Source organism: Melitaea cinxia, chromosome 8, assembly GCF_905220565.1.
Source record: "Melitaea cinxia chromosome 8, ilMelCinx1.1, whole genome shotgun sequence".
NCBI classification, from domain to species: Eukaryota; Metazoa; Arthropoda; class Insecta; order Lepidoptera; family Nymphalidae; genus Melitaea; species Melitaea cinxia.
In genome coordinates, this window is record NC_059401.1 from 11,650,308 (window position 1) to 11,722,396 (window position 72,089).

General features: G+C 32.9%; 2 protein-coding genes across 2 annotated transcripts; both read right to left on the bottom strand.

Moving 5' to 3' along the window:
• Nucleotides 1-23,086: 23,086 nt before the first annotated feature.
• Nucleotides 23,087-29,714, bottom strand: LOC123655698 (neuromedin-U receptor 2-like). Its single transcript, XM_045591452.1, has 4 exons — nt 28,967-29,714; nt 28,565-28,662; nt 26,033-26,140; nt 23,087-23,665 (listed from the first exon to the last, which is right to left on the bottom strand). Exons 1-4 carry the CDS (start codon nt 29,712-29,714, stop codon nt 23,579-23,581), a joined length of 1,041 nt encoding a protein of 346 aa, XP_045447408.1. The 3' UTR covers nt 23,087-23,578.
• A 2,859-nt stretch (nt 29,715-32,573) lies between these two features.
• Nucleotides 32,574-45,739, bottom strand: LOC123655697 (acyl-CoA Delta-9 desaturase-like). The gene is made up of 4 exons (XM_045591451.1): nt 45,523-45,739; nt 40,943-41,073; nt 33,861-34,066; nt 32,574-33,208 (listed from the first exon to the last, which is right to left on the bottom strand). The coding sequence occupies exons 1-4, from the start codon at nt 45,737-45,739 to the stop codon at nt 32,746-32,748; spliced, it is 1,017 nt and encodes a 338-aa protein (XP_045447407.1). The 3' UTR covers nt 32,574-32,745.
• Nucleotides 45,740-72,089: the final 26,350 nt, after the last annotated feature.

The following is a 72,089-nucleotide window of genomic DNA, read 5'->3' on the forward strand; positions in this document are numbered from 1 at the left end:
GAAGTCGAATCTTCTTACCTTGAACCGACTACATCCGTGAATATAGAATTTTTAGTCACGAAGATAAAACTGTGGTCTCAATTTTTTTACCCGCGAATACTGAAACAGTGAATGCGAGAACCATGAATAAGGAACTTTTAGTGTATAGTAAAAATGTTTAATTTTATAGTTAATTGTATTGTAATGTTTAAACAACTAATTTAGTATACCACATATTACCATATATTTGTTCCGCATGTTTGAAAAGTACACTGGGAAAGAAAATCGTGCATCAAGATGAGGTAAATGATTTTCAAGTCAAGTAAATAATTTTAACGGGTTACGTGTATACATAAAAGTATTAGGTTATTTTCGACCATGTTAAATGAAAACGCTATTCATTTTTGTATTTTGTTTTGAATTTGTTTGAAGCTATCAAAGTTAGAAAATTACAAACATTTTTTAACCTGAAAGAGTCCATTAGGTCTGATTGCAATCCTAGCATACCACAGTAAATTGTTCACACTCAACAGTACACCGCACTATAACCGCGCTAATAACTATCACGTGTGAGCTGCCAAATGATTACGTTCGTAAACATTCGTAATGACTATTTGCTGTTTATATACAAATACAGTTACTCGATTTAATATATTAAAAAAAGTGTTTTTACTTACGTTGACAAGTAAGAAGTTATACTTCATTGGTTAGCTAACTTCTCGTTGCTAACTTCTTCGTTGACTAGCTAACTTCAGGGTGTCAAATTTTTTCGTGATGGTGTGCGCGCGCATCGTATAAATTTACTCTTATATTTTGTCCCTAACGCGCCAAAAGAAGTATAACTTCAAAAATATTCGACGATTTACAGTGATAAGCTATTACAGCGCATAACACAATTATCTTTTATTACTAACAGCACCTTTAACTACTTTCATTTGTTACAGTTAGTGTAGTTAAAATAAGAATAGTTACGTTTTTAAATTTATAATAAGCGTGTAATATAAATTTTAATAAGCGTGAAATAAGTTTAACTACTGAAAATATACTTTAATTAAATATAAGTAAGTAATGAAAAGTCAATTACACCTTACCTAGAACCAATTATGGAAAAAGAGTAATAACATTTAAAGGAGCACAACTATTCATTAACTTGCCAGATCATGTAAAGGTCGCAGACTCAATCACTATTTTTCAAACGGAAACTTAAACAATACATTACACAAAGTGACATAGTTTGGCCACGAATTTTTTTCATTATTCATCATCATCATCATCATTTCAGACTATCGCAGTCCACTGCTGGACATATTATATTCATGTATTTCAAAGACAGCAGTTGAATGGTTATCCCGCCATCTGTCGGCTTTATAAGTTCCAAGGTGGTAGTGGAACTGTGTTATCCCTTAGTTGCCTATTACGACATCCACGGAAAGAGAGGGGGTGGCTATATTCTTTATTGCCGTTGATACACAGCTTTCATCATTGTTTTTTTTAAATATTTTTTTCTCCTTTGAACTTCTCTCAAATGATGGTTATACGATTCACTAAATACTAACCAGGTCTGCCACATACAAACTGGACTCTAATAATCTAAACTAATCTGTCATGTAAATGTTGTTGTTACTCATGCAAATGACTGTATGGTTTTAAATGAGAAAATGAAAATCTTTAACCTTAATGAAACAAAGATCTTACGTACTCTAAAATTTATGACATGAAAGGGCTCTGCTATTTCCCTCGTTCTATCCCATGAGCGTAACATGATTTTACGTTACATTCCTGTAAAATGGTAGTTCAAATAAAAAATTTTAAAAGTTTTAGTGGTTGAAACTGTCGTTACCACAGTTTTTTCATATCCTCTTTTTTATTTAAAATGACATTTCCTTATTTATGAAATGTTTTGTAAACTACTTGTTTAAGTTTTATTTTTTAAAAGAAAGTGAAACAGATGCAGTTTTAAATGAAACCGTTTTGTATTGTAGTCATGTATTCCAACAACTCTTTAGACTATTCGAAGCTTTAATTAAGAATAGTGCCGTATGACCGAGAAGTTTTGGACTCTTTCCAATTAAAAAGGTTATATTAGTAGTAGGATTACTTGCAAACTATTAAAGACATTTTAATGTCTCGACTGTATATATTTTCTGTTTTTCGTAAACACCCTTAAATAAAATATTTACTTTGCGATATTGTTACATGAATTTTAATAGGGTTAAGAATTGTCTTAAGTTTTATAATACGTATCAAATTTGATAATTTTATATAAATGACCATCGTTCTAATGCAGTGCGAAATTTCCAAGTAAAGTTACAGTTAAAGTTCAAATTTACGGTAGTTGCGGGCTTAATATCGCTCGAAGTAGATATTTATTTATATAAATGTTTGCACTTGGTTTTTGTCCTTGTGGATCGGTCGGTCCTGCCACTCGTGCTACAGAGATCATGTTTTCATTACAAACAGTTGAGCACGATCTTTACCTTTTACAACTGTTCTATTAAAAGAGTTGCAAAATTAAGACCAGATTTACAGATTGTTACTAATCGATATTAATGATGTTCTATGAATAGTTTTCAATCTTACTAAAGAACTCGACAGGGGAAGATATTAATGTTTAGTAAATCAAAAAAGTAAACTTTTTAATAAAGATCTGAACTTTAATTAATTTCCTGCTGGTTGGCAGGAAACTTCAATTAGCATGCACATGCATTAAAGTTATCATTAAGAATGTTTGTGGTTATATGTTTATAATAAATGCCTTTCCCTATTCGTTTTTTCAAACACTTTGCGCCCTCTTTTACTGAAAGAATAAATAAGTAGTGTGTATAAGCAATATATGAAAGGTATGTTGCTAGTATGGAACATGAATGGACTTTTGAACATTGTTTTAATAACAAGGGAACAAGGGAGAGAAGCGAGTAGATGGATCCATCTGAAAAAGATATTTCTTTACTGGACGCTTAAAAAGTCACAAATTATAGCGCACAGGGAAAACCTCAGAAGGAAGGTCACTCCACAGTTTGTATGTACGCGGAAATAATGAGCGTGAAGCTCGCACGTTGGACGCAAACCAGACTTCCAAGTGGTTTGCATGAACCTCTTTCGGCAAAGGGTGCGATGGTAGAAAAATGACGGTGGTACCATATCTAATAGTTTTTCAGAATACTCCCATTATGACTGCAAAAACACAGAGAAAGCTAACGTCTCTCCTTATACTTAAATATCCTAAGTCACCCGTAACTTTGGAATCGTCGGCAATGTGAACTACCTGCCACATTCGTGCAATACTTTTTTGTGATATAAATTATTTTTAAACAAGGTTAATTGATCGACTACCTAAACTCGCTATAAAGTATCGTATTACATCACTGTTAAAAGGTCAAAAATATCTTTTCAGCTACTTGACATCGGCACCTTAATCCAGCTAAATTTGTTACAAGTTATTTCAATAGCAATCCGCCCACAATGGGTTCGTGAGTATTTTACAAGGCAATCAATATTCGGTCTTCTGTGAGAGAGGTTAAGGAAATATAGGTATAATATATTATCCAGAGTTTGAAAATTTAGGGTGTCTTTGCCCGATATCACCTTCGTCCCTTGTAATGATGCCCCGAATTAATTAATAACAAAAATGACGTTTACATAACATCTTGTAGTAATAGACATTATTTCATAATTAAAAATATGATTTTTAAATGGTATTCCAGGAAGTTAATATGTAATTGTACAAAACAAGTAAGAAAATATAATAAAAAAACGAGTGTGTTTTAGACCACACGGCTGAAGTAAAACTTTCTATCTTCAATAGTTTATATAAAAATAATATAATAATAAAAATAAAATTTTCATGATTTACTTTTTTCACATTTTTGTAAGTCCTACTGTGCATTTATAACGAAAGTCTTTTTAATTAAAAAAAATGTAGTTAAAAAAAGTGTGTGTGTGCAATTCACACACGCTAAAAGTGAAATTTCTGAAAAGTCGCAGGAAGGTAGGTTGGGATTTGTTCTATCGATGATGATCACGTTCTTGTGAAAAAGATCGTAAGCGCCATGCAAAGCGCGTCGCTTATGCGTTTTGAGCAGTAATGTATTCACCTTATTCTCTCCTATACATTTATGTGTTTGTTTTTTTATAGTCGTTGTCGTCGTCATTTTCATTTGATAGAGTTTTGAATCAAAAAGACTGAGATTTAAAAAGTTTCACGTCAAAAATATGTCAATACAGTGTGTTCTTTTATCGACGATGCCTTGGCGTAATGGTCACAGCACTGGCTGTTGCGTTTGCGGTCGTTGCGCACGTGACAAACAATTGTATTGGCCATACAGATGTTTGCCATGATCTGGGAGCTTGTGCAGTCTTTATGGGTCTCCCCACCGTACTTTGGAGAGCACGTTAAACCGTCGGTCCCGGTTGTTATCATGTAGACCTGATAGCGATCGTTACTCAAAGTAGGGAATATATCCCGCCAACCCGCATTTGAACAGCGTGTTGGATTAAGCTCCGATCTTTCTCCTACAAGGCGAAAGAGGCTTATGCCCAGCAGTGAGATATCACAGGCTGAAGAGTATAAACTGAAATCCATATGAAATATGTCAGGTCAGCGAAGATATGCCGTACGAAATAGTGAGCGGCTTTACGATCAAATATTTCTATGGTGATAGTATCAGTTCAGCTTTTTTTTCTATTCTACAAAAACTGTCGAAAAATGAACATGCCGACACATTTAAGGATGTAACGCCATTAATATTTTGCCCAAAAAGTTTGAGAGTCTTGCGGACTGCTGATGAGATAGATTAGAACGTAGTAACGTACGTATTTTTGGGGTAACATTAAGTTGGATAAGTTTAGTTACTACACTAGATAGTATAAAACAAAGTCGCTTTCTCTGTCCCTGCACATGTATGTACGCTTAAATCTTTAAAACTACGCAACGGATTTTGATGCGGTTCTTTTTAATAGATAGATTGATTCAAGAGGAAGGTTTATATGTATAATAACATCCATTAAATAGTGGGGAAATACTGTTATTTTTGAGTTTTCTAATGTTATGTCGTAAATAATTAATTTTTTTTCGCTTAAATTGCAAACGCAGGCTGAACCCTACGAGATTTATCAAAATAATGTACTAAGTATTGTACAAATTGAAAAGGTCTACAGAAAACTCCGCGATGGTATATACCTATCTCTAATGGATATCCCACAATAACATTTTTTTTGTCTTTTACTTTTTACGACAAATAATGGCTAATTTTCGAAGCGATTTTTACCAATACAGCATTAATCCTTATCCAATTAAATACCTTAAATACATTGTTGATTGAATATAGATCTATATGGCCCTTTACAGCATATGATTTAAATGAATATTTTCGAAGATATCACAGATTTAAAAATTGCGGGACGTAGCGTTTACGGCGGTACCGGCGTAAAAAACGTAGTGTATATTCCAAAGATATATTGTATTTCTGTAGTGTATTTAGCATCAGCATTGCACCCGTGCAAAGCCGGGGCGGGTCGCTAGTATTATATAATTCTTTAAATCTCAAATTTTTATTACAGAAAAAAGACAATGGTAAATATGAATATTAGTTATTATTGAGATATTTAATAGCAAATTCACAATTTATTACAATATTGCATAATTGTTTTAATGAGTTTTAAAATCATTCATCATCATCATTACAGCCTATACAGTCCACTGCTGGACATAGGCCTCCACAAGTTTACGCCAAAAAAAACAACGTGAACTCATGTGTTTTGCCCATAGTCACCACGCTGGGCAGGCGGGTTGGTGACCGCAGTACTGGCTTTGTCGCACCGAAGACGCTGCTGCCCGTCTTCGGCCTGTGTATTTCAAAGCCAGCAGTTGGATGGTTATCCCGCCATCGGTCGGCTTCTTAAGTTCCAAGGTGGTTGTAGAACCTTGTTATCCCTTAGTCGCCTCTTACGACAACCACGGGAAGAGAGGGGGTGGATAAATTCTTTAGTGCCGTAGCCACACAGTTTTAAAAAATTTATTGTAATTATGTGTTTTTTATTTGCAAACTCGTAAATTATAATAATAATTTAATGACCTCAAATATCATTTTCATTAATGTTGTCTATGTTAGAAAAGTATAAAATATAAGGTATGGATATAAATTTTAATTATGTGAAAACTGAATTAGTAACAAAAGATACACATCAATTTTTAAGCCAAATTTTAAAAGTATTATTATAATATTTAAAAAAAAAATGGCTAAAACCTTGGGCTATAATGAATTATAATGTTTACTCGCTTAACGCTAATAGTAAAGAAATTTATAGTCTATATTTAGTTAGATAATCTAATCATGTGATTCCCAAAGTGATCTTTATCGACCCCCAGGGATTTATGACAACCTGCAAGGGGTCTACGTCAGCGGAAAAAAATTTGGATGTCCATGAAATGAAAATGGGGGTCCACGATAATGGTTCTCAACATACACTGATAGAACCTATTTACTTACATTATACTATCTTATAATATAAAGACATATACATTATTTATAAAAGTATCTATGAAGTAAAATATATATTATATATATGTTTTTAAAATTGTGTAAGTTGTAGGATGTGGCATTCGCATTGAATTTGAACAAGAAATTGACGCCAAATGTGGATAATTTATTATTAAAGCATCAGATTCATCCTTCTCAATAAATAATACTTACTTATCACTTAGTTTATTTTATGTTACGTATATTTTGAGTAGTTTTAATTTAAATTTAATTAATAAATGTATAAAACTTAAAATGTGTTTTTACTTTAACTTTTTATTACTAAACTTCACTACAGTTAAAAATTTATAAAAAATCAAAGTCAGGTAAGTAGTCTACGACATAAAATTCGGTATCGGTTGTAGATCATACACCCCAAGTATTCTTTTAAAAAAATATTCAACGTACAGTTTTGACTTTCCTACCATTTTATTATATATTATAGTATATATTACATTATTTAGTGCATATTTCATCTGTAATATTTGTGATATATCGCGTCTTATTGTAAAAATAAAACGAATAACTAACTAACAATAAGCAAGTGTTAATACCAAATATATGTCATGTATGTCAAAAAATACCAAATATAAGATCAAAGCAACATTAAACTATTACATTTCTACGATCCCAATCCAATATCCTATTATGAAATTCAATATGATACATTACATTTGTTTATGTTGGGACCAAAATATCCATACGTTCTACGTTCATATTAAATTCGTTTTAGAAGCAGCAGTTTACTACAGAATCCACAGATGTAGGTAATATACCTATGTAGTAAAACATTGTAGCTTCTGTCTCATCTCAATATGATGTTGTTTGATTGAAGTCAAAATAATATTGATGCAAAAGAAACAACAGAAAAGTTGGAAATGATAAAACTTTACAGTGGGTTAAATTAGGTAATTACAAATCGCGTATGAAATATCTTGAGAACCAATGTTTCGTAGTGGTCTTGGAAGGGCTTCTAAGTTGATTATTTTCTCTAATGTATTTAATTACTTTTACTTAACAAAGTATGACAAAGTTTCTGTAAACTTATAAAAATTCGATGTAGTCAATGTAAGCAGACAGAGATTATAATTTATTAGTATTTTTAGCTAGATACTTATAGCTATACTAGATACCTATATAGGTATGCGTTTTACTCAATATATTTATGGTGCATGGAAGAGAAAAGGCATAGAATTCTATATTCGAATATAAAAAATCAAAAAAAAATAATAATAATAATAATAATGATAAAATTTTTCGATTTTACATACATTATTAAATAAAAAATAACGAGTGCAATTAGAAAATAAAAGAAAAAATAATAATCGAATGAGGATTTGAACCATGGTCTTTTCGGTCGATCGCGACCAGCCGATTTCCCATCTGAGGTATTACAACTTTACTGACTTTAGCGACATTTACCATCGTATTCTAACGATATTTTTTCATTGTCTAAAAACTGGGATAAAACGATATTTTCTAACAATGAATCCTAGTTAGATTTATTTATCTCCCATATACAAGAATTGCTCGTTTAATAGTAATAGAGTAAGTAATACCTAAAGCATTTTTAAAATAACCATCTTGATTTATTCACTATTCAACATTCTACAAATATTGTGAGAAAATAAGTAATAAGTAACAAATAAAAGTTTGTATAGATTTAATAGCTCCATGGAACTCTCTACTATATATATACTATACTACTATAATATACTCAACGCTAATAGAATTCTATGCCTTTTCTCTTCCATGCACCATAAATATATTTTAAAGGTGCGACCTCTTTTGTTACTACTTACCATAATGCCGGCAAAGGTATCCAATTATGAACAAAAATTTGTCCTTATTATTTTTAATTGCATCCCATTAAATTGAATACAGAAGCTACAACATTTTTAACTTTAAGCTGAGTTTATTTGTTTATATTACAGAGCAATTATTAAGTAATTATTTTATGTTATTGCTTTATAATATTATTAGGATTATTTGGGTTTGTAAAGAACTTTTGATTCGTCACTAATAAAATTTATAATTTAATAAACTACTAAATATAAAGCTACTACCGAGTTGTAATGTAGATTCTGCTGTGGAGAATCAGCGAGAAAATCAACAATTACTCTATAAAAATCGACAGATAATTTACTCATCCTATGCGAATATTTCGAAACTCATTTATAATGATTAAATTACTTATAAATTCACTCTTATATAGTCCCTCCGTGAAACCCTGCTTTGTTAAGCCCCATAATGCCCTGCCAATACGTTTATATTCATACTAGCTGTGCCCGCGGCTTCGCCCGCGTTGAAATTAGTGTGTCACAAAGTTTTCCCGGCAAACTTCCAGTGAAATTCTCATCAAAATTGGCTTAGCCGGTCCGTAAACCTTCCTGTTGCCAATGGTGGAGCCCTCTCTCCAATGGTAAAACCGCATGAAAATCCGTTCAGTAAATTTTGAGCGAATCGATCACGTACACTTTTGGGAACTTTGTTTTATAATAAATTAACTGTTGCCCGCGATTACGTCCGCATGGTTATGAAGATATACATTACTATTAAGATGTTTAACGCAAATTATTTTTTTATTTCAGTCACTTGAAATGCATATCAAACTGAGTAACTTTTTAAAATGCACAATTTAGTATAATTTAATAGTTATTTTTATAAAACCTCTCTATACACCACATTTTTAGTTTTATTTTCAGGCTGTATATGTTTCATACAAACTATCAACCCCAATGAAACCCCCTTAGCGGTGGAATATCGTAAAATCCGTTCTTAGCGGACGTCTGCTAACTATAATCTACCTCCCTGCCAAATTTTATATTTGTCCAACCTGGATGGATAGACCATCCAGCGGTTTTTGAGTTCTCGTGATGAGTGAGCTAGTGACTTTTCTCTTTTATATATGTAGATTACGATGCATTATTTGGACACCTCCTCACCATCTATAGAGCATATATTTTAAATTTCAAGTCTCTTACTTCAAAAACATAAGACTCTCGGACAAACTTCCAAACCCCGTTTTATCCCCTTAAGGGAGTTACTTTCTAAAGATACATTTATTATTTAGATACATTCTCACCATCTAAAGAGCGAACATTTTAAATTTTAAGTCTCTTACTTCAAAAACATAGGACTTTCATACAAACTTTCAACCCCCGTTTTACCCCTTTAGGGATCGAATTTCGTAAAACCCGTTCTTAGCGAATGTTTACGCCCTAAGGAGCCTATCTGCCAAATTTCAAGTTTGTAGGTGTTATAGTTTCGGAGATTTCGTGATGAGTGAGTAAACCTACCATCCCCCGTTTTAACCCCAAAAGGGAGTTGATTTCTAAAGATACATTATTTGGACACCTTCTCACCATCTACAAAGCATACATTTAAAATAGGACTTTCATACAAACTTCCAACCCCCGTTTTACCCCCTTAGGGACCGAGTTTCGTAAAATTCGTTCTTAGCGAATGTCTACGTCTTATAAGTAATCTAGTTGCCAAATTTTAAGTTTGTAGATGTTATAGTTTTGGAGATTTCGTGATGAGTGAGTCAACCTACGATCCCCCGTTTTAACCCCAAAAGGGTGTTGATTTCTAAAGATACATTATTTGGACACCTTCTCATCATCTATAGAGCATATATTTTAAATTTCAAGTCTCTTACTTCAAAAACATAGGACTTTCATACAAACTTTCAACCCCCGTTTTATCCCCTTAGAGGTTGACTTTCGTAAAATCCGGTCTTAAAGAATGTCTACGCTCTATAAGGAACCTACCAGCCAAATTTCAAGTTTATAGCTGTTACAGTTTTGAAGATTTTGTGATGAGTGAGTCAACCTACCATCCCCCGTTTTAACCCCAAAAGGGAGTTGATTTCTAAAGATACATTATTTGGACACCTTATCACTATCTATAGAGCATACATTTTAAATGTCAAGTCTCTTACTTCAAAAACATAGGACTTTCATACAAACTTCCAACCCCCGTTTTACCCCCTTAGGGGTCGAGTTTCGTAAAATCCGTTCTTAGCGGATGCCTACGCTCTATAAGGAACCTACCTGCCAAATTTCAAGTTTCTAGGTATTATAGTTTCGGAGATTTTGTGATGAATGACCTTTCGCTTTTATATATACTAACTGTGCCCGCGGCTTCGCCCGCGTTGAAATTAGTGTGTCACAAAGTTTTCCCGGCAAACTTCTAGTGAAACTCTCATTAAAATCGGCTTAGCCGTTCCGTAAACCTTCCTCTTGCCAATGGTGGAGACCTCTCTCCAATGGTAAAACCGCTTGAAAATCTGTTCAGTAGATTTTGAGCGAATCGATTACATACACTTTTGGGGACTTTGTTTTATAATACACTAACTGTTGCCCGCGACTAACGTCCGCGTGGTTATGAAGATATGCATTACTATTAAGATGTTTAACGCAAATTATTTTTTTATTTAAGTCACTTGAAATGCTTATCACACTGAGTAACTTTTTAAAAGGCACAATTTAGTATAATTTAATAGTTATTTTTATAAAACCTCTCTATACACCACATTTTTAGTTTTATTTTCAGGCTGTATATGTTTCATACAAACTATCAACCCCAATTAAACCCCCTTAGCGGTGGAATATCGTAAAATCCGTTCTTAGCGGACGTCTGCTAACTATAATCTACCTCCCTGCCAAATTTTATATTTGTCCAACCTGGATGGATAGACCATCCAGCGGTTTTTGAGTTCTCGTGATGAGTGAGTTAGCGACCTTTCTCTTTTAAGACTTTCATACAAACTTCCGACCCCCGTTTTATCCCCTTAGGGGTCGATTTTCGTAAAATCAGTTCTTAGAAAATGTCTACGCCCTATAAGGAACCCACCTGCCAAATTTCAAGTTTGTTGCTGTTATAGTTTCGGAGATTTGGTGATGAGGGAGTCAACCTACCCTCCCCCGTTTTAACCCCAAAAAGGAGTTGATTTCTAAAGATACATTATTTGGACACCTTCTCATCATCTATAAGGCATACGTTTTAAATTTCAAGTCTCTTACTTCAAAAACATAGGACTTTCATACAAACTTCCAAACCCCGTTTTACCCCCTTAGGGGTCGAGTTTTGTAAAACCCGTTCTTAGCGAATGTCTACGCCCTATAAGAAGCCTATCTGCCAAATTTCAAGTTTGTAGGTGTTATAGTTTCGGAGATTTCGTGAAGAGTGAGTAAACCTACCATCCCCCGTTTTAACCCCAAAAGGGAGTTGATTTCTAAAGATTCATTATTTGAACACCTTCTCATCATCTATAAGGTATACATTTTAAATTTCAAGTCTCTTACTTCAAAAACATGGGACTTTCATACAAACTTCCAACCCCCTTTTTACCCCCTTAAGGGTCGAATTTTGTAAAATTCGTTCTTAGCGGATATCTACGCCCTATAAGGAGCCTTTCTGTCAAATTTCAAGTTTGTAACTGTTATAGTTTCGGAGATTTCGTGATCAGTGAGCCGACCTACTATCCCCCGTTTTAACCCAAAAAGGGGTTGATTTCTAAAGATACATTATTTGGACACCTTTTCACCATCTATCTATAGAGCTTACATTTTAAATTTCAAGTCTCTTACGTCAAAAACATGGGACTCTCATACAAACTTCCAACCCCCATTTTACCCCCTTAGGTGTTGAGTTTCGTAAAATCCGTTCTTAGCGGATGTCTACGTCCTATAAGGAGCCTACTTGCCAAATTTCAAGTTTGTAGGTGTTATAGTTTCGGAGATTTCGTGATGAATGACCTTTCGCGTTTATATATATTATTATAGATTATAGATTATAGATAGATAATCTAGTAATAAAATATAATTCTTTGACTATTGAAGACTTTTAAGTAAAACTTCTTTACGCACGCTTGACTTAGGGAGACTGGTGAATGCGTGACGAAAGCGTTAAGAAAAGTGTGATCGGGCGAGTCGAACGGAAGTTGAGGGGAGATATAAGTTAGTAAAGGTAGAAAGAGAGTGAGTTACCTGTTTCGTAAATTTTACTTCAGCCGTGTGGTCTAAAGCACACTCGTTTTTTTATATCTTTAAACTAAATTGTTAGTAAAACTGTATAACTGTTCTTGTTTCCTTATCATCTCTTGATAAATAATGAAACATCACATTATGTCATTATTTATCTGTCTTAAAAAGAAATTCACTTATCATTTGTTATTCTTACATTACAGTTTTTGTGAACAATTTATATAAATACGATTACCTACATATACCCCGACATTATCTTATTAAGCCTAGTTAGTAGTCAGATAACATAAAAAAAAGTAACTGTGATAGCAATATCACTAATTTTACGCCTGTTTAGTTTTCAATAGACTTATCTAACTTGTGATACAGACCCGGGTTTAAAACTGCTTGTTAAGCATTATTTTAAATTTTGTTTAAAATAAATAAGTATTATAGTTAGGGAGACCGAGGAGAGTTGAAACAGTTTGTACATTAAAACCTTTATTTTAATAAATAAACGAGAGTATTTAACGTGTTGTATACAAAATGAAACATTGTTTTATAAACCAATAAATGGTTACGACTAAAACTGACACTATTTTCTTTATAAGTATCTATAAAAAACCAACTTGAAGATAACTGCTTACTATACTAGTAGTCGCCTAGTGGTGAAATTCGACCATGAAGAAAAGAGTATACCTTCGTGTGTGTGTCAAATACATCGTAGTGTGTCAATTTTTTTTTATTTAAAGTATTTTTACGCATAATTAAAAAAATATTAGCATTCTGCACTCCTTCTCTATATAAACTATAAGTGTACGAAATTTCATACTCCTCCGTTCGCGCAAATTTCGTAAAAATAGGTACAAAGTTTTTGCTTCACGTATTGATATAATTATAGATAACCGATTAACCTTTCTTGTATTTTTAACCGACTTCCAAAAAAGGAGGAGGTTCTCAATTCGACTGTATTTTTTTTTTTTTCTTTTTTTTTTTTTATGTATGTTACATCAGAACTTTTGACCAGGTAGACCGATTTCGACAAATTTTGTTTTAATCGAAAGGTGGTGTGTGCCGATTGGTCCCATTTAAATTTATTTGAGATCTAACAACTACTTTTCGAATTATATCTAATAATGCGTTTTTACTTGACGCTTTTTTCGTCGACCTACGTTGTATTATACCACATAACTTTCTACTGGGTGTACCGATTTTGATAATTCTTTTTTTGTTGGAAAGGGGATATCCCTAGTTTGGTACCATGATAAGGAAACCAGGATCTGATGATGGGATCCCAGAGAAATCGAGAGAAACTCTTGAAAATCCGCAATAACTTTTTATTGGGTGTATCGATTTTGATAATTTTTACTTTAATCGAAAGCTGATGTTTATCATGTGGTCACATATAAATTTTATCGAGATCTGATAACTACTTTTTGATTAATCTTTGATAACGCGTATTTACTTGACATTATTTTCGTCACCTTACGTTGTATTATACCTCATAACTTTTTACTGGGTGCACCGATTTTGACGTTTCTTATATAAATTAAAAGCTACTATTCGTCACGTGGTCCCATTCAAATTTAATTGAGATTTGATTCGTAATTTGTGAGTTATATCTAATATTGCGTATTTACTTGACGGTTTTTTCGTCACCTTACGTTGTATTATACGTTATATCTTTTTACTGGGTGCACTGATTTTGATCTTTTTTGTATAAATCAAAAGCTAATACTTGTCATGTCGTCTGTTTTAAATATGATTGAGATATAATGAGCAATTTTTGAGTAATCTTTGATGACACGTATTTACATGACGATGTTAAGACGACTGTGGTCATGTTCAATACTTTGCCACAACGCCATCTATCAAAATGTAATGAAATTACTTCGTTCACTATCGATCAAATTACAATATTCCACTAGAGTAGAGAGTAGCAGTTTATTCGTTATAAATATATTTGAGCTTTTAATTTTTGAGTTATCGCTAATACTGTGTATTTACTTGGCTATTTTACGTCGACTAACGTTATATTAATCTCATTACTATTTTACTGGGTGGACCGATATCGATGATTCTTTTTTTAATCGATAGGTGGTGCTTGTCATGTGGTCCCATTTAAATATAATTGAGATTTGACTCGAACTTTTTGAGCTATATCTGATATGGCGTATTTACTTGACTGTTTTTGGAGTTTTCTCCTTAAGAATCGATTTTCATTTAAGGCCCCGGAATGAAAAAATTGAACAGTAAAATCTATTGAACGAATGACCTTGTTAGAGATGGCGTTCAGACGTTTTCTAATAACGCAATTAGGTTCCGATAGATGGCGTTATTGCATTCATTTATTTACAATTTGATATAGTAATAATATATTTCTTAGACTAGTAAGCCTTTTTGTGCCTATTTAGACAGTTGATCTGAAGGGGTAAACTCCAGTCGTGCATCGGAGCTGTGTGAAAACATGAACATTACATATTTTTAATAAAAAAGACATAAACCGTAATTCAATATAAATCCGCTTCAACTAAAAAACCCGCCGTAATAAGCGATGTCAGCGCTTCGCGCGAATCGACGACGGGCCTTTTATGAAATTTCTGCCTACAATCGCTAACAAAATGTTAGAAATAACAGTAGAACATTATATAATTCTACAATTTTATAATGTTGCGTTATATGGAATACGAACAAAGTATTACTATTTTTTCGTCGATCTACGTTGTATTACTCTTCGATGTAATTGAAGTCGGTTTTTTTTTTTCGTTTGCGAGCAAACACAATTATGTGCACTCAATTTCGATAGATGGCAAATTATTTCTAATGAAAATACACTGGATGTGGTAGAAGTTATAAAATGATCTGTTAAAAACTGAAGAATAGTTATTAGTTTGAACCAAATTTATCATTTGTATGATTGTGTATGAAGTACAAGTATATGTACATCAGTGCCAGTGCAGTACAAACTATACTGCTTGCAGCAGAAGCAACATTTAAGGTTAGGTAGAGAATTTCTAGTTGGATGATTGTTATGAGTTGTACTTCAAACAGTGTCACAATCTAATGCCATCAGAGTAAAACAATCATTTTATCAAGAGCGCTGCCGTGAGTATTAGGAGTAAGTGTGCTGCCACAGCCTTAAGTTTTTTGCTATGTCAAAATAAGGTTTGACAATTTCTGTAATATCAATTATCTTATACTATAAAACGAGCAATTCTTGTATATATATATTGTTACGTGCTAGGGTTCGAAGGATTTGGAGAGAAAAACCTGCTAACTTTTTTGGAGACTTTATTTACTAGCACTAGATCCAACACAAAGCACTAGGTTCAAACTCACTACTAACGATGTTCGTAACAATATACAGAATCTGAATCTCGGAAACGGCTCCAAAAATTTTCATGAAATTTAGTATGCAGGGAATTTCGGGGGAGATAAATAAATCTAGCTACGATTCATTTTTAGAAAATGTCGTTTTATCCCAGTTTTTAGACCATGAAAAAATGGCTATAATATCTTTAGAATATGAAAGTAAATTTCGCACTTGTCAAGAAAACGACCGGATAGACCATGGTTCAAATCCTCAAATTCCCTGATCGATTATTATTTTTATATTTTTATTTTTTATATTAGTGTATATTTTTTATTGTTATATTCATATTTTATAAATATGTAACTCTTATTTAAATATGATTTCCAAAAAACACGATTTACTAAAAATACTGAGCTAAGCTCGGTCACCCAGGTACTATTGTTTTAACAAGCATAGCGTAGCGACGAGTGAAGGCTTGTGAGAACATATTATATGATACTTAATTTAATTTATTGAAAAATACAAGATAACTTTTTATCTTTGTGATTTCCTTACTATTTTACTTAATAAAGATAAAGCGTTAAGTCAATATTAGGATTGAGGCTTGTAATATCCGTTAAAAGCTGCTGATTTTGAACCAATTTCAGGTATTAATTACAACCTATCCTTTGTGAACTATAGAAAAACATGGTCTTTAAATAAATGAGGTAATTTTTGTTTTCAAAATGTAAACTAAGAAGCACCTCGATATTTAATTTAATTTTTCTATTAAACTCTTTATTTTAAGTAACGACTAACTCATATAAATTTTACAGATTACCAAATTTACAAATAATAGATTCAAATTTAGTTTAGTATCACAATGAAGTACAATTGTAAAAGGAAAAACATCAATAAAATACAAATAAAATGAGCTTCGAGAACATTATTAAATACGCTTCAGCCTGTAATATCCTACTACTGGGCATTGGCCTCTTTCCCCATGTAGGAGTAGGTTCAGAGCTTAATCCACTACGCTGCTCCAATGCGGGTTGGCGGATATATTCCCTACTACGAGTAACGATCGCTATTAGGTATACATGATAACAACCGGGACCGACGGCTTAACGTACTCTCCGAGGCACGGTGGGGAGACCCACAAGGACTGCACAAACACCCAGACCACGCCAAACACCTGTATGACCAATACAAATGTTTGTCGTGGGCGGGGATCGAACCTGCAACCGCCAGCGCAACAGATACAATCCATGGCTGTAACCGTTGCGCCAACGCGGCGTCATTATTAAATACTACTACAATATTAGAAACAAATTATCAAGAATGAATATTTATTGACCTTTCGCGATTATCTTCAGCACTGTTTTTGGCTGCCCTTTTCCCGTCTGCCTTTTCTCCCACTCCCTATTATTAGATTTAAAATGGTTGAATAAAAGTGTACAGAAGGATACGTTTCCAAATGCGGTGATTAATTTATAGTCTATAAATATAGTAAGCCAATTTTACATTGCACTTCAATAAAGGTTAAATTAATAAATGTATTATCACATGTTAATTTTTTTAAATTTTATTTATGATATTACAACTACGTATCACGTTCATCTTTATTATAATAATGAAATTGTTCAAGATGTTAATTCTTCACGATAAATATAGTCATCGATAACTTCTTTGCTAGTAGTAGATTAAACGTAGTTTCACGTAATATATTACGACTACATGACGCAAATTGTTAAGTATATAAAAGTAGTTTTCCATTTATATATTAAAAACCCTTTGACCTGACATTTTACCCTTTTGATTGCAGTTATTTTTTACTTGGTGCACAATTATTGATAGAAACATTTTATGGATCAGCGTTGCTACGAGAAAGATACTAATGTAAAATGTATTAATATGTCAATATAGCTAGTTCACTATGTCTTTTTGTATTATTATAGCGGTGATAATGTCAGAATATTTGTAAACATTATAATATTGTACGTAATATATTTTTGTTATTTGTTTTGAGAAAAGACTACGAGATATCTTGATCGAGATTCAATATTGTAAAGCGACTTATTACGGGTTAACTGTTCATTCCATTTGATGACGATATACTTATGAAATTTATTCGTAAATATATGCGTATATTATTGTTATAATTTTGATATGACAAGGCCCTCAAAAAGCATATGGTAACCTGTTGGTAAGTAGTTACCGTTGCCTATAGTTGCTTGCATCTCCAGAAGCATCACAAGGGCGTTGCCGATACCACCTCCGACCCTCTCCAGAAGCTGCCGCCACCTTACTCACCGTAGGAGCACAAGACTCTTTGAGAGCGGTATTATTGAACTGTAATATTCTTTAAGGTTGTGATACTTCGCCAGTTAGTAGTCATATCATTTAACCGACTGGGTGGTAAAAGTCATTTTCTATCTTCAAAAAGTTTCTGAGATGAGAGATATGCATTATTATTTCCTATAATTCATGCTTAGTATTGCCGTCCCTACCCCTGACCCTCCCCAGGAGCTTTGGTCACCTAACTCAGCACAAAAACACGACACTGCTTAAAAGGAGGAGAAGGAGGGAAAAGAGGATTTTTTGGAGCAGTTTTCAATTCGTTTTGTTTAACCAAGTATAAGTTTTTACTGGTTGTACCAATTTCGATTGCTGATGATTTTCACATAATCCCAATTAAATTCGAGAGACCTGACGAATATTTATTCTTAAAATGGCGTATTTGAAGTCGTTCTTTTTCTGTTTCAGAATAAATACAATTACTGTTGTTGATACGTCTGTATTTATGTTTTTTTGGCACATATTGAATACAGTTTGACTATACCGTTGGCGCAGTTTGTAGTGACCTGCTTTCTGCTCCGGGGGTTGTGGGTTCGATTCCCATCCCGAGTCTGGGTGTAATATATATATATTATATATTATATTTCATATATTATATATTTATTTATATATATATGTTTATCGAAAAAATGTAGTTATAACAGTCGACTGATACCTATAGCACCAAATAGCACATGCATTAAGTTGCTTTCGTTAGGAACAGTTGACCGTGTGTGTATGTCATAGATATTTATTTATTTATTTATTATTTTAGTTTGTAACGTTAAAATTGTATTTTGTACAGAACAAATTAACATATTAATGTTTTTTTTATGTTAAATATAACATTAAAAAAAAATTGGTTGTTTGTAAAGTTGGTTTACAGACGATAGCTTAACGTTCGTGTATGCAGCCAGCGTTCATTGATTTATTAGACGAAGTCACATCAAAAAAAAAAAAAAACGAACATTAACTGAAAAAGATATTGTCAAGCTTGTCCTTGCTGTTTAAGATAAAAGTCTTTTCTTGTCACATAAATGATATAACGTATTTTGTACGAGCACGTCTTACGCATAACTTATAGGTAATTCGTATGCTATGTGCAAAAAACTAAACAATGGTTTGAGTTAAAATTTGATTGATCAACGAGGGCCAGGTATTTGCGATCGTGGTTTTTACTCCCACTCACGATAAATATTTCTATAGGACATACAGTATTTGGCAATGTCTGATGATTGGTTTTGTTGTGTTTGAGATTCTGGATTTATAAACTTATTAATTTTATCGAAAACTGCTCAGTTATCATCAAATAGATATGGTATAAAATAAAATATCAAAACTTAATTTCAGGTGATATATCTTAGTAAACTATTCAACGTACTTTTTAGTGACATATATACGCGTAATTATTTTCAACACGCAATGAATGCGTAGTTCTGTATTCGTCCGAGAGTGGCCTGTGGAATTATTTTACTCTGGAGAACAAATGTATTTTGGTCGTGTTTATGTATATCCATTTTGTACCAAAAACAGTTACTATCGTCACGATCCTCGTTAAAAGCAATTGCCTTTGTCCGTTTTTATAGTATAAAATAGTTATATTCGAACGGCAACATAAACGATGTATTTTTATACATGTATTTTTAGCCTGCAAACATCCCACTGATGGGTAAAAGCATCCTTTCTATTTCTATTCTCATTTTACTATTTTTTACTATTATAAACATTCATTCAGCAAGATTCATTATTGCTACAAGTGCTTTCAATTCAAGTCTTATACCTATATAAGTTAAAGTGGCAAATCTCCATCGGCATCTGTAGTTATAGATATTTTGTCTTTCTTTATGTAAATTTCGTTTTAGTTTGGCTGATAAGAACCATTTTTTTTTCGCTTGAGATTATTAATAGTGTAATGAAAATAAATTTTATCAGAAATTAAATAAATACCAGTCGTATGGGCAAAAAAATATTAATTGCTGCCAACGAGTAGTAACAGTAACTTATTCTTATGTAGATTGAACATCAGTTACGGGTTTCGTTTGAAATACATTACATGATACCTGAATTACGAAAGAAATGAAAAAAACTATTATCTGTACTTCCAAACAAAACTTCACTCATTACTATTCATAGGTAATTATGATAAGAAAAAAAAAAATAAAGTGAAGAAACATGACTTCGGCAAGTGGTTTTTACGTGAAGCTGCTGGTTTTGGTCAAGGTCATCCTTAGGCCTCTATGCTTATACCCCTCATAAATACTAGTCTGCTATTCGAGATAGTCGATTTTATTTTTATTCATTATGATGACAATTTTTAAAGGAAAATTAGTCAAATTATAATTAAATAATAAAAAAAAAATTAAATAGGCATCATCACATCTTTTTCATTTACAGATGTATTAGTAAAAGATACGAACTTATTTTAGGAGTTACTTATTATACGAAAATTATTTTATATTTATTTTGGTGTATTAGACAATTTATCGGAAAAGAGTTGCCTGAAAAAAACGTTGCCTGGCTGTATGTAATTCAAATTTAAATATTTTATTTTATTTAAAAATATACCTGCGAGCTTGGAGAATTTTATTACGAGTACCTACCGACAGTTTGAAGCCAGTAGAAAATGCAACCGATGGGTTATCTCTTATTTTTCTGGCATAGATTTAGGTTGGCACATATAAATAGGTATATTAATATATATTGTTCTAATTACATCAAAATAAGCGCTGTTTCATTGCAAATACGATGACATAGGGTTGCCTGTTGCCTATTTAATTTTTACCCAGATGGGTAAAGAACACGTCTAGTTCGTATCTTAGACTATACATATTGTGAGTTGTAAGAGCTATGGGACCCGGGAGGTCGCCATAACGCCAGGATTAAAAAGAGGCCATGGAAATGTGGCGCCAGAATCTCCGAATCAGTAGTGCAAAAATTGAAGACGTGACTAAAATAAATAACCAAGTAGTCGAAGACAAATCTATTGTTTTAGATTCACGATTCAGCCAATAAAATCCCACTGCTAGGTATAGGTCTCCTTTTTTCCATGTAGGAGAAGGATCAGAGCTTAGTCCACCACGCTGCTTCACTGTGGGTTTGCAGATGTCTTTTTTTATAAATCTTATAACATACATACACGGTTGTCTGTTCCCATGTTAAGCAACTTAATGCTTGTGTTACAGGTAACAGCCGACTGTTATAGCTAACCAATTTTTGTTTGGATAACTACACATAGGAATAATACATATACAAATATATAAATAAACATATTACACCCAGATTCAGGCGGGAATCGAACCCGCAACCTACAGAATATAAAGTAGGACCACTACAAACTGCAGTAATGATCTGAATTATTTATTTATTTAAATTTATTTAAATAATTTTTATATACGGGTCATAGGTCAAAGTGAAAAACACTAATAAATATGCTTTAAGCAAATAAATATTTTATTTTATTTTTGTTTTTGCTTCAAGATTACTTCTTTTAAAACTGTTTATAGTAGGAATTACCATATTATTGACAAAACGGACTAGCTGCATTTTCAGGCTATGTGGTAATTCCGATTTTTTGCATTTAAAATTTTTAATTATTTTATATTGATATTAATAAATTAAATAAACCATCTGTGAGTAAGGTCGAGGACATTGTAATCGGTAGAAGCAATGATTGATACGTGAGTAGGGTTCCTTCGATATTTGAAGGTAAAAAAAGTGCTGCATCAATCCCGATGAAAGTAAACTACGTTATACCCACTTCCGTGTTCGTTCGTACCCACTTCCAAATACGTGTTTTTATTTTCCAAGATACTTATGCTTATTTTTGACACGTGACGCAAAAAAAAGATGTTCTAAGTTTGACATCAAAGTCTATTCTGGGGCATTGTAGCTCTCGAATGGATAAGCTGATTACTTATTGATTTATATATTTAATTATCTTAGCTTTTTGGTAAAAATATAGCAGTTTGAAGACTATTAGCTCTTTTAAAAAACGATATTATACATTTTCGACATAAAATTTACTTGCTTTTTAGGGTTCCGTACCCAAAGGGTAAAAGTAAACGTTCGTCCGTCCGTATGTCTGTCACCAGGCTGTATCTCAAGAATGGCGATAGCTAGACAGTTGAAATTTTCACAAATTATGTATCCGCCAACCGCATTGGAGCAGCGTGGTGGATTAAGCTCTGATCCTTTCCCAACATGGGGAAAGAGGCCTATGCCCAGTAGTGGGATATTACAGGCTGAAGCGTAATGGTTTTCTGTTGCCGCTATAACAACAAATACTAAAATCAAAATAAAATAAAAATTTGAGTGGGGCACCCATACAAAAAAACACAATTTTTTGCCTATTTTTGCTCGATAGCAATAAATGGTAACTGGTAGGCACTTGAAATATACACAAAATACTTAATTGTATATTTACTTTAATAATAAATAATTAAATCAAAATAAAAAAGGATTTTGGTGGGCTCTCACACAACAAAAGTGATTTTTGCCGCTTTTTGCCCGATATTAAAATCAATTGACCTACTGTTGTTTACCTAGTCAATGGTACAGAACCCTTCGTGCGCGAGACCGACTCGCACTTGGGCGATTTTTTATTATTTCGTATTTGTATTCGACTAAATGTTTCACATGTGCCAGTTTAATCGTTAAAATGACAATTGTAAGGAAACCTTGACCTGATACTACAACCAGGTTGTTCTCCAGAAAACTCAACTCTTTGAAAACATAGAACAGGACATATCGTGTTTGAATTTACTAGGTTAGTTTCAATGATTAGTTTCCTTGCACGTTATGCTGGGACCAGGATAGTCTGCAGAGAAACCACATTAGTTTTTGCTTTTTTAAATCCGCTGATTTTTTTATTTTTTTCAATTTTCTTTACTGGTTGTTTAAAATTATAAAAGGAACAAACCGTACACTGGATAGGAAAAGGACAGAAGAAAACGTATCAATTAAAAGTATTATTTAAAATGAAAATATATATGTAAATATTCAACATTTATTTTATGGACACACATCAGTACATTTTGAAACATAATATTAATTTTAAATACATTATATCAGATAAGTATTTAGGTGAAAAAGTTCCATATATTTTACCGTATTTTGCTATTTCTTAGACTAATAATACAATTTAGCTTTAACAGGAAAACAAATTTGACATGCAATAATAATTTTGTTTTATTTAAACGCTTTTTCACAAAATAAAAGTAAGACTTATTTAGATATCTAAATATTTCAGCTTTCTTCTTGTGTCGTGTCATCCATAATTATATCTATTTGTTTCTGAAAAATACGTTTCATACTTCACCTACCTATGATATAAATATAAGATATCTTTCCTTCTGATATTTTCCACGTGAACTGCGAAAAATGCTGTTTCAACAATTTTATGATTTCGATATAAATCTTGGAAAACATATGAAAATAAAGATTTTTTTACTTAATCTTAAAATACGGAGGGCTATCGTTCGTTTTTAGAATTCTTGTGTGTGTTCCTTGTGGTTCGGCGTAGAGCGTCTGTTTATCGAAGTTTGATTTGATTTTCTCCCTTTGAGTAAATCCTTAAAATAAAAATTATTAAATGAATGATTATACATTAATGAATTACAAAGTTGTTGAATATAACATATTTAGAAGCGTATTTGTAGTGAAAATTTTAGTAAGGTGAGAACGATGTCAGTTACCCCGATACAATATGTGTCTAAATTTATATTTAGTGTCTATATTTTAATGCTGTGCCTCCTGTGATAAGTGATATATGAGTATGTCGAGTTATACATTTTTTGTTATCTAATGATTATAAGAAAAAAATACAATTTATTTGTCTAACTTACGTTCAGCTGTAGTTACGAAAATAATTTTTAACAAAAGTAATATAACTGTGTTCAACAATTCCTGAGAAATCGATATTTGACAAGATTTACCCCCTAGTTAGTAATCAATCATTATTCAGCACTATTTATCGAACTTTGTCATTTATATGCGATTATATTTCATTTCACATTTAACTGGTAAAATTGGGGTAAATTATGCGATTAGGGGAGGGGGGGATAGCAAAAAATATATATATAAAGGGGCTATCTTTATCTTTTATTTGAAGAACATTGTGTAAGGACCATTATTCTAGAATTTAGGCAAAGATAAGTTGTAGGTGTAAAGTAACAACTGTATTAGGATTATTTATCACATATTTGTAACAGTTTATAAATGCGATAAAAGCTGCAATTCAAATGCTTTTTTTCGTAAATTACTTTTACAATAAAATATTTACATAATAAAACTGATTTGTATATGGATAGATAATGTTTTTCAACAAAAAAGATACACCACTTGAACCTAGCTCACTTAGGTCATGAACCAGATTTTTAATTATATTTAGCATACACATAAGGCTGTTTTTTCTAAAAGTAGGCAAACGAATGCCTGTGTTTAGGTAACAGTCGGCTAACATATATACATTTGTTGTATTAAAACAAACATATAAATATTACTGCAATATATATATTATATATCCCTGTTTAATAATATATACACGCGGACTCAGAACGGTTCTGAAAATAAATCCGTAACTCCTAGAGCAGAAGGCATGGTTATATTTTAGTACTATTTCGTTTTGAACCATATAAAAATAAATAATTAAACAATTCTTCTTTATAACATTCCAATAGATAAAATAAACATTGATTAAAATCCTAAATCCACAACTGGTTTAGTTTAGATAAGAGTAGTGAAGTACTATTCGCCCGAAACTAACATCGTTTCGCAGGCGGTAAATCATAAATTACTTTAACATGTGACATTAGTTCTGCACAAGATCTCCAACATGTTGAATTGTTAAAATTAGTCAAGTTAATAATATAACGAATTTCGTAGACCTACCGACCGTAGTCGAAACTATATAGTATAATGGTATTTTACATTTCTTAAAAATATGGATCTTGTATATAGATCTTATTTAATGTATACGTGTGTAACGAAATTAATTATATAAGAATTACTAGCTGACCCCGCAAACGTTGTTTTGCCATATATGTTATTAACTCCCTTAATCCCCCCCCGCCCTTATAATTTTGGGGTATGAAAAATAGATGTTGTTCGATTCTCAGACCTACCTAGTATGCACACAAAATTTCATGAAAATCGGTCAAGCCGTTTCGGAGGAGCTTAATTACAAACACCGCGACACGAGAATTTTATATATTAGATTGTGACAGCTCTTGAAACAAGAAAATACTAGCAGTTCATATGCTAGTTCGTTTTTTTTAAAATTAGGAAAATAAACTACAATTTAGACTTTTAAATAAAGTTTTATGGTCAGTTTATCCATAAAGCTAAGAGAGTGAAACTATTTTTGATTTTTTTTTGAAATACCTACCTATGGGAAAAACGAGAGTAAAAATTAGAATTGAAGTTCTGCAGTTTTAAACTAGAAGTGTAAGAGCTTTTATTTGAACTTTACTTGAAATTTGTAATTATTAGTGCTAAGTAAGATGTGGTGGCATTGTTTTTGTTTTTACAATTATATATGAGGAGATATTTAAAGTTATTTTAAGAAGAAAGAGAAAAAATGGAAATGTGACTGCTTAAGTAGTCACATTTCCATGCTTCTTTTATTACACAAATAATTAAAGTTGTTAGCGTATAAATTGCATTTTTTAAAATGTATATGGACCGAAATAAAATAAAATTTTATTTTTAGGACTCATAACGACAGAGTGTCAACGATGTCAACCATCATGAGGATCATCTCATCTTTAATAATATTTTAAAGTGGAAAAAAAATATTTTCTTATTTATCTCGATACGCAAATTATTACTTGGAATCACAATCTTTATAACACTTGTCGATATAAACTGCAAAATAAACACAAAGCTCCACCACATCAGCAATATAGTCGTTGAAATAAGTAATAAGACGGTGTACTTACTTTAAAAGCCTGTCCAAATTTTCGAGACATTAAAGTGTACAGTATAGGATTAACTGCCGTCGACATGTAACTGTTTATGGAGCTTAGATAGATCAATATGCGCCAGAACTGAAACCAAATTAAAAATCTTCAATGTAATTTCAATTGTGCATGAAATGTTAAATAAATAAATATTAAATGTTTAAATTAAACAATCTTAATATATATAAATTACCCGCCACGTTGTATGTCCGTGATGGACTCTTAAACTACTTAACCAATTTTAATCAAATTTGCACACCGTGTGCAGTTTGATCCAACTTGAATGATAGGCTATATTTTATTTCGATTTATATAATTATTATATTCAACAAAAAAAAAAATAAGGCGGTACGAAGTTCGAAACAGTCAAACAAACATAGCGTTGCTAATCTATATTATTTAAATAAAGTAGTGGTTACCCAGAGGTCGAAATTCGACCATAATTAAAAATTTAAATTAAAGAAAACCAAAAAATAATGAAAATAAAGAACCCTTTTAAAATTTTTCAATTTGACTACAGACTGACAACCAACAAAAGTGTATAAATATGTGTGTGTGTGTGTGTGTGTTTGTGTGTCAAATATGTGGTACATAGTGTGTGTAATGTTTGTTTTATTGATTTAATATATTTTTTATATTTAATTTTAATAAAAATATAAGGCCCCCTGCACTTCTTCCCTATGTAAATTATAAGTGTACGAAATTTCATACTTCTCCGTCGGCGCAATTTACGTAAAAAGGGATACAAGGTTTTGCTTCACGTATTAACATATAGATAAACGTCTTACGCTCAACGCCCCCATTAGGATTTACGCCTGTAAAATAATAATTGTGGATCGTTGCAGTGTAATAAAAATGAAGCTACAACTTATAGAAACGGTACAGTCATCGCCTTAAAAATATTGACATTTAAGGCTAGTGACCGCAAGGATCTTATAATATAATTTATAAAGATGAAAAAACTATGCATTTCCATGTAATTGCAATAAATAATCTGCTGTGTATAAAAACTTATGTTAGACTGTTCGTAGTTTGTTAATAAGTTTCACGATTTACTTGTCTATATAAACATGCAATGTTTGCGTATAGTTTTCGATATTTAATGCTACGATATATAGTTTACTTTTAACTTGATAATTGTATACTAAGGTATGAATCTGTACATATCTATCTGAAGTCATATCTCTCTTGGTTACGATATATCTTGAAAACGACTACATCAACTTTATCCATCTTTTTTACCCGACTGCCAAGGAAGGATTCTTTACTACCTCATATATCCAGAACCACTGAACGGATTTACATAATTGAGGTATCGTTAGGTTCGTCTTAGCTGCCTAAGTGTTCTTAGATAGGTGACATTAAGAAAAAATCAAACGTGGTGGCTGCGCGAAGCCATTGTAGTTAATGAAAAAAAATTTTTTTTTCTCGAATACTACAATATGAGTATCAAATTGAAGGGCACAATACAAGGATTTTAAAAAGGTATATCATGATTATTAAGCTTTTTATTATTATAAGGGGTTTTACAGAATGAAAAATTGAAAAAAAGTCGCACAAAGCTGTAGAAAAATACTAATTTCTTTTATAGTACGGCTACAAATTAAGATAGATTTAGACACTTATACTTTTTCCCATACTCAATCAACCGATTCAATACTTTTTCTAAAAGTAGATCCCATCTGGATCTAAACATACCTCTGACACGAAACAACACCAAGTCAATTATTAAGCTTTTATAAGTACGGAAATTTAGTGGGACTCCTTTCTCTAAATGGAATGTTCTATTGGTTTTGATCATTAAATGATAATTTAATAAGTAAGTAATTAGATGAATTCTATTCGCTATCCCTACCTCATGACGACTCTCAATTATTTCCTTTTCGCATTCGTGTTATAACATTGAAATTCGTTATTCATATGAATATTTTCTAGATAAGAATAATCTATCATTCGAGTTATTTTTGCATTAAGAGAGTAAGGTAAAATGGCGTCAAATAGTTTTTTGGTATTTATTGCTGTTGCATACATTGTTATTAGTTTGCACCTTTGCATGAATTTTAATGTATACATTATATCTTTAAACAACTTCTTATATATAGACGTTTTTTTTTAATTCGCCGATGTCTTTGTCGAATGCGAAAACAATACGAATTGCCTTCTTTTACGCATTTAAAAGTGTACAATTTTGTTTCTGTCAGTTGTTATCACTTCAAAGAAATATTGCTTACCCTAAAAGCTACAATAAAATTGAAATTTTTACAAACCGATTTTAAAAATTCTATACCGTATAAATAATATATCGTTACAAATGTTTTAGTTTTCGTTTTCAAACGTATTTCTTCTCAGTAGGAGCACTTCTATAGACATAAAAACGTGTTGTGAATTATAAAGTCGGTTTTCTTAAAATTTTGTAGTATATTTGAAAGTTACTTCACAATAATGTTTCTTTTTTTTAATTCATACTTTAAAGAAAGAAAGTCTAATATCTTGTTAATTAATTTTACTTACTGTGTGATGATTCTCATACTTCATATTTGGAAAAAGTAACATAAGGCGGCTGATTGCGTACGGTGACCAACAAATGAAAAAAGAAGCGGCCACGGCAGCTGAAATTTTAAATGGTGAATTCCGTAAATAAAGAAAATTTAAAGAAGGAAAATAAAGGGAATCATAGCAGTAAATTGCCAAATTGCAAACTACTACTATAAAACTTGTTCCATAGCTAGCTTTTGCATTTTATTAAAAAAATCATCTCGTACTGGGAATTAAAGAAATATATCGTAAAAAAATCTGGATGAAGAATATTTTTTTTTATTAGGAGAAGATTGCTGTACCCAAAAACGGATACCAAAAGTTCTTTATTACGCTAACTACGTTGTTCTAACGTAAATTACAAGATTATTTACTAACCTAACATTTTTACCGCCTTGTCTCTATTTTGATTTCCATATACGGGGTTAGGCCTGGACTTTGATTTCGTAGATTTCAACTTGAAAGCTATCATTAGATATAACACAGTTATCACCGTCATTGGAAGTGTGAAGAAAACGATCAGCTCCGCTGCTACTAAATAAAGTTTACTAGTTTCCGTAACAGTAAAAAAGCAATACATTACATTATGTTTTCGTTCAACGAAATATACGAACAGACCACTTGGAAAAGAAAAGAAACACGAAGTTATCCAGATTATCGTTACAATTTTAAATACTCGTGAGTTTAAAACGAGCCTCTGTCTCAGGAACGGCTTAGAGATAACCAAATAACGCTCAATTGTTATCGCTGTTATTGTAAGAACACTGCAATTGCTTCCGACGTCCCATAACAGAAAATGTATACGACATCCTTCTTTTCCGAGCGGGTAAAAATCCGGCACCCAAATTATATATATTTCCACCGGAACGAAGATTGTTATCGTAAGATCTGTTATAGCAAGGTTTAGGAGGTAAAAGTTGGTAGGAGTTCTCATTGTCTTATTTCGAGCTATGACCGCACAGATGCACACATTTCCTATCAAGCTTATAATCATCGAAGTTCCGAGGAAGACACTGAGTAAGACTTTAATTAAATGCGTTTCTTCATAAGTACTTTTTTCATCATAGAAAGACAGACCGATTCCATATGATGAATACGTATCGTTTTCAGTATCATTGAAAGACATTTTCTTAGTTTTATCTTTTTTAACTTATTCGTTAGTGTAACACACGTTGACCGGAGTGAAGGAACACAGCGTTAGGGTGAGACTGTTTACGTCTTCTAATATTTCGTGAATAGTCACATCACTACAGGCTGTTCGACAATAGATCATCGGCATTTTTTCATATTAATTTGTTAACGTATTAGTGTGTAGTTATAGATTATTAAGAAAACGGATCAAGAACTATGTGTATTCGATATATTTCTAAAAATTATCTTCGATTTTTTTTTAACAGAGTTATTTAAATAAATTGCTTCGAATGTGTTGTATGTGTTTCGAATGTAAACTAACTTACTAAACTTTCATATATAAGTTATTGATATAAGATATATAATCAGAACTTAATGTTCGTGGCATATTTATTAAAAAGTAGATAATCATCAGCGTCTTCGGTGCGATAAAGCCAGCTCTGCGGTCACCAACCCGCCTGTCCAGCGTGGTGACTATGTGCAACACACATGAGTTCACGATATTTTTGGCGCGAGCCTGTGAAGGCCTATGTCCAGCAGTGGACTACGAAAGGCTGAAGTAAGAGAGAGTAAATATTGGATTCCGCCAGTCACCCAATTTGTAACATATTTGATTTTAATACTTACTTTTTTTTAACGATAATCAATAACAATTTTAGTTCAGTTTGTCGAAGACTTTATATTTAGATAAAATAGTACAGAAAATTCATTAGCGGAAAAAGAATAAGCATTTCTATTAAATATGAATAATTTATTATAGGTTCCAGTTATTTTCATTCAAGACATTATATTTTTAGTAGTTACATATTTATAGAACTTTATTTGTGTATTTCAACTACTACTGAACTTTTTTAACACCATCAACTTAATGCTAATCGATTACCAGATATTATGGATGACACATTGTATGGAGCCTTAGAGTAAGTGGATTCAGTCTTTCTTTTTACCATCTTTTTCTATCTAGTTAAGATTTGCAATATCTTTCTTAGCTTTTAGGTAAAAATTTCAAGTTCTATATTTTACGTTTTTTAATATTTGACCAGTATGATGTTCGTGTCAGCATAATTTCGAAATCGTGTAGGTACATATTAACATGCTACAATAAATATTTTCGTTTAAATTGCACGAGTTAAGTGTTAACGTGAACAGCTAATAAATAATAATGATTTCTAAGATTTTGCTAATGTATTCACTGCAATAAAAGGGATATGTATGAAATTGGTCTAGCTTTACCGATGTTGTTATTAAAAATTGTTGAAAAATTTCAGCCACAGCAAGCTCATCATAATTTTGTCTTTGCTCTCCTGTAAAAATCTGATTGTTGAATAGTCTTGGCATAATAACACATGTACGATGTACTAAAAGGTTACGTTACTTAGTAAGGTACGAAATGTAATAGTACCATCGCCATTCGGGCCTAATCGGACTAATCGTACACTAACAGTACTATCAACTATCACAGTTCACCGCAGTCCGACGAGTTTGTATTGTACGTCTATGGGTCCGAGTATCACACTATCCGACAGTCCGACTGTTCGATTCTCCGAGATGATGTTATTCGTACGACGTTCATTAGCTCTAAAATGAAAGACAGAGCTATACAGTAGAACGGTACGAACGAGGCTGCTTATTTGAGAATCGTATCTTTAGTGCTAGAAGACAAAGAAAAAAAAAATCCAAATGATGAAGAAAAAAAAAAAAGAATTTCGACCTGTAGACTGTTTTGTAGCCAGGTACTAGGTAAATATTATATTGTTGAATAGAATCACTTGTCACTGATTTAAATACAACAAGTAGAGTATTGAGTCTTAGGACCCGCGTCACCATAGGACGCAGATGCGAAATTTCCATAGAAAATATTTCTATGTGAATATGACGTTATTTTTTTTTTTGAGTTGTTGAGGGCTGTTGCGTCCTTTACGGCCTGAGAGAGGTCGGGTACTATAGACACCGGCCACGAAGGAAGAAGGGGAGCCCTCTGGGAGGGCTCGGGGAAAAACGCACGCCCTAAGAGTGTCTCCTAGCTAAATAGCTAATAATATTTTGGATACAGCCTTGAATGTTTTTGGTTTTTTTTTTTTTTTTTATATTAACAACCGCGAGCTCTAAAATATCCATGCCTTTTGTTAAACACCATGCATTATAATAAATACCACAGGCGATTTATTATTCGAACAACAAACGACAGTACTCACAAGCACACTATTTTTTAAATAAATTTTTTTTACGCCCGCATGACTTTGTGAGTAAGGTGGTGAATGTGTGACGAGAGCGTTACGAAAAGTGTGATCGGGCGAGGTGAACGGAAGTTCATATATGGAGGATAAAAGTTAGTGAAGATGTCTAATCGTGGCTCTCGTTGCTTGAGTATCTTTTGATTAAATATTATTATATCAGTCGTTTATATTTATTGTAAAAATGGATTTTCGTTCTTTGAAATTAAAGGCAATTTCTTTTAGTAATGGAAGGAGTAGTGAACTAAAAGGGTTGCAGCAACTTAATTTATGTATTCTATCTCTATACATACTAATTTTATAAAAATAAAAATAATATATTTAAAAAATAAAATAAATAGAAAAAAAACATATTTTTTTAAGAACACCATCAGTTACTGTAATTGATTGTACCCTAACAAGCACTTAATTTGAAAGCAGCCATAGCGAGGCCAAAGCGACTAATTGAAATTGCAATGTAGGGTAGGGTTTTTGTATCGTATTAGGCTACGAGACCGACGGTTTAAAGAAAGCTAACAATATGGATTAGGATAAAGGAATAATCATACTATGATTTTTTTGTAACAAATCATTTTCTTTTATTTCATAAAAATATTTGTTAAATATCAATAAAAAATAGATATCTTATAAATAACATTATATCACAAATTCTTCACAGCTTGTCAAATTCAAAAAGATTTCAATGCTATGAAAATTTTTAAAGAATGTAGATAATCACTATGAGAGCAAATATCCGCCACTAATATTAGACACTTGATTAATAATTTATAAAGTTTAATCTTTATTACTTTTCTATTCTGATAACTTTTGTACTTCTTCATAGCCCCATTCCTCATGAGAGCCATCACCCGTTCTTTTAACTCTTTTCTTGATAACGTCATTTGACACGGTTTTAAGGTCGTAAGCCCAGCCGATTTTAGCCATTGTATCAATGAATAACTTGGAAAAATTTAAAGAATATTCTCCAAGTTCTGCGGTCTTGTAGTCCCAAGGGAACGTATGGTGGTAATTGTGAAAGCCTTCTCCGAGTACCACTAACGAGACTGGCTTGGTTTCGACGGGATTGATATGTTTGTCGTACGGCTTGCTTCCCCACTTGTGAGCGGCGGAGTTAACCAACCATGTAACATTTAAGACGTACACGTATCGAAAGATGGCACACACGAAATATCCATTCCACAACGATTCTCCCCATAGTGTAGGAATATAAGATGGTAAGATGAAGCAAGCTAAGGGCATGAGGAGTAGGTAGTACCTGAAAAGAAATTATATTCCTAGCTAACTTCAGAGATTAAATAATAATAAAATTTACGTCTATATTGTTACAAACCAGCGCTTTTAATCAGTTTACTTTACTGAAGTGACGAGTATGATAAATGAGTATTATAAACATGTCTTAGTATATGAATTCAAAATAAAGCGGTGTGGTTACGGCAGTAAAGAATATAGCCACCTCCTCCCTTTCTGTGGGTGTGATAAGAGGCAACTAAGGGATAACACAGTTCTGCTACCACCTTGAAACTTATAAAGCCAACCGATGGCGGGACCAACTGCTGGCTTTGAAATACACAGGTCGAAGACGGCCAGCAGCGTCTTCGGTGCGACAACGCCAGTACTGCTGTCACCAACCCGCCTGCCCAGCGTGGTGACTATGGGCAACACACTTGAGTTCACGCCATTTTTGGTACGAATTTGTGGAGCCCTATGTCCAGCAGTGGACTGCGATAGGTTGAAGTGATGATATGAATTCAAATGCAAGTAAAACCCTATCTTACTTTTTTGGAGCAATTTTACTTCTAATCGACACCTCCAAGTATAAAACAAGTTTGACCACAAAAACAGAGCAATAAATATATTAGGTAAGTTACATCTATATTACACACTACTACACTATAGTAATTACTCACTTCTTCTGGAAACGAAGTACAGGATCTGCCCAAAGATCGCTCAAGTCGATAGTATGCCCTTTTGCCTTTATTTCCGGATGTTTCCTAACAAGTAGCCATCCGACGTGCGAGAAGAAGAAACCTCGTGTAGCGTTGTGAGGATCTGCGTCTGTTTCTGAATATTTGTGGTGCATTCGGTGGTCTCTAGCCCAGTCTAATACCGAGTCCTAAAATAATACAGAGTTATAAAATAATGGTTCAGGAATATGATAAAAAGAAAATTATAGTCGTTCCAAAAAAAAAAAAAAAAAACAAGTGAAAAATGAAACAAATAAATAGTTACAGCAATTCCTGGCGTAACTATTTATGGTATGGGAAAGAACCTTATTGAAAATAATCCACAAAATACACAATCGTCATAAAATTTTTACATGATGCTATACTTTGAGACATCAAGAGTCTGTAGCAAGTGAATACAAAAATTCTATAAGGTTTTTAGAGTTCGTCATCAAACCACGTTATTTCCTTGTTATACATTCTTGGTATATAATTTTGAGATGAAATACATAACTTAAGCTCGAAGCTTCGTAAAAATGGAGTATATGTACATAAAAAACATATAAAAAATAGCTTAAAAGTTTTGGAGTCAAACTTGGAGTCAACTTATCAAAAGGAAATCGAAATTTAAAACCATCTGGTGTTTACAAAGTGTTCCTTGAGATAAATTTTGGAATCTTCAACATGAATATATTTTCTTTGCAGATCACTTAAGAGACGCTCAAGGGAAAAATTCCTAAGGGATTCTTGTGAAACAAAACTGGTTTATTAGAATACGTAAATGATATAGCTAGTTGAAATAGATGACTAGCCCGTTGGCGTAGTTTGTAGTGGCCCTGCTTTTTGCTTCCAGGGTTGTGGGTTCGATTCCTACCCGAGTCTGGGTTTAATATTTGTATTTATATATGTGTATTAATTCTATGTATATTTATCCAAAAAAAAAATAGCTATAGAATCCGGCTGTTACCAATAACACAAGCAAGTTGCTTATCGTAGGAACAGACGACCGTGTGTGTACTCGTGTGTTATAAGATATTAAAAAAAAAACATAGACAGCTTTAATGTACGAAACTATGGTCACAAATTAATAATCAAAGTATCAAAGTTCACCCACACAAGTTATAATTTGTTATCAGATTACAACTTCTTACTCTTGTTGTAAAAAAAACTTTTTAAGTTAAACGGTTTTATGTTAAACATACATTGCAATGTTTAAGATAAATGTACTAAAAACCAAAAAATAATAAAATAGATACAGTCGTGGGAATTATAAACATATGCATAGACTAGACTAAAATAAAACCGTGGGGCACGTCAATTGTCTACAATCGTTGATTAAAATGTTTGTTTTGTAATGTTACACTATAATTAGGCAGTTGTTCAACCGACAAAGATGGACGTGTGATAAGTAGGGCTAGAATGTGGAAACAAGCTAGCAAGCTCGATTATAAACGAGTTTTAGGGTTTCATAGTGGTGAGCGAGTAGTACTTTTTAACCGACTTCCAAAAAAGGAGGAGGTTCTCAATTCGACTGTATTTTTTTTTTTTTTTTTTTTTTTTTTTTTTTTATGTATGTTACATCAGAACTTTTGCCCGTGTGGACCGATTTCGACAAATTTTGTTTTAATCGAAAGGTTTTGTGTGCCAATTGGTCCCATTTAAATTTATTTGAGATCTAACAACTACTTTTCGAGTTATATCTAATAATGCGTTTTTACTTGACGCTTTTTTCGTCGACCTACGTTGTATTATACCGCATAACTTTCTACTGGATGTACCGATTTTGATAATTCTTTTTTTTTGGAAAGGAGATATCCCTAGTTTGGTATCATGATAAGAAAACCAGGATCGGATGATGGGATCCCAGAGAAATCGAGGGAAACTCTTGAAAATCCGCAATAACTTTTTACTGAGTGTACCGATTTTGATAATTCTTTTTTTGTTGGAAAGAAGATATCCTTAGTTAAGTACCATGATAAGGAAACCAGGATCTGATGATGGGATCCCAGAGAAATCGAGGGAAACTCTTGAAAATCCGCTATAACTTTTTACTGGGTGTACCGATTTTAATAATTTTTAATTTAATCGAAAGCTGATGTTTGTCATGTGGTCACATATAAATTTTATTGAGATCTGATAACTACTTTTTGAGTAATCTTTGATAACGCGCAGTTACTTGACTATTTTGTCGTCGATCTACGTTGTATTACTCGTCGATGTAATTGAAGTCGGTTTTTTTTTCGTTTGCGAGCAAACACAATTATATCATATGTTTTGTCGATTAAAGACAAACTACGAGCAGTGAAACGATTCCTCGCCAGCCAGCAGTGTGAATATCCAACGATAAACTAGTTGAAACATCTCTTTTATTTACATGGAGTGTATAACTATTGGAATTTCCATGAGCAAGAAAATAGTAAGTAATTTCCTCACCGTCTGCGGGCCAACTGCCTATTTTAACGACGAATTAAACGATTCTTCTATCGCACTCTGCAGTCGATAATTTGTAGACAATTGACGTGCCTCACGGTTTTATTTTAGTCTAGTCTATGCATATGTTTATAATTCCCACGACTGTATCTATTTTATTATTTTTTGGTTTTTAGTACGTTTATCTTAAACATTGCAATGTATGTTTAACATAAAACCGTTTAACTTAAAAAGTTTTTTTACCTATTTTTATTTTCTAGTTTTTAGTTTTTATTTCGCATTCTGTTTAATTCATTTAGTGCTTCATTATTGCAAGGCCCATCTTAAATATTGAGGTTGTATAGTGCACTGTATTCTTCTTGTCAAGCCCTTTTATTTGATACCCATATTGGTGGGATTGATAAAAAATTGTTATCAGACATTTGGTAGCGGCGGCCAGCTTAGATTTCAATTTTGCATAGTAAATTGTATTCTACTTGTTGAGACCTTTCATTTGATACCCATGTTGATGGGATTGATAAAACCTAAGTTATCCGCCATTTTGTAGAGGCCGCCATCTTGGATTTTAATTTTATATAGTACATTGATTATACTGGTTGAGCACTTTCGTTTGATACCCATATTGATGGGATCGATAAAACCTACGTTATCCGCCATTTTGTAGCGGCCGCCATCTTGTATTTCAATTTTTTATAGTATATTGTATTCTGCTTGTTGAGCCCTTTCATTTGATACCCATATTGATGGGATTGATAAAAACCTACGTTATCCGCCATTTTGTAGCGGCCGCCATCTTGGATTTCAATTTTTTATAGTATATTGTATTCTGCTTGTTGAGCCCTTTCATTTGATACCCATATTGATGGGATTAATAAAACATAAATTATCCGCCATTTTGTAGCGGCGGCCGTCTTGAATTTATAATGATAATGAATAAACATAATTGTATTGTCACCAAAATCCAAAGTGTATACAAAATTTCAGATATAATCGGTTGACAGGAAGAGGGTGAAATTTGAATTACTAAATTTGACCCAAGAAGAATAAATAATAAAAAATAAAACAAACGGGGTGAGCTAAATAAAACCGTTTAAAAATATGTTAAGCATATGTACGTATATACCTATATCTTTTAGTAGCTACAAACTGTACTTGCAAAAAAAGTTTACAGTCAAACGCCATAAAGGTAGAAACAAGTTGGTCGTTTTCTGAAATTTTCTCTTTTTGTGAGCAATTTTCTTAATTTGTCATTCCATAAGAACTTTCTGCAAGTATTAGAAAACTTATACAAAAAATGTAACCGAATTAATACAGCCGTTTTCGTGTTTTGCGTCTAGTAACCCATATAGAAATTCCTTTTTTTATTTCAAATTCAAACCAATTAATATTTATACAGATTATATAATCATTACTATATCATTATAATACATTACTTATCTATACAAATAACTAAAATTGGAGTGCGTTTGTAATATTAAAATAACAGCTTTTTACTAAATGCATTACACAACATAACATTACACACATACATTTAACATTTAACAGGTACAACATTAGGTACATTTAACAAAATAACATTTTTTACAATTATTGTCTGTCTGTCTGTTTGTTCCAGCTTATCTCTGAAACGACTTACTGATTTTGACGGGACTTTCACTGGCAGATAGCTGATGTAGTAAGGAGTAACTTGGCCTACTTTTATTTTAGAAATTTATTTATTTTATAACTCTGCCTGTAACTCGATATGAGGCAAATTATCTCTTTCATAATTGTAAATGAATCTAGTACCAAAAAAAGCGTACAAATGTACTTGATATAGTTTATACAATTTTAATTCTGTGTAAAGTCCTAAGTTTTAACTTATTAACGAAAATCATTATACATTTATTTCGTAAGTAAAGAAGTTAGTAAGTAAGTAAGTACTCTGCTTCTTAAAAAAATACCTTTAACAAATTAATGAATAAAACAAAGTTACACACTATTTTATGAATAAAACGACTACTATTTATTATTTATTCTAACTTAGTGACAGTTCCGAATATTTGAGATAATTATCTGAGAACTAAGGGTAGATAATTTTTTTCGTATATTTTCTTTTTAACCTGTTTGTCGAATGTTTTCATTCGCAGGTAGTGAAATTAAATTTGGATTTTTCAAAGTACATAACGTCCGGGGATCCTTAATATTTTGCTGACAAAGTCTATTACAATCTATTAGTAACTTATGTGAGTATATATTTTTATTTATACAGTGTCCGGTAATTAATGGACAGCCCCAGAGGTGCTTGTGAGGGGGCACGGGGCTGACTCAGAAAATAATAAAAAATAAATCTATCTGCAACGTTCTAGGATTTTTATCCAGGGCTATCCATTAATTACCGGACACCTGTATAAAGAGTAATAATCGCAGAGTAAACACCAGAAGGATTAAAAAAAATGTACCCCCAAGTTTCCGACTGAGTAAAGTAAACGTCTATTTCTTAAATAGTATTCGCACGGATACTAAAATTCCAGAAGTATAAGGGAATATAAAAACTTTAGTTTTGTTAACAATAACATAATTATGTAGATGATAAAGCTGTGTGGATAAAGTGACGCTGTATTTCATGCAAGATATTTATTCTTCGCTGCAGAATCTACATTCCGAACCGGTGGTCAAGTGAGCTTCACTTTATAAAAAAATATCAATTTTTAAATTTTAATTTGTAAAATAACAATTCAGAAGTGCTTTTACAAAATCAACTTTATCTTGTACAAAATCAACTTTATAAACCGCTGAAAGAAACATTTAGACTATTAAGTTAATGTAACAATTGTTTGAATGGAAGAGGAGTCAAAGGATATCAAAAGAGTTTAATTATTGAACCATTGACCATAAGTAAATAAATAATAACTTTTAGATAAAATATGACATTGGGATTGACATTCACCGGAAACGTTCGAGAATTCGCGTAATAATATTTATCGCGCTGCGATAAATCATTACCGTCGTGTTACCACGATGATCGCTTCTTACTCGGATACATGTAGTTACAACAAGTTATTCCATAAGAAAAGGTATCAGATATCGTTATAGGAAAAAATACAGTGAGTAAAATCGCATGACGCTGACGCTCAGTGACGCTGAAAGCGATGTATTACATGATGTGTTTATGTGAGATATACATAGTAATAGTCAATTTATATAAATATTTTATTTTATAAGGTTTTATTTAATTATAATTTGATTTATCCAACAGAGTATTTTAATTTTATTACGGTAATCGTTCTTAAGGAGTAAACTCCTGTGATGTCAGAGCTGATACGACACACAACCTTTTTTACCTTAACTTGTTAATAAAAATTAAATTTAGTTATATACATAGTTATATCGATTTGTATGACCAGTGTTAAAAAACACACACTTTACGTACACATTTTTTTAGCTGTAATTCAATATTTTAAATTATTTATTTACATTTTGTTAAAATTTGTTCCAAATTTCGAATTGGATATTTTCGGTCGTCTCCTGCCTCAATAAAAATTCCGTGGTTAAGCGTTCAACATTCCTTATGGAGGGTCAGGAAGGGAGGAGGGAACTTTTTTGATCAAAAATAATAAACACACACACATATACAGTTACACAAATACAAGCTCACGCAAGGCTAATTTTAACTTTAAAATGTAACAAAATTATATTTAGTGTATTGCTATTCTTTTACTCAATTTTAGTGCTTCAAATGTATGTAACTATAAAATTATGCAGCAACCGAGGAGCACACCACCTCATTTCCGCCTAGTATCACAGTGAGAAGGGAGTGGCTGGAAAACAGCGCTGCATAGAACCGTAGTTCTGTATTAGCTAAAACAGAGCTACTTCCTATTGCCCATTCACAACTAATAATAATAAAAAAATAATAATAACTAAATTTTAATACGTTTGATGTATGTTATATCTTATTTTAACCTGTATATATGTAGCATTAAATTATTTTTTAACAGACTTCCAAAAAAGGAGGAGGTTCTCAATTCGACTGTATTTATTTATTTATTTTTTTATGTATGTTACACCAGAACTTTTGATCGGGTAGACCGATTTCGACAAATTTTGTTTTAATCGAAAGGTGGTGTGTGCCAATTGGTCCCATTTAAATTTGTTTGAGATCTAACAACTACTTTTCGAGTTATATCTAATAGTGCGTTTTTACTTGACGCTTTTTTCGTCGACCTACGTTGTATTATACCGCATAACTTTCTACTGGATGTACCGATTTTGATAATTCCTTTTTTGTTAGAAAGGAGATATCCCTAGTTTAGTACCATGATAAGGAAACCAGGATCTGATGATGGGATCCCAAAGAAATCAAGGGAAACTTTTGAAAATCCGCAATAACTTTTTACTGGGTGTACCGATTTTAATAATTTTTAATTTAATCGAAAGCTGATGTTTGTCATGTGGTTACATATAAATTTTATTGAGATCTGATAACTACTTTTTGAGTAATCTTTGATAACGCGTAGTTACTTGATTATTTTTTCGTCGATCTACGTTGTATTACTCGTCGATGTAATTGAAGTCGGCTTTTTTTTCGTTTGCTAGCAAACACAATTATTTTATTATCACTAGATACCACTCACCTGAAAAGCTATAGTGTTAAATGCTGTCAGTAGTAAGCGTAATGGTAGTTTTGCTTTATATGACTTGTGAGCCCAAAGTCTATGAGCGCCAGCTGTGATTCCAAGTCCAGAACACAGGTAAATAAATACCGCTGCAAAATGAGGTTAAAGATTTTATTTCTCTAAAGTAACTTATATCTGCATATAATGTGTATGGATTAGCAGATATAAATAGCGGGTAAAAAAAAGCGGGTAAAAACACACACAATACACAAGCACAAACTGAGGTAGGGCACAGCAGGAAATTTCGTACTCAAAATCTGAAGCAGCTTGACTGAGGTAGTAACTCGACCTTACAGACTATGACAACTAATTAATACTGCTTTCAAGTAGTGTTTGTTCCTGTTGATGAGTAAAGTGACCAGAGCTCCTCGGGGGGATTGGGGATATGGTCGGCAACGTGCTTGCGATTCTTCTGGTTTTACAGGCGTCTATAAGCTACGGTAATCGCTTACCATCAGGTGACCCGGTTATTCGCCGACCTAGTTGTAGAAAAAAAAAGAAACGCCCAGACCACGACAAACATATGTATGGTCAACACGGTCACCGGTTCGATACCAGCGCCAGCACAACAGCTAGTAATGCGTCCTATGACCGCTGTGCTAATTCATCATCCTATAAATATAAACCTACGCAATAGCGAATCATTCAAAGAAGATATAAGAAAAAAATCACTTTACATGTTAAAATACATACAAAAAAAAAACAAGACAATATGATATAATAATATATACAGGGTTTCCCAGAATTGGTAGATAATACTGCACGTGCGTGTGCGGACAACACAAAAAAAAAACCATCTCAAACAGTTCGCGGTCTACGTCATTTTTGTAAAATTTTGAAAAATCCCAGTTTTTCTCACATTTGTGGGCACCACGTCTGCTATTTGAGACCTAGATCGGATTTTTATACTTCAAAGAGCTCCCTAATAATTCTGTTCCTAAATTATGTTTCAAAAAACTCAAATCCTTAAAATAGTAGTTTACAAGAAGTCACTAAACATAAATTTTATTTTTGATATTACTTAACTGCTAAGTTTGAGCACCTGTGGTGTAAAAAAACGTATAGGTTTGTGTTAGCCAACCACTTAAAAAAATAGCCTACTTCATAGGGTAACCTACCAAACAGTACCATATATATCTACTTTATATCGTAAATTTGTTGACCGATATGTAATAGATACAAATAAATAAAATTGGAGTGTCTGTTTGTAATTTTGAAATAACCGCTTTTTACTAAATTCATATATACGTATACACGGTACATATACCAAAATAACATTTTTTATAATTTTTGTCTGTCTGTCTGTGTGTTTGTTCCAGCTAATCTCATAGATGGCTGGACCGATTTTGATGGCACTTTTACTGGCAGATAGCTGATGTAATAAGGACTAACTTAGGCTACTTTTGTTTTAGTTTTTTTAATTTCGAACTAAACGATAACTATTTTGTTATATTCCACGCGGACGAAGTCGCGGTCACAGCTATTTTTAGTAAATCGTGAAGGATTAGTAGTAGAAGAGAGAGTAAAAATGATTCGCTGCCGGTTTGGATGAATCTTTTTTCACCGACTTCAAAAAAGGAGGAGGTTACTCAATTCGGTCTGAGGAAACTCAATATATATATATATATATATATATATATATATATATATTTATGTATGTTCGGGGATAACTTCATCGTTTATGAAAATATTTTGATAATTCTTTTTTGTTGGCAAGGAGATATCCCTGGTGTGATCCCAGAGAAATCGAAGGAAACTCTCAAAAATCCGCATAACTTTTTACTGGGTGTACCGATTTTGATGATTTTCAACTTAATCGAAAGCCAATGTTTATCATGTGGTCATATTTCATCGAGATCTGACAACTACTTTTTGAGTAATCTTTGATAACGCGTAGTTACTTGACTATTTTTTCGTCGATCTACGTTGCATTACTCGTCGATGTAATTGAAGTCGGTTTTTTTTAGTTTCCGTGTAGTAATAATGAATAAACGCAAAATAAAAATAAAAAATAACGATAAATTAAAAATTGGTACAAAATACACGATTACAAGATTGAGAGTAATTGCTTCTCAAAAACTGATAGGCACTCCAATAAATCGTGTTTTTTTTTTTAAAATCATACTTAAATACGAATTACATATTTATAAAATATGAATAATATTTTTTTACGGACAATAATAAAAAATATAAATAAATATAAAAAATCAAAAATAAAAAATAATTAAAAAATAATAATGATAAAATATGAATAATATTTTTCGATTTTACCGACATAATAATAAAAAATAAGAACTGCCTATTTAAATAAAAAATAAAGAGTGCAATTAGAAAAAAAGAAAAAAATAATTGATCAGGGACTTGGATTTGAACCATGATATTCTCGGCTGATCCCGACTGGCCGATTTCCCACCGAGCTATTGTAACTAAAGTAATGAATGCGAAATTTACCTTCGTATTCTAACGATATTTTTTCACTCCCTAAAAACATGGATAAAACGACATTTTTCAAAAATGAATCCTAGTTAGATGGATTTATCTCCCCCGAAACCTCCTATATACCGTAGTGGCACCAATGACCGACAAGAACCAATAACCGACACTTTATATTTTGATTCAATAAAATAAGAGTAGGAAAACGATTTCTTAATATAGCAAAACTGTACCATAGATAGCACACTTTTGATTGGCTCCCAGTGACTTTTGAGCGATATCCGTCTTTTTTTTTGAAAATGACGGTGTGACAACTGATTGCGCCTGGAGTACCGGTGAAAATTACAACATTTCTTAGTGAAATCCTTAAGGAAGTGAGTACATTTTTTTTATTAATTATACTAATGTAGTCTAACATATTTGGATTTTATGTTTTTCACGGGTTATTATAAGAATTACACGATCGATTTTTGTTCTAACGAAAGTTTAAGGTTATTTTGATATTAGTATAATGTTGGTGTCGATCACTGGTTTTCATAAACTGACTTTTACCAATAATCGACACGGGTCGATAATAATTTTTTGAAAACATTTTTCATTTGACAAGCGAATATAGTTCTTCTTACTTTGCGTATTTGGTAGATATTTGAAGTAAACTAAACAAAGTCGAGAGACCAGTAATCGACAAGTGTCGATTATTGGGAAATAATGTGTCGATGACTGGTTCTTACAGATGGTTCCGAGGAAAAATTATAGTCCCAACCAGTTAGAAAAAACCTTAGAAGCTGTAAAAAAATGGCGAAAAGATTGCAGTCGCATACCATTTTTGTCGCGAACTTGTGGAGGCATATGCCTAGCAGTAGACTGCAATAGGCTGAAATGATGATGATGAAACTTTTTGATAATTGTTTCTTAATTATATTGACCCTTTTTATTATAATTTACATAAGTCTGCAAGTGTGTAATCTGTGTATTTTTATGATTAATACACTTCAGAAAGAATAATTGTGTTTGCAGGCAAACGAAGAAAAGCCGACTTCAATTATATCGACGAGTAATACAACGTAGGTAGACGAAAAATTAGTCAAGTAAATACGCATTATCAAAGATTACTCAAAAAGTTGTAATCAGATCTCGATGAAATTTAAATGTGACCACATGATAAACATCGGCTTTCGATTAAATTAAAAATCATTAAAATCGGTACACCCAGTAAAAATTATGCGGATTTTCGAGAGTTTCCCTCGATTTTTCTGGGATCCCATCATCAGATCCTGCTTTCCTTATAATGGCACCAAACTAGGGATATCTCCTTTCCAACAAAAAAAAAAAGAATTATCAAAATCGGTTCATAAACGACGGAGTTATGCCCGAACATACATAAAAAATAAATAAATGTACGGTCGAATTGAGTAACCTCCTCCTTTTTTTGAAGTCGGTTAAAAATATGGAAATTATACTATGGACAATAAATGAATACTTATTAAACTGTTAATTTTATTTTAACGACCCACTAAGGAGGCCGCGATTTGGCAGATACACATTATAGGTAATAGTCGATAACTGGGAGTCTGTAATTGGTAACTGTCGATTACTGGGGTGTCGATTACTGGAGATTCGGTGTCGATGATTGGAGATTTATACACTTTTTCCATTTTTAGGATTTTTTTCTAATCCGAATATAGTTAGTAAAAATATTACATCCTGTTCTTATATCAAGAATATACCTTACCATACTCAATCGTTACTTTTGGTTTAAAGATGACTAAATGACCTTTAATTTTATAAAGAAGCCCACTATCTCCTTAAAGTGTCGACGATTGGTGCCACTACGTTACTAAATTTTATGAAAATCGTAGGAGCTGTTTCCGAGATTCAGATTCTATATATATATACAAGAATTGCTCGTTTAATAGTATAAGATAAGATACTAATACGCCTGCCCAGCGTGGTGACTATGGACAACACACATGAGTTCGTGCCAGTTTTGGCGCGAACTTGAGCGAGCCTATGTCCAGCAGAGGATTGCGATAGGCTGAAGTGATGATTATCCACTAATTCTGGGAAACCCTGAATGCAAAGTACAAAGTAACTAATTTGCTTACCGAATATACGCGTAGCCCACATGGCTTTAGTTAAAAAAAGATAGGCGCCGTATACTCCTCCGATATGAAGTAAGGCGAATATTATTACGTTCCTCCAAACAATTTCCCATTTTCGCTTTTCGGCCGAGGGCGGGACAATCGGGGTGTCGTCATCTTTGTTCAAATCCGACTCGTGAAGAACCCATGATTCGGACGTTTGTTGCCCTTGTGGTGGCATTTTGATCTTAAAACAAACAAAAACTGGTTATTTTAATAAATTATTTTAGTTTCATTTGACTTATGGTTTTTTATCTCCCGACATAATGTTGATTGATGAGCTGTTAAATACCTACTCAATATTTAGAAACTTTAGTAATTTTTTCAATACTTAAGTTTATAAACTTAAAACGTAACAGGTAAAACGTAAATATAATTAAAAATAGAGTATTATTCTACTTATTTATCACCAGTGGTAGCTTAGTTAAAAATTACAAAAAAAACCATAGAAATCTGTAAATATTGTTTCGTGACAGTTATAATAAAATTATTTAAATCTTTGTTACTGTGTGCAATAAAGTTATTTATTATTATAAATATAATCAAAATATTCATTAAACAATTTCTCATTTTTTAACCGACTTACAAAAAAGGTGGAGGTTCTCAATTTGACTGTATTTTTTTTTATGTATGTTACATCAGAACTTTTGACCGTGTGGACCGATTTCGACAAATTTTCTTTTAATCGAAAGGTGGTATGTGCCAATTGGTCCCATTTAAATTTATTTGAGATCTAACAACTACTTTTCGAGTTATATCTAATAATGCGTTTTTACTTGACGCTTTTTTCGTCGACCTACGTTGTATTATACTGCATAACTTTCTACTGGATGTACCAATTTTGATTATTCTTTTTTTATTGGAAAGAAGATATCCTTAGTTTAGTACCATGATAAGGAAACTAGGATCTGATGATGGAATCCCAGAGAAATCGAGGGAAACTCTTAAAAATCCGCAATAACTTTTTACTGGGTGTACCGATTTTAATAATTTTTAATTTAATCGAAAGCTGATGTTTGTCAGTGGTCACATATAAATTTTATTGAGATCTGATAACTAATTTTTGAGTAATCTTTGATAACGCGTAGTTACTTGACTATTTTTTCGTCGATCTACGTTGTATTACTCGTCGATGTAATTGAAGTCGGTTTTTTTTCGTTTGTGAGCAAACACAATTATATAAGTCTCTTATCGAATGATCATAACAATAAGATCTATAATAATATAAAAGGCGAGGTAAAAGCTATCAAGTTCTGTGTTCCAGGCGACATCAAACCTTTCTATTTGGCAATACCTAAAATAATAGTAGATATGTGTATTAAAAAAAATCAATATTCTATTTAATACATTATTTTTTAAATAATTTTGTATAAAACCTCAATTTATTTTCTTTTTATAGCCCACTTAATGTATACAGAGTCGGCTCGTTATTATTCTGGTTCAGGTAGGGCAAGGATTAGTTATTTTTATAGAAAGCTATTGCCATTCGACCTTGGCGAACCTCGAGGGTACCCTTTTGAATATTTAACAATAGCCACTAACGAAACAAAAATGAATTTATTTCCGATTTTTATTCAACAACTTGTTGCCAGTCATAGTCGATTTATTAATACACTCCTGACAACGTAAGTGAGTAAGTAAGTATTCCTTATTGAACACTTAGAAAAGATTGACACAAGTAAAAAAAAGCGAGTGAATCTTATCTACAAACAATTAGCGAGCGGTCTTATCGCTAAATAGCGATCTCTACCATAACTATTTTTCTTGCTGCTTGTTATATTAATAGCTTATATAATTTTATACATTCATTACATAGTATAAAACAAAGTTGCATCCCGATGCTATCCCAATATGCTTAGATCTTTAAAAGTACGCAATGGATTTTGATGCGGTCTTCTTTAGTAAATAGAGTGATTCCAGAGGAAGGATTTATATATGGATATATGTACTTGTGGTCGCCAGAGGTCGAAATTGGCGTGGTAGTGTGTGTAAAGTTTTTTTATTGATTTAATGTACTTTACATTTAAAAAAAATATGAGCATTCTGCACTCCATCTCTATATAAACTATAAATTATATATAATGAAATAGTAGGAAAGTCAAAACTGTACATTGAATATTTTTTTTAAAGAATACTTGGGGTGTGATCTACAGTCGATACCGAAGCCAAAAATATAGTTTTTACAATTTTTGTCTGTTTGTCTGTATGTATGTCCGGGATAAACTTAAAAAGTACTGCATGGATTTACTTCAAATTTGGCACGAATATTATTAAGAAGTCGGGTCAACATATAGGCTATATATTATCACGCTATCACCTACGGGGAACGAGCAGTGGACCTTTATTTCTTCAATGCACTCTGTAACAACGTGTAATCTAACGACGCATATTTGAATGATGTTGTTATTATGTTAATAACCATGATATAAGCTAGCTTCACACTATAAATAAAGACATTCAGTAGTATATTTAGTAAAAGCATTGTGACATGCGCGAAGCCGGGGCGGGTCGCTAGTAAACTATAAGCATGTTAAATTTCATTCTTCTCCCTCCGCGTAATATTCGTAAAAAGTGGTAAAAAGTGTTTGCTTCACGTATTAATATATAGATGATACTTGGTTAATATAGTAGAGGAACACTGATAGCTTTTGCAACTGAGCGAAGCCGGGCGGGGTGGCTAGTAAATAATAAAGAAAAAGTGGCGTCATTAAAGATTCCTACTAACCTAAACAGTGTGACAACTGAAAAACAAAATGCCCTCTTAGCAATCAATACTTTAGGGGCTGATCTTCCACTTGCCGATATATACATATATATATATATATATATATATATATATATATATATATATATATATATATATATATATATATGTCACTTATTCCTATCAGCTCTATCAGCCCTGGTTCGAGGAGTTGGTGTTCGGCTGAACTGGTTTTCCAGGATGGTCAACCCTAAGGAATTTATACACCGTATTTATTGTATTATGATTGTACATACTTTGAAGGTTCAGTTAAATTTTAGTCTTACTTCTTAACTCTGTATGGTGCAAGTAAATTATTAGTTCGTTTTAATGATGAAAAATTCTTAAAATTTTTAAACAACAGTAGCTATTCGATTACAAATTCAATTTATTTTTAATAGTGTCATTGTAATTAGCGGGTCGTTGAATAAGTATATTAATTACTAATTTCTATTTAATTACGTTTCTTAATTTATGTTTTAACAAATAATAATAGGTATAAGATAAGTTAATTTATAAAAGTAGGTACTATACAACCTGCGCTGCTTTAATTGCTCTTACGTAAATTATTACATATATATTTCGCAGCGAGATATCATAATTATACCTAGATGTATACAAACAAACTTATTCCACAAGCTTTGCTACTTATAAATAGATAATAAATAAATTCTTTATTTCATCCAAACATTTACAGGTTTCTTCAGTGTACAGATATTAGAAAAATGTGTATTACAGTTAATATATATTCATAAACATTTTTGAATATCATATCAAAAATGTTTAGAATTCCTAATGTGTGGGTAACACAAAAATAAAATCGTACATATATTCGTAAGTTAGATGTAGGTAATACGATAATAGTACATTTTACTATTAGGATTGATTGACGCCGCGTTGGCGCAACGGTTACAGCCATAGATTGTATCTGTTGCGCTGGCGGTTGCGGGTTCGATCCCCGCACATGAAAAACATTTGTATTGGCCATACAGGTGTTTGCCGTGGTCTGGGTGTTTGTGCAGTCCTAGTGGGTCTCCCCACCGTGCCTCGGAGAGCACGTTAAGCTGTCGGTCCTGGTTGTTATCATGTACACCTGATAGCGATCGTTACTCATAGTAGGGAATATATCCGCCAACCCGCATTGGAGCAGCGTGGTGGATTAAGCTCTGATCCTTCTCCTACGTGGGGAAATAGGCCTATGCCCAGTAGTGGGATATTACAGGCTGAGGCGTTATTAGTATTGATAGACTATAAAATTTCTATGTTAAAATTTTTATTTTAAGTGTAATACTAGTTTACTTAGTATTGTAATATAGTTGTTTGTTTATTTTAATAATTATTATTATGAAACTTCTTGGGGGGAAAAGATGCAATATACCTTTTAGTAAAATAGAGAGGCAATGCTTAAAGAAATATTCAGGAAAACCATTTCGACGCTACGTAAATCGATATTTCACAGTTTTGGTAGAAAAATACGAAACTCGATTCTAATTATATTGTACGTATTTGCACTAATTTTTAACTATAAAATAATGTACGTCACTGTTATCGACTTCATGATTATTTATACTTTTATGTTTTATAATAAGATATTTAAAGAATAATTGTGTTGACTAAAATAACTGTTTATTAAACGTCTGCTTTGTACGTCCTAATGTTGGCTGGTAGAGAATGCTTTTAGCACTAAACCCGCCTTTTGTACAGTTCTTTAATGTATTGTGCAATAATTATAATTCTATAAATAAATAAATAAATAAAATATGTTAAGTAAAAACGAGTTTCGCGTCTCTATTATGTAATCACCTTTATTCTTCAGAGGCCTGTTAAAACGTTGCCGACTTCGGTTAACGTTTGATTACGGCAATATATTTAATATTTAATTCTTACCAAAATACCGATTTGAGGTACGAGTATTTCTCACGTCTCTTCAGACATTTTTGAATTGAAAATTATCGATTGGTGGCAAAATGTATTTTACTTTCGATTTTCGTTTATAGTTTGTTTAAATATGAAAAAAATTAAATTAGAATATGTTTATGACACAACAGGAGGTAAGTTTCGAAATTTGTTATTTTCAAATTTAACTTTTTTCTATAATTTTTTTAGATGATTTTAAAGAGGATTCAGGATTTTTCAACAAGTCTTATAGAATGTTTTTTCTAAAAAAATATTCTAAGTTCATATTAAGAAATTATCCTATATTATAAACGAATTTAATTTTAAATGTTGTCATGGGTGGAATTATGAAAAAGTGACCTTAAATAGTTATGAAATTTACCACTTGAAATGTGTATCTGGAAATGTCACATACCTGAGTTAAGAACTCTTCATAGGTGAAAGTTAAAAAAAAAAATAGCAATTCAATTCAATAAATTCATGAGCAGATCATTCATAATTAAATGTGAATAAACGACATTCGTTTAAAATTCACAATACTCCTAGAAATATATCGTCTTTGTATAATTAATACGTGTTACGTGTAAACAAACTAGGATTAGTGTTTACATGAACAAAATACATTGCGTTAACTCTTTACATTAAGGGGCAGTTTCACAAGTTATGTGTATTCAGCCTGTAACATCCCACTGATGGGCATAGGCCTCTTTCTCCATGTAGGAGAAGGATCAGCGCTTAATCCACCATACTGCTCCAATGCGGGTTGGCGGATATATTCTCTACCATGAGTCGTTATCAGGTATTTATGATAACAATTGGGACCGGCGGCTTAACGTGCTCTTTGAGGCATGGTGGACTGGACTCACAAGGACAGATATCCAAACAGGAAAGAAATATTTGTACAAATCAAATATAGATCCCGAGCGGGAATCGAACACGCAAACAGTCGGTGTTTTTGGCCTAGCGCTACTACACCAGAGCGGTTGTTGCGTTGAGCGTCCTTAACATCAAGTGGTACAATACGTCACTAGGACGTGTTTCTCCTTAATTAGTTAACTACAAGATTAAAATTCAGATTGGCGAATAGACATGTCTCCTAAATATGGTGTAATTCTATGGTAACTAAGAATATTAAAATAAATTAAAAATAGCGTTATCCGAAACCGATGAAACAGGCCCTTATTCTTATGCGAAACTGCTGATGACACTCGATTTAAATAACAAAATTACATCAAATTGTATACATTCATTGTTGTCTCTTCAATTACCATATTACTGTCCCATAATAGACGTTAAACATGCTAGTTGTTTGTATACAATTTTATTTAAAACACGAATTACTTAAAAAATAAGTACATTGATTGACGTCAAATCGTAAGTAAATAATATATTTACCAGCTGACATTGGTGCTGTTTCCTATTTGACTAATTATAAGTTAAAAAAAGAACTTATTTTAGCTAACCCATCGTGTATATTCGGATTTCAAAACTCAATGCGTATTGCATAGAGGTGTACATTACGGGTATTTAAGGAAAGCTGTTATAAGGAAAGGTAAACTTAAAGTGGGATAAACACAATATACTTTGAAAGGAACTACTTATTACTAAGCGTTATTATGTCTGTGAATTACCGAATTGTAAAACATAAGATCTTGAAACATTGACGGGGAAATTTTTAAAACGTTTCCTAAAATGCTTCAGGTGTCTAATATAAAATATTAACAAAATCAGACAACTTACTACTGAATAATATATGTAGGTAGTTAGGTACACATTTTTACTTTTTTTTTTTGTATCTTTGCCCTCTCAATAGAACTATATTGAATTTCTGAATACAAATTATTTTGTAAAAAAAGCTAGTAGTTTAAATTTATCATGTTTAATGTGATACAGATAGACAAAAAACACATAAAAATTCCAAAAAGTGAGATAATACATCAAAAAACTTTATTAACTGATGCTTTTACACATGCACTATCACGTCATACTGACCAAAGATGGACTGTTAAGACCATACTATGGAAGAAATAAACTCAACAACACATTTTTATACAGATTTTCACGCCAAAATAGCATAGTCATATCTAACTTTACTGATTAAATGTTACAAAAAACTCTTTTATATGCACAACACATGTGCAGAATTATAAGTGAAACGAAACATTAATCAGATGTTTTTAGAATCTTTAGTCGTCATTCATGGATTAAGTATAGATTAGGCGTTAACCCTTCTTCTATATCCAGAAGAGTTACATACTACGCTATTGTTTACTATGTATTTGTATTGTATGTATTTTGAATATACACCACATATATCTTCTTCTACTGTACTGTGTGTACTGTGTGACTACGGTACTAAAGCCACCCCCTCTCTTCCCGTAGGTGTCGTAAGAGGCGATTAAGGGATAACACAGTTCCGCTACCACCTTGGAACTTAAAAAGCCGACTGGTGGCGGGATAACCACCCAACTGCTGGCTTTGAAATACACAGGCCGAAGACGGGCAGCAGCGTCTTCGGTGCGACAAAGCCAGTGCTGCGGTCACTAACCCGCACGCCCAGCGTGGTGACTATGGGCAAAACACACGAGTTCACGTTATTTTAAACACTTGTGGAGGCCTATGTCCAGCAGTGGACTGTATAGGCTGTAATGATATCTTCTTCTAAATCCTAACCAAATTTTGCGTAGAAGAAATTGCTTTTGAGCGATAAGACATTGAGCATTTTTCTTTTACCGTTTTAATTTTGTACTAGGTATAATATTCTGTTGGTAGGGTTCACTTATCACTTCGTCAGTGTCCACGTCTAAGCTCTGTATGTTAATACAAGTAGGAGGCAGTGCTCGAAGACTTTTGTCTTCAAGTCTTGCGGTATCTTTGCAGTGAAGACTCGACAATGCCTGTCAAACGGCGTCCAACCCAACCGGATTCTCCTATTCCGGCTTCCTTCTTGAAGTTGTTGCAGCCTAGTTGGGTGGTATGGCCTAGGTAGACATAATCTTAAACAACTTCGAGAAGAAAGTATGTTTTAATTCAAAATTAGTAATGCATGAAATACAGCGTCGCTAACTACATCTTTATCAATTATGTAATCCTGCACCGTATACGCTTTATTTTTAATTTATTTTTAACAAACACTTTAAATTTATATTAAAATAATAGCAATTTTTTTTCTGTGGGGTTTTATTATACTTTAGGATACTGTACTAATACGATAATATACCCAGAAAGGAGACGTTTATTTTCCGCAGTCGGAAACTTGGAGTTATAATTTTGATATTCCTTCTCGTGTTTTCACTGCGATTATTCTATTTATATCAAAACAATCATTATTGTTGTGAATATACATAATATTGCTTTAAATATATTGCAACGCAATTGTAATATGTGCACCTTATGAAAAACATCCTGTAGGGAGACTCAAATCCCAGTATCGTAAATGGCCCCACTATCGTAATTACCCCACACTGATAGACCGTAAAACATAACACTATGAAAATAGCGTAAAATATATTAAGCATGCAGTTGTAACGTCTGTCAGTTACGGTACTTTCCTAACTGCGAGTGCTGCGGAGAGGGCTAACATTTGGATCCAAATTTATCGCATCATTTATCTATAACATAGAAATAAATAAAATTGAAGTGTCTATTTGTAATATTAAAATAACCGCTTTTTACTAAATACATATGGATGTATGTGTATACACACGGTACATATAACAAAATAACATTTTTTACCATTTTTGTCTGTCTGTTTGTCTGTTTGTTCCGGCTAATCTCTGAAAGGACTGGACCGATTTTGATGGGACTTTCAATGGCAGATAGTTGATGTAATAAGGAGTAACTTAGGCTACTTTTATTTTAAAATTTTATTTATTTTATAACTCAGCGAATTGAAAAATAACTTATTTGCTATATTCCACGCGGATGAAGTCGCGGGTACAGCTTGTATATAATAAAAAAAGAAAAAGCTTACAAAAACCTACAATCGACCTTTATGGAACGCCCATTTTTAGCACAGATCCAGAAAACTTCGTTCCGTTTATTGATATATATTGAATTCTATTCAATATATATGACGCAATGATATAAAGAGCTTTACCATTAAAGCCGTAATACTCAAGTTTAGTTAATAGAATCCGATTGTCGACGCAATCAACAACTTAATAAGTCACAAAATACACCAATAGCATTTTTGTGACTTCTCCCAAGCATCATATGCCCGACTAGAAAAAAAGTCAGGCTCAACCAGATCATGTATCTGGACCGGATCAGGATAGAATGAGGCATGTCACATCCGGCAAGCTCTATCAGGACCAGGTCTGGTCCAGACAAGGATAGCCTGATGTAAAGTATTATCAAGTATGGTAAGCCATACTGGATCAGGACCCGGTCCGGTCCAGATCATGATAGCCTGATGTAAAATATAATAAAGTATGGGATGTTCGCGTAATTTCTTTCAGGATAGCCTAAAAAAAAAACACGCGAACTGAGCCTGAATCGCGCTATCGATGTTTTTAAGCGCACTTAGTATATATACAGTTATTAGGACAGTCTAGAAAGGAGTCTATTTCTACATAGTGGAGCAGTCGTAAGTAGTAGAAAGTAGATAATTAGTAGTTAATGAATAGAAGTTAATAAATAAAATTTAATTAACAATAATAATTAATTAATAATATAAAAATAAATAAAAATAATTGATATTTAAAGAAAAAAAAAACAAAAATAAATAATACATTGGAAAAAATAAACGGAAATATAATAATAATTATGCTAAGTAACATATTTCACTTTTTTTTATTAAAATTTTTTTTTCAAGAATATACATTAATGTTTTTTAAAAGGACTAGACCGGGCATACTTGACCCGGACCATATAAGGTATGTAACGCAGATGATTGATCTGGACCTGATCAGGAAATCTCATCTCATCCTGATCAGACCCAGATAAATGTTCTGCGTTACATACCTTATCCGGTCCAGATCGGGCATGCCCGGTCCGGTCCTGCTAAGGAACACGAAAAAATTTCTACTCGGGTATATGCTCGTGAAGTACAACTCTAGCATCTGTCGTAGAGTGACCACTAGTGAAACCATATTGTTCACTGTGAAAAATGCCGTTAACTTTAAAATGGAAAAGAAGTTGATTTAATATAAGTTTTTCGAAAGTTTTACTTAGGGACGGCAGGATGAATTGAGTCTATAATTACTGGAAACACTTCAACGTTCCTTTTAAAAAGGTGTTATAAAATACCTTTGCTATATTTTAACAAATCTGGAAAAGAACCCACATTAACAGTATTGTTAAAAATTAAAGCTAAGCATGGAGCGAGAACATCAATGATAGTACTAATTAATTTAACTGAAATGCCCTACAGATCATATGTCTTTTTTTCAATATTAAGACTTAAATACTTTTAAAATATCTACTGAATCAATATACGAAAATGAAAAATCTACATTAAATTTGCTAACGCTATTTTTAAGACGTTGAGTAGGTTTAATTGAAGATAACTTCAGTCGAGAAGTAAAATCAATTGGTATTTTATCAAAAAAGGCTTCAAAAACGTTTGCGAACTTGCCATCTGAGTTTACAATAGCATTATTTATATTTAATTCAAAACAATGGTATAGTTTGCTTATTACGTTTCCCACAGATATTATTAATTATATTCCATGTGTACTTAATTTAAGATTTAATAACTTGGTTGTTAAACATGACTTTAGTTTTGTCCAAGTTCACACCGAGACCGACTCGTCGGGAGGACTCGTTTTGGCCGCCCAGCATTTGTCCTAACTCATCCAACGTCTCCGCATAGATGACGATATCGTCGGCGAATCGAAGGTGCGAGATGTATTCGGCGTCGACGTTGATGCCTCGTCCCCCCCAATCCAACGTTTCGGCGACATTGCATCCCCCTATCTTACCTCGCAATGAAGGAAAATGGTTTTCGTACGCTGGTCTTGTTTCTCGTTCGCTGGTCTTAAATATGGACGGTCATAGTCGTCGCATCGTGAATAAACCTCAATACCTCGATATATTTGATTGACGTGTTGACGCAATGGTCAATGCACTGGTTTGGCTGTTGCGCCGACGGTTGCAGGTTCGATCCCCGCACATGGTAAATATTTGTATTGGCCATTGGAAAATATTTATTTGCTGTGTTCTGGGCGCTTGTGTTTGTGTATTGTGTGTGTTTCCAGACTCCCGACACAGGAGATAATCCTAGTGGGGGCCGTTGAGTTTGAGGCGTTTATTATTATTATTATATTTCCTGCCAATATGACATCTCTACAGAGAATCCAGGACAGCCCCGGCCTCGTCCTCGTCAGTTAGGAATTACTACATAAAAATGTCAATTTCTACGGAGTATGGCTATAATTTTTTTTTAATTTAGTGTATCTAAAAGAAAAATACATCAACATATTCACGAAAAAATAGCGTTACTTAGTTCGTCGGGTGAGCTAATGAAGATATAAAAAAAAAAACACCAAGTGTTCACTACAAGATATTATATGTTTTTGAACTTGAGTAAATGATGAATAAACATATTTTATTAGCGATTGAACATTTTAACAAGATACATAAATAAATATATAGGTTACTCTACTTCGAGGGATCTTAATATAAGTTTAACCTAACAGGTAAGTTAGTGCAGACTAAGTAGGTAGATGCATAAGGTGTATGAAGCAGCACTATATACTATTGAATAAATTAAACGGTACAACTTTTCCTGACATTTTAATTATCTGTAAAATGACATATATCAGACAGTCTACTAGAGGTACTGCTTCTATCTCCATTCATATTTGTAACACGTCATTGACATATCATTATTGATAAACCTTTTCGCGCAATTTATCATTTATACTTTATATAGATTCTTACATATTATTTATATATATACTATATATTTTTGGAACGAAGTTTCTTACGACAGGCATGACATTTGGCTGGGCGACCGAACTAAAAAAATGTGATAATAATAATAATAATAAATAACTTTATTGCACACAGTAACATATAACAATTACATAAGTATAAAGCTTAAAGGGAGAAAAAAAATAATTACGTCGCATGCGACGGGCGGTCTCTTCCAGACAACCCACCAGAAAGGAGCTTGTTGAATTTAAGGGCTTGTGCAGCTTAAAAATATAATATAATCTATAACTATATAATATATACAATCCATATATTATACATATATGCACACATGCGCAATACTCACAGTATTAAAAAGTATAAATAGGTAAAAAATAATTAAATATATAATATAATAAATAAATAAATAATAATAATAATAATAAATGCTTAGTTGGGAACAACTATAAGTCGTTTTGGGAAAATAATAGCGAATGTATGCGTGTAAGAAATTAAGTCTTAGTTTTGTAAAAGTTCTTAACTCGATTTTTAAAGACAGATATAGTAGGGGATTGACGGATTTTAGGGGATTCCACAGTTTTACCACCTTTACCGAGAAAGAACTGGAATATGTGTATGGAATATGTTGTAGGTAAGTAAACTTAACTTTTTACCATTTAGAGAGCGAAGATTTAGGTGAAATGTAGGGTTACCCAGGAAAGAAAAGTGCTGTTTAAGGTATAGCGGGGAAGACGTACGAAAAAGAATGGAATAAAGGAGAGTTACGACATGGAGGTTACGACGATGCTTTATTGGGAGCCATCCGAGTTTTGAGCGGTACTGCGAGACATGATAGAATTTTTCGAGTTCAAGTATAAATCTAATGCAGAGATTTTGTAGGCGGTCAAGTTTATTGGTCTATTATTCCGATAAATCAGGATAACATGCATCTGTGTAGTCTAATATTGGAAGCATCAAACTATTCACAAGTGATATCTTTGTCTTAATAGGCAAGAAATTCTTCCACCTCTTGAGCGAGTGAAAGGTAGCAAAAATCCTTTTGCTTACCTCAGCGATGTGAGGACGCCACGAAACGGAACTATCAACAATGACACCTTGATCTCTAACGACGTTGGAATAGCCTAAAATGGTCCCGTTGAATATAACATTCGGTATGTTACTAAAAGTAATTTTAGACAACTGCTTAGATGTCCCAATGATTGAGAGCTGTGACTTGCTGGTATTACAGACCAAAAGACTGACTCCAGTTTATTTATTTATTTATTTAACACTTTATTGTACACCATACAAATAAAATAAGCAAGCAACATTAGCAATAATTTGTAGAAAAAAAAATGTACAAAAGGCGGCCTTATTGCTTAAGAGCAATCTCTTCCAGGCAACCTTAGGGCAAGTTTATAATGGTGTTCAGGTTAGAGTTTAATGTCTCTACGGCTTTTGCGATGTTCTCAACTGGCGTTGTCAAATAAATGTGCAGGTCATCAGCATAACGGTGAAAGGAAACAGTAAGGAGTTCGGTGACAGTATTTATAAAGATGGAGAACAACAGTGGGAGAGCACACTACCATGGGGAACACCAGCACTGAGACGGAAATATGAGGAATAACGATCTCCGACAGCGATACGCTGTTGACGTCCAAACAGATAGGAATGAAACCACTCTACGACATCGCTGGATATATTTGTAGACTCTAGCACAGCTAAAAGGATGTCGTAATCAACAGTATTAAATGCGTTGCTAAAGTCTAGAAATGCCAATATGGTGACTTGTTTATTGTCCATTTCAAATCGATGTCGTCAAATACCTTTGCAAGTGCCGTCACAGTGCTGTGGCCCAGTCGGAAGCCAGACTGGAAAAGACTCAGAATATTGTGCTTAGTTAAGAAAAAGGTAAGCATGAAATGTATGATACGTTCGAGAATTTTAGATAGGAAAGGAAGAATAGATATAGGCCAGTGGCGACATCTATCACGCGAAATACGAACGACTACGAAACTACGTAATTAGAGAAAAACTGACGTATGCCGGATCGCGCTATCAGAGTTTTCAAAGTAATTAAGTATATATACAAGAACCCGACAACAACCGTCGGGGCGCAGTAGCCCGCCAGACACAACTTCCGTCTGGTCGGAGGATCCTCCCTTTTCTTCACACTACAAATTGGTGACCCCAAGTATGAACAGCAGCGCAACCTTCATCGTCATCATCATCACATCTTCAAGCTTCAAGTACAGCCAGCCAGCTCCACGACTACTACGGGTATCCTGACCATCAGCATGCAGCGAACGCGCATTCCTGGTCATCACCCACAGCCTTCTCAGCGACTTTGGCACCGCACACTGCACTTCGGCCGGTCACAAAGCAGAGACGCACTTCTCTCCCTGTCGACGTGTCAGTCAGCCACTACGCATCACCGCAGACAGTTCCGACGCAGCATGAACTACGCGGCACCTGGTTCCGACTTGTCAACACAGCAGTCAGCCATTACGCATTACCGCAGACAGTTCCGACACAGCATGAACTATGCAGTACCTGGTTTCGACGCATTGAAACATTCCGATGGCCTGGCAAGCATCACAAGATGTCAAACCTGCTATTGACCTCCGGTCTCGGAGGGGAGTGATGTGGCGACATCAATCACGTGAAATACGAACGACTACGAAACTACGCAATTAGAGAAAAACTGACGTATGCTACATCGCGCTATCAGAGTTTTCAAAGTAATTAAGTATATATACAAGAACCCGACAACAACCGTCGGGGCGCAGTAGCCCGCCAGACACAACACCCGTCTGGCCGGAGGATCCACTCTTTTCCGCACGCTACAGGCCGATAGTGTGAGGGTAATGAAGGCTTCGAGAGTTTAGGGATAGGTATAACATTAGCATAACGCCAAATATTAGGAAAGGTTTTGGAAGTAAGGTAAAAGTTGAAAATATGACAGATGATAGGCTTATGCCTATCAGCATCATTCAGCACCAAAGTGATCATTTTGCGACTGATACCGTCACAGCCAATAGCATCAGATGTGATAGATGATGCGTGTTTTTTAATATCATCCGCAGTTATTTCATCGAACTCGAAGAGAGAATGATTGTTGTGATATGATTGTGATGATTATTTATGGTACTAAATAATTTTATTATATTTTTTTAAATAAAAAAACCATATCTCTGATGTTAATGTCTTTACGAAATCATGCATTTTATAAAATAATACCAGACACTTTAAATATAAATTATTTAAAACGAAAAAGAAAACTTTTCGAATATAAATGTTGACACTAAAATTTTTGGTATTCGAAGCGGAAGAATGAAAAATTAGTCATCCATTACGGTAATAATATTAACTTAAATTACATATCATTAAGTTTATCAATAGACAGTTGTAAATTGACTTGTAGTTTAGAATAAGAATCATATATAAAAAAGATAAAAAAACAAGACTGCGTCAAACAAATGTACGAGATAAAAATAAAATATTATAAACGTGATATTCTGATGTAATACGAAACACATGTGTACAATCAAATACATATTACCCACCTTCTCGGATAATCGGGTACTAAGTCAACAGTCTGATAACAAAGGCTATTTTCATAGTGGAGAAATGTGCAGCATACATGCATTGCAAGTATTATTTCACGCGAGTTATGACCGGGGTGGCGTGATCGCGGTGTGGACAATCAACAACAATCATCTCAAATTGATAAATTATGTGACAGTTCGCAAGTTCACAACAAAACGTGATACTAGTATATATTTCATTATTCTCACATTTGAATAATTTTATTCATCCTAATATAGCAGCGGAAGTTACGTTTTTATATCTTTCTTTCTCACATTTATATCGTAGAACAATGTATTGAATTCGTACATTATTTGTACAGGTAGAGCAAATAGTGGAAATAGATGAAATAAGTCAAAATAGAAGTATCTGAAAGTGCGTATGGAGTTTTGTTTCGATTTTTATTTTTCAAATTATAGGTATAAAAATACTTTCAAAAACATAATATTCAAACATTGATCGTGAGAAAACCAAACAATCTTATAGTATAGATGTCAGGCAGAAAATAAACTCAGTGAGTGTTAAATAATAAAATGTAGTTAATAGTTTAAGAAAACCCGCTTTTTCCGCCTTTTTCATTTCCGGCGATTTTAAGAAATAATAATAATAATAATAATAGACTTTATTGTACACCAAAAGCAGAAATAATACACAGCAATGAAAGAAAAAAGTAATTAAAAGATAGAAATATGCATGTTAAACATGATAATATTACAAAAGTCAGTGAAAGTATGATTTAAACTGAATCGGGTTCGAGTAAAAAGCCAAACACGAGTTATAGTACATCTGAAAAAGATAATACTGTCGTGGAAACATCCAAAAGGAGCTAAAAAAACGTAGGATATGCCATTACCTAAACGTCATTATACCAAATTATCATTAAAAAGTATATTTGCTATTTTGGGAGATGTTAAATAGTGTTACTAATTGTATTTTTGTACGAAAATTTAATTAACAACATTAACAGTATTAGGCTAAATAGTGATACATACAGGATAACTGTTAGTTTGTTTTTTAAATAACGTAGGTAAAATTACACTTTGATAGTGTTTAGACTTAAATTACTCTAGTATTCAAAAAACTCTGAATTAATTCAATTTTCATCAGCAAATAATTTTTATTAATTCAAAATGTTACGTCTTCTTTATTATTTTAACTTACGTGTTGCGCATGGTGTATTAAAACAAAAATTACTAAAGATAAAAAAACAAGCATTGTTCAAAATACATATATTACGTAAAAAAGGTGCCATAAAAATTAATTAAATTGAAATACATAGATTGATACCATCTCAAAGTACCACTCTGGTGTAAAAATATGTGTAGAGTTGAAAAAAAAAATTTTTAGTGACTAAAAATATTGTCTTCATTATTTTTCTATCTATTTATCATCAATAAAATCTTGATATTATGCCACGGTGTAATTAAAATTAATACCAAAGTTATGTGAAGTACATTGATTTTCACAATAAAAATTTAAATAAAACACAATACTCACATTTAGTCCGAGAAAAAAAAAAGCACTAAAACTTATATCAACAAAATGATCAGTTAGCACTTAGCGGGTTGCGGTCGGATTTAGATGTCTCGAAAGACTGCAAAGAGAATTTTGTTTACACCGATTATATATCCACTATTAGGATACACTTTGACATATCACGCTGTCGCCTGTCACATGTATTAGCTAATCTAGCCCTACGTTAAACAAACCCGTGTATGTCCTAAATAAAATATGCTTACTAGGAACTGTCTAATTATCTCGAATATGATGTTTTATTTGTTCTTGAAACGATAGAAATAATTAAATTTTTAATACGTTTAAAAACTCTAATCGAAATGGAGCGAAGACAAAACGACGTTCAAATTTCAACGACGTTTAGGTACTACTGAATATATAATACGCACACATTAATATGATACCTAACGATAAATTTTACGAAGTATGATAAAAAAAATTACATCGCGTCTGTTGTTTTTTTTAGATAGGTATAATTAATAGTTTACTTATTATGATAGAATTGAGAATTAAAATCTTTCTGCGCCAGTACAGAATCTCGAATGCGGGTGTCATGATAGTATTGACACAAGGACAACACAAAGTATTGACTATTAAAATAGAGATATATTCCAGATTAAAAAAAACTGTTGTAAAGATAAGTTAAATACTATATTTTATACATATTTTAACTTTTGCTACTCGTTAACTATAATTTAAAACGAACCCAAAAATAATAATAATAATTGTGATTGCAGGCAAATGGAAAAAAACGACTTCAATTACATCGACAGGTAACACACGTAGGTAAACGAAAAAATAGTCAAGTAAGTACTTGTTATCAAAGATTACTCAAAAATAGTTGTCAGATCTTGATCAAATTTCAATGATACCACAAAATAAGCGTCAACCTTTTGATTAAAGAAAAGAATCATAAAATCGGTACACTTCGTGAAAAGTTATGCGGTATAACACGTAAGTTGACGAAAAAATAGTCAAGTAAATGCGCATTATTAGATATAACTCAAAAATTATTTGTTAGATGGCAATTAAATTGGGACCACATGACACACACCACTTTTTGATTAAAACAAAAATCATCGAAATCGGTCCACCAAGTCAAAAGTTTTGAGGTAACATACATAAAAAATGGTGGATTAAGCTCTGATCCTTCTCCTACATAGGGAAAGAGGCCTATACCCAGTAGTGGGATATTACAGGCTGAAGCGTAAGCGTAATACATAAAAAAATACACGAATTGAGAATCTCCCGATTTTTCGGTAGTCGGTTAAAATTGTAACATAAATTTTCACAAAATATTACTTTTTAAATGTTTTATAAGTGAAATAACAGCACACTTCCTTAATATTCATAGATAGCACTGATGACATAACGTTCACTTTAACAATTTATTGTGAAATCAATTGATTGATTTGTTAAATGACGTTATTAATTATTGTGAAATGAAGAAATTTTGCTTATAAGTATTATTATGGTACCTTGTAATTTGAAAAATTCTGGTTGCTAATGTTCCAAAGTATATAATAATTATAATATTGTTATTGTTAGGTATTTTTTGTTTGCTAAGATCTAAATATAATCAAGAAAACTAAATTATAATAGCGTCTTTGATAGTTATTGTCTATTATTCAAAAGAGTTGTTGAGCATTGAATAATTTTGTGGAAAATTATAGATGTACGAACACGGAGAAAATACAATCCGATTTAATTTAAATTGAATTTGACTTAAAAACAAACTCGACTTAAATATGTATTGGGCCAATTATAATTAATGAAAGTACGTAGATAACTAACTTCACGTGTAGCTACGTAGGAAGGTACCTTATGCTAATGATAATTATTCCATATCACAGTGAAAGTATTCCTAAAAACCAAGCTATAGTATCACAAATATCATTTTGACAGTAGCTCATTCATTCCCTATCTTGATTCTTTCTTTTATTATCAACAGGTTGTAGGACAGACTATTCACTTAGATTTTTTACTAATATACCTAACAAGCGCAATATAAACATGTACCTAACGAAAATAATCTTATACGTAAAAAAAAAACTTATTTTTAAGCCTGCATTCAAATAAGTATACACCTAAAATATTTCAACAGAAACATAACATCCTTTTGTTCTTATAAATTGTATAATATAAAAATATAAAACTAGTAATACCCGTGCGAATAATTCACGCTAAATAAGTATAATAACTATCACTTTACAAAATTACCTTTTTTTTAAAAAAAATTGTTGCAAAACTTCTTTCAAACAATATTCGAAGCGATCGACCGTCAATCATGTTGACATTGTTTCAAAACTAAAGCCGTCAGATGCATTGCTGTTTTGTGTTTCAATATATATCTTTTTAATTCTTCTTCTTCTTGTGCCTCTCCACTACTGGAGGTTGGCCGTCAGCTCAGCGAATTTTTCGCGGTCTCGCGCCAAGCGAAACAGCTCTTCCACGCTGGCAATCTTCATCCATTCGCGGATGCTGCGCAGAAAGTTTTCCGTGCTTCCTCATGCCTCTCACGTTCCAGGTTCCCACTCTAATCTTTCTCGTCTTCATAAGTTTCCCTCCGGAGATTCTTCGCACCCCTGTCCCATTAAAGGGACGCCGGAGACTCGGGGCCATACCTATTGTCGTACTATTCATAAGAGCTGATCTACTAGGGATGTAGTAATGACGGTGGTATCCCGTTGCCTTCCGCCATTACAGTTTCGTGATCGTCGCGCCATGCCTTGGCTGCGCTCACGAATGTTTGACTTGAGCCCTTTAAACTACTATAGTTTTGTCCTCAAGCCAATACTGAGATCGCTGCTACCCAACCCCAGGTCACAATAACTACGTCTTTGTGACAGGACTCGCCTCTTCCGCTGTTTCCACCGTTGAGGTCTTCGCCTGTAACCCTAGGCAAGGGGGCTGTGATATACCCCACAGCACACTGGGTCCTCCCCTGAACTTAGCCATCGACTTATCCCGGCTTACTGAGATACGCGATGCCCACCCCCGCGACGTGGATGCGTCTGAGAAGAGTTGCTCAGGTGAACGCTAGAGAAGGTGACTCTAACATTCCAAGAGCCGGGTTAACGGACTTGTTTGTGCCCAAGCCCGAGATCTTTTTAATTATATAATTTTAATAATTAATTAATTTACAAAAAAAGCAATCATACATTTTTTAGTTGTGAATGCCGCTAGAACAAGCAATTACATATAAAATGATGTATAATATAAATTATGTGGAGTAATTGTGAGGTTTTTTTTTCTAAAAAGGAAGGCAAACATCTTAATCTTAGCGTATAAATATATATGATGATGATAATGTTAAGTACTTCCCTAGGAATAAAAAATATTATATTTTATATACATTTTTAATACACCTAGATCGGCAAACAAAAGAACTGCCCATCACATCATGGTAAGTGATTATTGTTGCTGACGCCTGCAAGACCAGAAACATCGCAAGCTCGTTGCAGACCCTATCCCCGACCTGCCCCGGGAGCTCTGGCGACCTTCCTCATCGCAGGAACACAACACTTCTTTAAAGCATTATTATTTATGTGTGATCTTCTGTAGCGTTCAAATACTTTCCTATTAGGTAGACAGAGCAACTCGAGTTAATTTGAGTTAGTAAATCGAATCTGTGCCTAATATTTACATCCGTTAATCTGCTAAGCAGTTCCCTATATTATGTAGACATACCTTTTGTAATAAATATTTACAATACCTAAATGAACTGCGACTCGAAGCACATTGCTAGTTTTAACACTTGTGCTAAAAATCGTAAATATCAAGATATTTATTTGTATTATATCATGTGATTTACTGAGGTTTGCTAATAGAGTTATGTATATTTTATACAAAACTAGCACGCCGCCCCGGCTTCGCAGGGGTATTTAACAAAAAAAAATCTTAATTTTTTATATAATATAGCCTATGTCACCCACGGATAATGCAGCTTCCCAACCGTGAAAGAATTTTTCAAATCGGTTCAGTAGTTTCGGAGTCTATTCAATGAAACCAATAATAAAATCTTTCCTCTTTATATTATTATTATTATATTAATAATATTATTAGCTTAGAATTAGAATTAATAGATAAAAGTACGAATAAGAGTGATTAGTACATGAAGAATAATTTTGTGTAGTTATAGACCACCAGGCGCTGGATTCAGGGGGCGTAGGACCGCACGGAGTGGCGAGCATTAGGGGAGTCTATATCAAGCAGTGGAATTTTAAAGGTTGATGCATGGATGGATATACCATGGGACGGGAGAATATTAAAGCACTTTCGCAAGTATGTGGATCTTTTTCTACTCCAGATCACTGTCTTTTATCTGTGGGACGGACTATCTAATCCGCTTAAAAACCGCGGAGAAATTAATGAAAATCGATACAAAGTTATGCAACTATATTAATCATTTAATTTTTCTAATGCCGTTTGTGACAGACTTATTATAGCCTCTTGAAATTTGACAGGAAGTCTATTAACTATAGTCGATATAGAGATTTTATGTCTGTAATAATCAATGTAGCTTTACAATCTCAACCACACTGATCATTCTCCTTCGTGTTTTTTCTGTCCCACGTGACATTGGCGAAATCGACAGTGCCCCGGTGGCACAACTGAATGCCATTAAGGCCAATAATTATTTTTTTATATTTGTATTCATATATTTACATTTGTATTATTTAGATGTATATTTATATAAAAAAAGGTTATAACAGTCGGCTGTTACCTGTAACATAAGCATTAAGTTGCTTAATACAGGAACAGACGACCGTGTGTGTATGTTTTAAGATATTTATTGATTAGGTATTATTTATTATTATTGTTGTATCTGATTTTGTTAAGTTTACCGGAGAGCACTTTACAATTTTGTTGCATTAAAAATTGGACAAGTGAGATTAAATAAAGTCGCATCTGTAATGAAGTAAATTGTCGTATTATTAATTTTTGCATTCTGTAGTATAACTTTACCACGCTGTGATGCATCGAACGGAAAGCTGTTTTTGTTTAAGTTACAATGATATAATATATGCAAAATGCGATTGTTTTAGTTTAGATATTATATGAACAGTTCCAATAATGTAGTATATCAACTTAATGTATATTATAAGCTGCTGTGATGTCGAAATTTGAGTTAAAAAATGGTATTTGATATTACAATGTTATGGTGTCCAAAGAAGACCAACGTTATGTATATATTTATTTTCTTAACGGAACTTACATTTTTTTTAATCCAGAAATCTGGATTATCTTAAACTAAGTACTTACAATTATTATTTTTTTCATCTACAAATCGTTCTAGTGGTCGTATAAATACGGTTTCCAGATTGAAACATACCTTTTTTGCCCCTAAGTATTTTTATGGTATAGTTAGAAAAAATTATTTCAATAGTTAGAATGTTCTTCATATCAGGCGTCAAAGCATTCTAAAAAATGTAGCGTTATATTTTATTAAAAATCAAAGGAGTCTTCCATAAATGAAATTAAGACCCGAAATAACAATTAAAAAATTGTTTGCGTTGAAAGATGGCCTGATGTTAAAGAAAACCAAAAGTTATAAAACGAATAAAATAATATAAAAATGTCTCTAGAATAATATAAATATATTTTCTATATTTTATTATATAGTATAACAGTTCTATAACGCGTATTACAATACGCATGTGTCGAAAATCAGAGGAATACAAACATTTTAAATGTGTCTGTTTGATTTGTTATGTTCATGTGAATTTTGAAGTCGTCATTTCAAGTCTTCTTGTATGACATTACACGAATACTCTGTTTACTGTTCCGATATAAGTACTTAAAATAAAGTATTATTGTACTACTTAGATTAAAGATACTTTAGTTTAAAGATCGATCACAAAAATAAATTTAACTCATTTTGAATGTTAATTTTTATATGAGGTATAAAATAAAATGTACGATAGTAATCGAAAAACCTAGTTTCTATAAAAAGAGCACGAAACATGGTACAGAGAAAATTATATATACATACTTAAACAGCAATAAACAAAACAAAAATATAAGCAAAACATATGTTTTTGAGTCAACACAGGACAAATAAATATCGCATGAGAGCCCGATATTTTAAATAATTTTACCATATTTGTGTTTACTCACAAACGAAAGAAAAACTGACTCAATTACACCGATAAGTAATACAACGTACGTAGACGGCGAAATAGTCAAGTAAATACGCGTTATCAAAGATTACTCAAAAATACCTAATTAAATCTCGATGAAATTTGTATAAGACTTTATGACAAGTATCAGCTTGTGATTAAAAAAAAAAATATCAATTCCCAATCAAACTTCAATTCAATTTCAGGTCAATTTTTGATATGATATTCAAAAATGTTAAGAAATATCGAAGTCGGTACACCGGTAAAAATAGTCAAGTAAATACGAAATATTGGATATACTTAACTCAAAAAGTATTTGTCAGATCTCGATCAACTTAAAATGTAACTAAATGATGCTAACCTTTCGATTAAAAAAGAATCATCGAAATCAGTTTACTCAGTAAAAAGTTCTAAGGTAACATACATAAAAAATACAGTCGAAGTGAGAACGCCTACCTTTTTTCGAAGTCGGATATAGAAATGGTGATTTATCTGACTACCTCTCCTAACACCTTAGTAAATAGTGTCGTTAATAACTGTGACTACGCGTTTACAGCAGGTAGCCTGTAGTTTCGATAGATCGATGTTAGTATCTTTCTGTGTTTATCTATACTTCTATACTAATATTATAAAGAGGTAAAGTTTTTAACTTTGTTTGTTTGTAGGGGGTAATCTTCGCAAATACCGAAACCGATCACGAAAATTCTTTCACTAACAGAAAGCTACACTATTCAGCAGTGACATGGGCTATATTTTATTGTGATTGAACAAAAAATTTAGTGAAAAATCTTATATATAAAATTCTCGTGTCACAATGTTAGTTACAATACGCCTCCGAAACGGTAGGACTGTTTTTATGAAATTTTGTGTGAATATCGATAACAGTTTGTAGTGACCCTGCTTTCTGCTCCGAGGGTTGTGGGTTCGATTCCCACCCCGAGTCTGGGTGCAATATAAATATTTATTTATATATTTATATATGTATTATTTATAAGTATGTTTATCGAAAAAAAAAATATGTAGCTGTATACCAGTCGGCTGTAACCTATAACACAAGCATTAGTAAGTTGCTTACTTTAGGAACAGACGACCGTGTGTGTATTGTGTAAATATTTATTTATTATTTATTTATTTATATCGGGTAGGTCTGAGAATCAGCCAACATCTAGTTTTCATACAGCTGAGTTATAAGGAGGTGGAGGAGGGGGGGGGGGGATTAAGGGGGTTAATAACGTATTATGGCAAAACGACGTTTGCGGAGTCAGCTAGTCTATAATCTATAATAATAATAATAATAATAATATATATAAAAGCGAAAGGTCACTCACTCATCACGAAATCTCCGAAACTATAACACCTACAAACTTGAAATTTGGCAGGTAGGCTCCTTATAGGACGTAGGCATCCGCTAAGAACGGATTTTACGAAACTCAACCCCTAAGGGGGTAAAATGGGGGTTGCAAGTTTGTATGAAAGTCCTATGTTTTTGAAGTAAGAGACTTGAAATTTAAAATGTATGCTCTATAGATGATGAAAAGGTGTCTGAATAATGTATCTTAAGAAATCAACCCCCTTTTAGGGGTTAAAAAGGGGGATGGTAGGTTGACTTACTCATCACGAAATCTCCGAAACTACAATACCCACAAACTTGAAATTTGGCAGGAAGGCTTCATATAGGGCGTAAACATCTGCTAAGAACGGATTTTACGAAAATCGACCCCTAAGGAAGTAAAACGGGGGTTGGAAGTTTGTATGAAAGTCCTATGTTTTTGAAGTAAGAGGCTTGAAATTTAAAATGTACGCTCTTTAGATGGTGAGAAGGTGTCCAAATAATGTATTTTTAGAAAGCAACTCTTTTTTGAGGTTAAAACGGGGGATGGTAGATTGACTCACTCATCACGAAATCTCCGGAACTATAATAGCTACAAACTTGAAATTTTGCAGGTAGGCTCTTTATAGTACGTAAACATCTGCTATGAACGAATTTTACGAAACTCAACCCCTAAGGGGGTAAAATGGGGGTTGCAAGTTTGTATGAAAGTCCTATGTTTTTGAAGTAAGAGACTTGAAATTTAAAATGTACGCTCTCTTTAGGTGGTAAGAAGGTGTTTAAATAATGTATTTTTAGAAAGCAACTCTTTTTTGAGGTTAAAACGGGGGATGGTAGATTGACTCACTCATCACGAAATCTCCGGAGCTATAACAGCTACAAACTTGAAATTTGGCAGGAGGTCTTTTTATAGAACGTAGACATCCGCTAAGAACGGATTTTACGAAATTCGACCCCTAAGGGGGTAAAACGGGCTTGGGAGTTTGTATGAAAGTCCTATGTTTTTGAAGTAAGAGACTTGAAATTTAAAATTTATGCTCTATAGATGGTGAGAAGGTTTCCAAATAATGTATCTTTAGAAATCAACCCCTTTTTGGGGTTAAAACGGGGGATAGTAGGTTGGCTCACTGATCACGAAATCTCCGAAACTATAACAGATACAAACTTGGAATTTGGCAGAAAGGCTCCTTATAGGGCTTAAACATTCGTTAAGAACGGGTTTTACAAAACTCGACCCCTAAGGGGGTAAAACGGGGGTTGGAAGTTTGTATGAAAGTCCTATGTTTTTGAAGTAAGAGATTTGAAATTTAAAATGTACGCTCTTTAGATGGTGAGAAGGTGTTTAAATAATGTATTTTTAGAAAGCAACTCTTCTTTGAGGTTGAAACGGGGGATGGTAGATTGACTCACTCATCACGAAATCTCCGGAACTATAACAGCTACAAACTTGAAATTTAGCAGGAAGGCTTCATATAGGGCATAGACATCTGCTAAGAACGGATTTTACGAAATTCGACCCCTAACGGGGTAAAACGGGGGTCAGAAGTTTGTATGAAAGTCTTATGTTTTTGAAGTAAGAGACTTGAAATTTAAAATATATAATCTATAGATGGTGAGGAGGTGTTCAAATAATGCATCGTAATCTATATATATATATATATATATATATATATATATATATATATATATATATATATATATATATATATATATATAAAAGAGAAAGGTCACTAACTCACTAATTACGAGAACTCAAAAACCGCTGGATGGTCCCATCCATCCAGGTTGGACAGACAAAATTTGGCAGGGAGGTAGATTATAGTTAGCAGATGTCCGCTAAGAACAGATTTTACGATATTCCACCGCTAAGGGGGTTTAATTGGGGTTGATAGTTTGTATGAAACATATACAGCCTGAAAATAAAACTAAAAATGTGGTGTATAGAGAGGTTTTATAAAAATAACTACTAAATTATACTAAATTGTGACTTTTAAAAAGTTACTCAGTTTGATAAGCATTTCGAGTGACTGAAATAAAAAAATAATTTGCGTTAAACATCTTAATAGTAATGCATATCTTCATAACCACGCGGACGTAGTCGCGGGTAACAGTTAGTGTATTATAAAACAAAGTCCCCAAAAGTGTATGTGATCGATTCGCTCAAAATCTGCTGAACGGATTTTCGTACGGTTTTACCATTGGAGAGAGGGCTCCACCATTGGCAAGAGGAAGGTTTACGGAACGGCTAAGCCGATTTTGATGAGAGTTTCACTGGAAGTTTGCCGGGAAAACTTTGTGACACACCAATTTCAACGCGGGCGAAGCCGCGGGCACAGCTAGTAATATATATAATTAGTCAATGAAGTGTCAGCGAAAATATAGAATATAGTATACCTTATACTTATTGTTCATAAAACCATATGATCTCATGCTCATTTATATCTTTTTATATATTGTCATATATAAAACCATTGTGTGA

Coding starts and splice junctions, on each gene's coding strand:
- LOC123655697 (XM_045591451.1), bottom strand. CDS start 45,739: ATGCCACCACAAGGGCAACAAACGTCCGAATCATGGGTTCTTCACGAG. Junction 34,067..40,942: donor TTAACACTATAGCTTTTCAG/GTGAGTGGTATC, acceptor GTATTATTTTAG/GACTCGGTATTAGACTGGGC. Junction 33,209..33,860: donor GTACTTCGTTTCCAGAAGAA/GTGAGTAATTAC, acceptor ATTTCTTTTCAG/GTACTACCTACTCCTCATGC.
- LOC123655698 (XM_045591452.1), bottom strand. CDS start 29,714: ATGTCTTTCAATGATACTGAAAACGATACGTATTCATCATATGGAATC. Junction 28,663..28,966: donor CAAGGCGGTAAAAATGTTAG/GTTAGTAAATAA, acceptor TTAAAATTTCAG/CTGCCGTGGCCGCTTCTTTT. Junction 23,666..26,032: donor AATTTGGACAGGCTTTTAAA/GTAAGTACACCG, acceptor TTTTATTTTAAG/GATTTACTCAAAGGGAGAAA.